Source organism: Colias philodice, chromosome 17 (genome assembly GCF_061535455.1).
Source record: "Colias philodice isolate Cphi_HAF_F1 chromosome 17, ilColPhil1 Martin Lab GWU primary, whole genome shotgun sequence".
Taxonomy (NCBI): Eukaryota; Metazoa; Arthropoda; class Insecta; order Lepidoptera; family Pieridae; genus Colias; species Colias philodice.
This window is the reverse complement of record NC_143102.1, coordinates 10,979,380-11,045,411: the sequence shown is the minus strand read 5'-3', so window position 1 is coordinate 11,045,411 and position 66,032 is coordinate 10,979,380. Positions and strand designations below refer to the sequence as shown.

Here is a 66,032-nt window from a genome sequence, read left to right as displayed (position 1 = left end):
CGATGGCATCGAACTTTGAAGATCTGACAACGCGTAGAGATAAGACGTAGCATCCATAATTACACATAAACATTATGCTTTCTCTAAGGAAACAATCAAATAATTTCTGGTCAAAAAATTCTGTTATCTACCTCTTGATTTTTAATCGAATTTAACTCATTTAACTAGAGGATCAATACGACAAACTCGTATAATCTAAAAACAATATTTAACAAAATAGAAATTGCTACGAGAATTGAACTTTAAAACTAGTGTAACGTAAGTGAAGCATAATATTCCAAGATCAAAGTGACATAAATGATCCATTGGTTGCCAGTGGCCAGTGTCGGCCAGCGACCCTGCGCACGTGCCAGCGCTGCGACTTGCGACACGCTGTGACTTGCGACCCGCTGCGACTTGCGACCCGCTGACTGCTGTCTGCTGACCGTCGTGAGAACTGATGTAATAGTTATTGCCTTGCCCTTGCCAACAGACCTTGTTACATAGATTCAAATGGGAATATGTATTAATAAAACTATCCTGCGCTTATTTATTCTATTGTAATGATAATTATCTTATGCTTTTTTACAATGTATACTTACCGGAAATTTTAGATCCTAATACTTTTAATCCACAATTCTTTTTATCTTAAAAACATTTTAGGGAACACTCTAACTAGATTTAATGTTATTAAGCATCAACGAAATCCAACAGCAGCAGTAGTCCATTATCTCCAAATAAAACATCTAAGCGAAAACAAATTTCAGCAATTAAATTTATAACGAGAAGCGCTATTAAGCAAAACTGCCATTAATTGACAATAATTAGTTCGAGTCGGCCCCCAACTTTATTTCGTTCAAAAGCACGAGTTCATTAATCGTCACAAAAAGCCAACGAACAAATGCTAATGGCGCATACTTACTTGAAATGTTAACTGATAAATCGTTTTGTGTGTAAAAAGATTCACAATAAGACTCGGCTGACGTTTAATGATGGGCGACGGGAATATATGCGTGCCTTCCTCTTGGATAAATTTAGCTTATTACGTGTTTCAAAGGGACCATTCAGTCCTATAGAATGGATTGCGATTGAGGTATATTAGTTTAACCATATTAACCCTTAAATTGATTTCGTCAGTTTTAAAGGACATAGTATTTACACACATGCTGGCGCTGTTATAGCAGACCTAAGCTTTGCTAATCGGTATATTGGGAAGGTACTAGATATGTCCTTCGCGTACATGTAGGTTTTTTTACCAAAGCGAAGTACATTCGCGAATGGTGACCATTTGAAAATTGCAAAAAACGGATCTCTTGACTCTCCCGATAAAATTGATAATAACTGTAAGTATTTTGGCTATTTTGCTTATAATGTTATATTATTAGTTAGAATACGATTGTAAGTATAGTATTTTGACATAATTTTTACATATTTTACAATATTTGGAATACAAATCTTAGTTTATATACGATGTCCCATAAAACGGACGTTGACAACTTGGAGTATATACTAGGGTATTCTTCACATGTCCTATGTAACGGACGTTGCCAATAAGGCCCTCCATTTTCAACGTCATCATTTTGATATATTTTTCTCTATTTTTAATATGTTTTAGAGGAGCATGACTTGGAAATCAATAAAAAATTCCCTCCCTACCTCTGGCGGAAGCTGAAGAGTCTGGCGTTGAGTTGAGATGACGATTTTGAAGGAAATGTAGACGTACGGGAGTGATTTCACTATGATAACAGTGTCAATCATTTACCCCCAGCACCATACCTTCGGAATTATACGACATATTGATTTGAGACACAATGAAGACCCAAAAAGTCAGAATTTTTACCATCAACAAAATATTATTGCTGCAGAATTACAACCAATACATGCAGTGCGAGATGAATCTTCCCTACTTCTCAGTAGTTCTTCAGCCACAGCATGATGTTACTTACCAGAAATACCACCCAATGTTTGAAAATTTAAATAATAATACGTTACAAATTAAAAAACTGGCAGAAAATGGATATAATATATGCCAAAGAATCCAAAAAAAAGCGATTTAAATTTCCTGTTTGTTTTGGTACCTCAAGCATGGTATACGACTTATTTGCATACGATGAAGCAAACACATTTCAATCTGTACAATATAAGGAATGGGAAGAGGACTTTCTTGGTGTATTAGATAAGTTCTCAGGCTATGTAATACTATTTCTATTCCAATTCTTAGCATATTCTTAGGATGTGATTTTTGGTAGTGTCGTTTTTTAAAATCCATTATTTTTAACGATATCGTTAAAGTTTTAACCAACATTTTAAGACAGATGTTTGAAAAGCTTATTCTAGATCGTTCATAATTATAATTTGATAATAATTTTGAATTACAGAGTTGAAAATGTGCATTGTATTCATGTACCACGGTTGCAGGAATAATGTGCAATGTCCGTTATATGTGACGGTTCAAACATGTACATATAATTGGCAATGTCCGTTTTATGTGACATAGTGAAAACAATAGAAAAAATTAAAATTTTTAATTTTTTTTTTCATTTTCCTCTTTTCTATCCTAATTCCAAAACATCCTCCAAATTTGGACATTATAAACACAAGTTATCTAGGGGTGACAATTTAAGGGTTAAGGAGTATCCAAGAGATTAATGCTATGTAGTATGTATATTCTCGTTATTCGTTTGAAAGATATATCTGGGGAGTTCATCACATACCACGTTGTTACGACATGTCTTAAAACATTATATTTATTCAAGTGCATAAAATTGACAGAGCCTGTATAGGTTATCTAGCGCCATCTTTTCCCTCTTGAAATAATATTATTTCGTAGACATGATGTCCTAAGCAGTATTATTTCGATGTAAGCAATCTGCAGTGTTACATCAGATGTTAGAGCGTTCCGTTGGTCTAAAATAAGACTGTCGTTTATCAAACTCCGTATTTGTTTATCATTCCACACTTGTGCAGTTGGCAATGCAATGCTCCCGATATTCACGTAGTTATTATTGTCATTTATGCCCCTGTTTGTTTATACACATAAGTTATAGAACAGATTTTGTCAATATTATAAAATATGCAAATCCAAAAACTTGTACACATGAAATTATATTTCTTAAAATATAATAGGAAACTGTAAGTAAGTACATATTATATTCACGGCACACCAGTAAATATAAATACCTACTCTCTCTGGCTATAAATTACAAAGTGTGCACATTGAATACTGATTCTCTTATCTCTGAGATCTGGAAATAGGAGTGATTGTAACTTGGCAGGGGAACAAATAATAATGTGGACGAACAATTTATTGGCATTCTACTAATATGTCAAATTACATTATACATTACAAGGTGTGGAAAGGTATTTATGCTAATTAATGTCTTGAACAAATTTTATTCAGCTTGTTTATGGAGCAAAAGAAAAAAACGAATAACACATCAAAGTATATATTATTTTTCTAGCCACCTTTCAGAGTGATTTATTATTTTAATAAGAAATGAATTCGAGATAAAAAATCATGACGCCCAAATTCTTTCGCTGAAACGTTAACGATAATTGCAAGCGATTTGATATATTTCGATGTGCGAGAGGATTTGGGGACGCTGAGCCAAGTGCCAGAAACTCGTCAAGCATTTGGGTTATGACGGGACTTCATCAGGCGATGAGCATCTTAGGGCTCAACCTTATAAAAGTTATCTGTGTAAAAGTTTTGTATCTGTTCTTTATAAGTTATATGAAGTAATGCTCTGCGGTAGTATCTTATTGTTTGTTTTCATTATATTACGTGCTACTTAAAATTAAGCTGCGTAAAGTTAGATTTAGTAGGTGTATTTGCTCTTCATTTTAGGAGCTATGCAGACATTAAAGTACCCTTATTTGCGTACGCTTTAAACAACTAAAAACTCTAGGACAGTGCCTATACTGCAAACATACTTCCCTACGTTGAATAACAACAAAAATATACTGTACATTGATTATATTTTGCGACCAAAAACTAGTATGTATAACAATACATCAATGTCATATTGTTTTCATGATACAAAACATTGGAGTATATTCCACATTGTTAGTCACAATGTGACCCGCTTGAGGTTACTTTAATTCTATTTTGGATATATTTGCATATCATTTAAATAATGTATTTACACAATCAATGTCAGCCCGTCCGCGTCTAGTTCACTGTTCTTGGGTACGTCTTTATTCGCTGCTTAATGATTGTTCATTCTGTCTTTCGGTATTACATTTTTCCGCTTTTAGCTTAACTTAACATAAATCTATCATGACATCTATATTTTGTTGTCTGTGTTTATTCAATTTTGTAGTTACATTCAGAATAAGTTAAATATGTTTGTCAGTTATTGTCATTTTCTCCCTATTTCGTATTTAACTATCGTTGGAGAACTATCTGCTTAGGATAAAAATTTCCCACTATTAAAATCATTATTAATAGCATATTAGATGCACAGATGACTGCTGGCCTGGCATGCCACGTGTGGCAGGGCTGGTGATGGCCGGTATATTGGTCGCTTGCATCATGCCCGCTTGGAGACACGCCAACATCTGCGAGTCCATTGTTCCAATGTTTGTCGATTCTCTTTGATCGCTTTTGGTGTGAGATTGATGGCGTTTTGATAATGAATTATGTTATGATTAATGTACGTTTTTGGCAAGAAATAAGAAGACAAATTTGATAAAATTCATGAATTTGATATTTTTGGTTTAATGTCATTCAAATGCTTTATAAATATAAATTTATAAAGAATAGAAAAATATTTATAAATCATTTGAATGCCATTAAACCAAAAATATCAAATTCATGAATTTTATCAAATTTGTCTCAAATTCAACAAAAAAGGGCGTGTTCCATCGTTACAATATTGTATTCACTGAAAAGTGTTTCATATTGGTTGAGAAATTGAGATGGTTGTTAATCATCTCAATAGATGGCGCGCGGTGTGTCCCTTAGACACAAAACTAAAAGAATAGAATCTGTGAATAGAATAAATTCGATCGCTCTGGCGCGCGGGTCACGAGTGGCTGTGATCGAATTTTTTCTATTCTTTATAAATTTATATTGATAAAATTCATGTTTGTTATTACGCTTAAAAGTAAGAAATGGAATTTGTTAGAATCTTTAATTTCATGCAAGAACAAGTTAATGAGAAAAGCAATTTCAAAAGTATTTTATGGTCTTATTTACAAAGACATTTTTACATCAGAGATAAGTTTATGAGCTGACATCAAGATGGAGGCATTTTGAAAATTTCATTTAGTTTGCTGGATATTTTGATTAAAATGCTTAGAAGCGAAGCGTTCCCGAGTTGTTATGGAAATAAAACTTATATTAAAATGAGAAATTAGGAAAGGAAAGAAATGCTAAAGGATTTAATTTTGATAAGTGGTTTCCATCCAGTTTGATAAAACAATTAGAGCAAACTCGTCCCAATTTACGAAGTATATTTTTTGCTTAATTGCTATCTCGGCGGTTGATTAAATTATCATAAAAGTTATGAGACTCGCCAAATTAAATTTCTTATTCATGAAAATATATTGCGGTGGTATTTGCATAAGTATTAACATTCGTTTTATTTTGGTTGCTGCGATATTGTGAGCCATTTATCATTTTATGGGGCTCAATCAAACTCCGAGGTTGCGCACTTTAATCCTATTATCTAAATTTTCGTTGTACAATGTACAGACTCTAAGATTTATTTCTACATTTAACTTATTATATCTGTACGAATTTAGCTTTAAATGTATTGTTTGGGTTGGCTAGGAAACTTATGGTTGCAGTTCAATGTATGCTTATCAAACATTGTCTTTTACACGATGTCAAACTTGTTAGCAAGAGCTAAAATTAGCGGAGATATTGTATAATAGTTAATTAGTTAATATCGAGTGTGGTTTCATCAGCCAGCCGTGGGCTGACGGCTGGCGAGGCAGACAGGCCGGCGCTGGCCGCGCGCCCGCCGCCTCCCGCGACTCCCGCCATGCCCAGTGCCCATTCCAACTACTCGCACGTTTTCCCTTTCTAATTATTCTCGTACCTTTCGTTGTCAAGGCGAGAACGTTTCCCAGAATTTCTTTTGAAGTCGCGACGTCGATCCGGAAATATCTCGAAAGAAGGGCCGCTCTCGATTAATATCCGAGCGGAGCGCTCCGCAGTATCCTGGCTTACGTCCTCTAATCTCTTTATCCTAATTCGGTAAATCGCTCTGACGAAAAGCATAAAATTAAGGTTGAAATTTGCATAATCGCCGCCACGCCCGAAACTCCCCGGTTCCTCTCCTTTCATTACTATTGCGAACTAAATTTCGTCCTTCATTAACGGCGAGAGTGAGTCGATGTGAAAACTTGTCGGAGAATAGAGTCGACTTCAATTTGCGAGGGCTTATTTATAAAGGAAAGTAATTTCGGCGCCATGTTTGACAAGGTCTCGATCTGACCCTCTAAGATTAGGGTCGGATATTGAAAATTACGTTTCGATATTCAAATCTTTATTCTTCGTCTAATTGAATCGGGCAGCGAGCGGTCAACGGTTCCGCGGGCCTCCTTCGTCGCATTCAAATAGACTTATGAATCCGTTTGCTTCGATACGACTTCTAAATAAACGGCGAATGTTTACGTAACGTTTTCTGAAATAAATAAAAGCGAACAAAAACATTTATTCTTTTCTACGGAGATGGCAATCGCGAGAGATTTCTTATATTTCCGAATCAATGTTATAGAGATTGCGTCCCAAATTCAGCATTTTCGCAATACACATTTAAACAAAGCGTATATGAGAAGACGCGAGCGTATGAAGTCCATAAAAACGGAGCCATAAATGTAACGATTGCGACACTCTCAGTTTTCCGGCGACTCGGCTCCTTACGGCCAGAATGGTGTAACGTATTCAGATCGGGAAGAAAATTGGAAACGCGTCGGCACCGAAACGTTTGTTCCATTGGAAACAAAGAGCGGTGACATAACGCTCAGGGTTGGCTCCGTGCCCGCTCCCAGCCCGCGCTGACACGCGCTCGCCTGGAATTGAATGCATTTAAACAATACATCGCGTGGACAAATAAATCGAACCGCAGCCATGTTAGGATGCCCGCTTGGCATTGCTGCGAGGAGTTATATAGCTAGTAACTACATATACCTATGTGTCCTTATTGTTCATAATGTTGCTTAGCTGTTTCGATTACACTTTATTATATCACAAAACTAACGTCGCTAAGAAAATGTGACAAATGACGGGAAAAGAAACAAAAAATTCGGATGTAATTATAATTAAAATTCAGTGTTGAGCAGTTGGCAGCTCGTCTCGTGTTTTTATTTATATTTCGTAGAAATAGGCGTGTCTCCTTGACAGTGAGAGCGTTGACAGGTTCATGGTCGGTGTCGTTGGCAGCTGGTCCCGTGGCCCACGGGGAGCTGGCCGTGGATCTGGCCCCGCGAGGGTCAAGGGACAAATCGCAAGAGGTTTATAATTTATATAATGAAGAGATATGTTACCGCCTATCATTTTGCATTGAACTTGTATTAGCGAATAAAACTCTTGTGTTTGGGTTGTGATTAACGAATAAAACGCTTGTGTGAGATTTATTTTTTTCACCAAGAAAATCATATTTTCGTTATCATGTATTTTTTTATTTATATGTATATTGACATGAACATATCTTTAAATAATCGATTCTAGTATAGGTATTCTAATATATAATATTATAAAGCTGAAGAGTTTGTTTGTTTGTTTGTTTGAACGCGCTACTGAACTACTGCCCGGGAACTACTGGTCCGATTTGAAAAATTCTTTCGGTGTTAGATAGCTCATTATCGAGGAAGGCTATAGGCTATATATCATCACGCTACGGCCTACGACCAACAGGAGTAGAGCCACGGGGGTGAAACCGCGCGGAGCAGCTAGTTAACAATAAAATTAATGATTCGTATAATGAATATAACTTCAAAGTCCTAGTTACCTAAAACGCAAAGTTGGCTTGGCTCCAAGGACAGTGTCGGTGCAGTTTCGAAGATTCCCAAATACATTGTCTTCCAAGGTCGATGGCACACGCAATGATTATTTCGGGATTTGGGCTACAGCGTTCCACATTACATGTTTTACTTTAAACGGTTAAAAATAAAACGTAAGTTGGATTATGACTTGCTTTTTTGAAATCAAACGATAATACAACCATTTTACAACTGAATATATTATTTAAGATTAGTAATTGTTTTTTTTTTGCTCTATTATTGCAAGAAAAATTAAAGAAAACTGCATCTACAATCTTTCTTACAATAAATTAAGATGCACAGTACCTAATTAAAATAAGGGATTTTATCAATAGTTACTTCATAAATGTTCATCGAATGTTGTGCTACGAGAGTGGAAACGGCAATACAATATCAAATATGTTGTATATGTATTTGTATACTTTGTATAACGTGGTATAACACTCAAAGATTGTTTACATCCAGTTTAATATAAGAGCTTTGCTATTTCACTTGAATTAATATTCTTCGCCCGCAATCATAAATGGATCGGGTGAGATCTTTGTGATGAGCGGTAGCGAGAGCGGGTGTACTGATTCTAATGTAAGATGTGTAAAAAATAATTAATGTAATTATATCCAAGCTGATAAGTAATACTAATGTTAATTAATTTAATAAAGATAACAATGACACACACAGACATGAATGAAAGCTTTATTACCTAGCACATTAATCTTTTCACATATTATCATATTCTACATATTATATACAATGATATAGAATATATACAATATTCTCTATATCTTTTTACTCACGCACACCTTCGCTCTGGTTGAACATTTAAATTTTTCATTTTATAAATCGCGACTTCGCCCGCTGTCGCTCATCACACATCACCACCCTTACCACATCTTTTCAAATAAAACTCCATCATCATTTATTGCGCAAAATTGCAAGAGCGAAGCGGTCGAGATAGACCGAGATATATTAATGTTAAACGCAATTTACGCGTCTCGATACATCATGTTTATGTGATTGTTTGTGAATCCGCAAAAAGTCCCGCGTCTGACGTCAAAAAGCTACGAAAATTGTGAAATGTACGGTTCTAACAGCTTGAAATACGGTTTAGAGGTTGCGTGGGCGTAAATGCTCCCTAGTGAGGCATAAAATCGATTTCTATATGTATGTTTATTGAATGATTTCTCTTCTCTTCATTTCTCAGGAATAATAAGAAGCATTTTAAGCAAATTCTGAACACAACGAAATTAAGGTCTTACGGGAATAAAACTTAGAATAAAAATTAATGCCAAATAGCCACAATTTTTTTAGTGTTCTTAAAATGTACAATTTTTGTAAGTAGGTACTATAAATTTAACACACTTAGATTTTGACTGCGCTAGATATGATAGCTTTTATAAGCGTTATAAAATTAGTTTACATGTTTATTTATACAATTCTCTTTGAAGTATATTCGTGCAAACATTCTTATTTTAATATTATTTTAGCTGTGGCTTATTCTTCAAACATTTAAACTCAAGTTAGAATACTTTCATAATGTCTCGTTGTGATGAAAAGATTAAATTCAATGAAAGTGGAAAGTTTGGCAACGTTACTAGATAAAAGTATTTAAGATAAGCTCTCTACGTCTAATCTACACTTTGTGAGGTGAATTTAAAAAAATAGATAAGTTATTTCACTAGATATCTAGATTTGAAAGTTTTGCGAATAACATGAATTAGGAATGTTAATGGTCAAATTCGCAAAAACAATAAAACAAATCTGATAATATTTCAACTTTATAGCTTGCCTCATTTTCCGGTTTTATTTACCTACATTTTTATTTTTTAAGTGAATCTAAATTAAGTATCTGTAGAAGATGGATTATAACATACCTACCTAATTATAATTGTTACTGGAAATTAAGAAACGAGTAAAGTAATCATAATAAGTCGTTTCTACAATGGACTCTCGAAAATAGGTACTTACAAAATGAGGGTATTAGAGATAATAAGATTACTTAATAAATACGGACCTTGAAACAATAAAGAAATATTCCAAAGTTGTTTTTGTTAAAATGGAAAAGAATGAATGAAGGTCGGGAGGAAAGCTCCTCTGTTAACAGATTATTTGTGTTAAGCTGCTTTTGAGCTTTACTCTATTGTATTCATTATTTTGGTAATTACCTACTAATTAGAAAAATATGTCGATTTTAATGCCTTTTAAAATTTCTCTTGTGTAAAGATTATTAGGTATCCGTATATTATGCCTATCATATTAATCGCAATAATTCGTTTTTACTTTTAATCAACATTTTTATGTTATTTTAAAAATATGCCTTGTAATAATAACAGTTCTTGATCGTAGCATAATAACGACAAGATACTCTAAATAAAAGAAATAATAAATAAATCTCTAATGTATCCATTACAAATTCAATCCCGTAACTCCTAAGTGCTTCAATTTTCTTTTCAAAATGAAACTGATATTTTACAATGATATTCATACACAAATTATCTTTACTTTGTTGTAATGATATATATACTAGTTTGAGTTTCAATATTAATAAAACTACCTTCAGCCCGCGGCTTCGCCCGCTTTGTCTAAAACCTAATAAATTATATACTAAAATCTTTCTCTTGAATCACTCTATCTCTTAAAAAAACCGCATCAAAATCCGTTGCTTAGTTTTAAAGATTTAAGCATACAAAGGGAAATAGGGACAGAGAAGCGACTGAGTGAGAAAGCGACTTTGTTTTATACTATGTAGTGATGATGAAAGAACCTATCAGCACTATCAGTAAGCCTCTCTTATTAGCGATTAATAGTAGGTATGAATTACCTACTATGTACATATTAATAATTATCTTATTTTTGGCAATCACAAAGATACAATGAAACTAATAGAACAAAAATACGTATATATAAGGATAGTTGTATTGTTACGTCGTTCGTCACAATCCCAAGTAATTACTTATTTTAGGAAAAGCCTTAATTAAATGAGACTTCACGTTCAGAGACATATCGGATAATGCGGATATCTCTACCTCATTCACCTAATATACATCCTGTTAATTGCCGTTATAATTATTTTCAAACCAACCACCCTTATATCCAAGCTATAAACGCTAGATTTGCTTGTTCTTTATTCGAAGGATAGGCAATTATTGTTACTTGATCTATTTTGAATTCTAATCCAATGCGATAAGGTTTAAGTTTCTTTGTGGGGGATATCACTGGTCGATACGTGACTTGCGCAGTGCAGTTGCAAGCAGTCGCCCGACTAGTTGAGCGACTAGTACTTGCGCTAGTCGAGTTGGTCGACTGGTCGCTGGATTTCGTCCTGGCAACAATCAGCTGATCGCAGCCCCTTTCATTCAAGTCGAGCTATTTTTACTTTCAATGAATACTTAAGCACTCTTATATCACCGGCTTTGTATTTTTATCCGTAAATTATCTGTTTCAAATTAATTATGTATTGAATGTTACTAATTGATACGTATTTTATAGAATGTGTTAGATTCTTTGAAAAGTAAAAAGCTAACGTTTTATATGCTAAAACGTTAGCTTGTGCCAAATTTATGTTTGGAAATTGTATGAATTGTATTAATTAATAATTAATATATTATTACCTATATAAAGTCGCAAATCGCCATTCGTCTCTACACAAAATTTCGCGTTTACTACTTATAAATACTTGGATAGGATAGATTTAATGATTTATAGATAGTCTATAATATTCCACTGAGTTCATAAGGACACTTAACTAATCATGCTCTGATAAATCATAGGTTCCTAGTCACTAATAACTACTCAAAATAATAATATACAATGTACCTATTGTCATGGAGCCGCCTACGCTTCCCTGTAAATCTGTAATTAAGGAGTTATTAAATATTGCTACATACCTACTCATAGTCATAATTCACTTCCTAGATATTCGTACCTATATAGGTATCTTTATTAAAGTGTAAGTGAATTAATAATATAAATATGTGCGTGGGTTTGATAGAAAATAAAAGACCCTTGTTCCGATCAATCCGTAAATCAGATGTTAAATGCGCCATGCATTACTGAATGTTAGTGTAGTATAATTTTAGGCAGGGTCCAAGTTACTGAAAAGATAATAGTATACAGTTAAAACAGTGCATTAATTACGTGTGACTGCACCCACAACTGCACCCGATTTAAATTGTTTTTTATTATGTTTAAAATCAATTGCATTATTTAGTAACTATTAACCTATACCTACATCGAATCAAAAAATAGGAAGACACTCAGAATCAGTATTATATGTACCGTAGCCTACATACATGGGAGTACATACATAGGTACCTAGGTACCTAATATGTTATTCTAGTTATACTGTAAAACCCTATTCGTGTGCACTTTACGTTATCGCAAACGCCAAACCTCATAAAAATATCCACCCCTGTTCGCCCATTTAGGGGGTTCATTTTTTGGAAAAAAACATGATATAGGTACTTAACTCGAATTTTTTGTTATAATCATGATAAAATTCATCAAAATTGTGCTGTGTGCGCCTAGATGAAACAAAGGCGGACAAATGGGTTACGCTGTTACTATTTAATAATCTGTGACATTGATATGATTTGTAGCAACTAACAATCAAGGTAGTATCAATACAACACATCATTCAATTGTGCTATTTCAAGCATCAAAATGAATCCCAAATAATAAGAATATAACACTACTAACCCGTTCTGATAACAATGATGTAAACTAAATAGGTAGATATTACGTGCCCTCACGCAATAATCTCCCCAAATCGAGCGTCAAGTGAGGGTTCGCTGAGACAATAAGGAAAGACATCACGTCGACAAAAAATCTAGTATAATTTAGTTGCTCTTGCTTTTGTTAAATCTGCGTGCGTGAGGGGCGAGGGGCGAGGGGTGCGGGGCGCTCGCGGTGCGGGGAGCGGGCGGGGAGCGGGCGGGGATTGAATCATGTTGAGTATCTGTGGAAAATTTCTATTGATTACATAATAATGTGAGTGTTAGAAGTTAGAACTTACATTTATTTATGTTTAAATTAATTTTATTTTTCAAGGACTGTACTAACTTGTAATGTGCTTCTAAGCAAAGTTTGTGTTTTGTGGTGATGAGAGATACATAAAAGCAAAATCGATACTGGTAAAGTTTAATAAATTATCCGCTTTTTAATATTGCCTTCTAGTATAGGTAATAGGACATCTTTCTAGTTGGTATGATAGGACTTAGGAGATAACACAGTTCAAATTATTAAAATCGCTGATGAACCCACATGACCCACATCCTTTGATGAAATAGTCAGTTTACTTAACACTGCGCTAATCAATTGTCAAAGTAATAATTAATAGGTACATACCTAAATCCCAGTTTTTTAGAAATGTTAGTTAAAAACGTAACAATTATTAATTATTATACATGATATAGTCATGCTCGTATGAAATATCGACAAGGTATTAAGTACTATTTACTACCGATGTTATATTATCGGACCCCACTGGGAGTGGGGGTGGGGGGTAACCCCATTAGCCACTGAACACCTGTGAACACTTGTGGAGCTGTTGGAACCGCTCCAACCCAGTGTTTCAGTCGTCGATTGCTTTATTGTATGATTTCTTTGTCTATTTCGTGGAATGAAAAATTCTGTTATGTGATATTATAGAAGGCTACATTGTCTTTGTTTTTAGTTCATAATGGGATATGATTTATATAGCTACTTAAAATAGATATAAAATCAATGTAAAACATTTATCATTTGAACTCACTTGCTCGTACTTATATTGGCAAAAGTCTAATTTAAAAAAATATTAGTCAGCTATTGCAATTGCAAAACTTACATCACTAAAGGTAAAGTATATAATATGTATTCAGAAAATATATTTTATTCATAAAAGGTAGGCATGTATTTCTATCTTGAAGGCAAACAGCTGATGCATTCTAACTTCTAAGTGACCCTGGAGTGAGCACCCTAAATATAAACTATTAGTTTATAGCCTTTACAGTATAGTGTAAAGAATGTTGAATTTATCAATAAAATCTGACAATGAAAAGTTTAAAATAGTAGCCAACATAATTTACAATATCGTACATTTTGTGTGATCCTTTGAAAAACAGTAATTTATTTCAACAAAATTTCCTTACATAATTAGGATTGAACCAGCGACCTCGATACAATTCCACACGCGATGTATCACAGGTTGTATAACATTAAATGTGTTATTTGATTTCTGAACCGAGCGCTGTCAGGTTTGTCCTTCAACTAACGTGGTGGGGGTCATTGCGGTGCACACACTTTTTGATTTATCAGATCCTACATAAATTTATTCACATATTATGTAAAAAGAAAGCAAGAAAGCTTTCGAAAGTGTATATAAAGCAAATAAAACAACGCGTGGAACTTTGTTTTATGATATATACTCATGATTTATGCGACGAAAGTAACATCGCAGCGTCGCAAAACTTTTCTCATTTTCCCAAAGATGCCTCGCTATTTTTATTCCAAATAACTGAAACCGACGTCATTATATTTACGTCCATAGATTTGAGTGAAAACAAAACGACAATATCCTCTTAAACTTTTTATTACACATAAGAACATTAGCGGAACGAAAGTTGGCTCGTCACTAGACATGTGCGTCAACACTACAAATTATTCTAAGGAAATTCCCGGTGGAATTGCTAATAGTAATGTTTAAATTATTGCGCAATTCTCTAATGTTTTACGTTCGAAAGCATGGTTCGGATGAAATACAGTTCACGAACAAGGCGATGACACAAATATATGTTTAGCATTCACTTCATAAGAAACGAAAGGAGCAGTTGTGTTTTAAGATGTTCAATGTATTTCTCTAGTTCTCTAGTTATAATACGGAATGCATTATACTTAGATTTTCTAATATCACCCGAATTAAGACCGTTTGATACATTTACAATATGACACATTTTAATCAAACTTGTTTTGCAAAAATTAATCCTTTAAACAAATACTTACAACATATATGTACTAATGATTTCTATTCATATTTCATTCATTCATTCATTCATTTACTAATGATTTCTAAAAGCTCTTAATTTATTATCAGTATCTCTATTTATTATTATCAATGAAACAGAAGCTAACTGAATCGAATAAATCACCCTTAATAATCACCTATAAAGCATACTGAAATTCAATGGGAAAGTCCCGTTAGTTAAGAATGAACTTCAAATGGACACCCCCGTATCGATCGAATTTAACCTTGGCAGTGAGCGAGGACAGCTATTTATATCGAGGGGGTCGCGGGGGTGCGGTGGTGCGGGGGACGGGGCACGGGGGACGGGGGGCACCCCACGTACGAAACAAAGGGTGGGTATGCAAAAACTGTTAAAAATTTCTGATAGGATGGGCGGTGGGGTGCGTTTTAACATATTTCACTGCGTTTGCTTTTATACCTGTGAGAGAATAACTACATGTAGGTATAGGATATTTAATTATGTAGCACATATAGCGTTTTTTGTTTATGAACAAGGTTTTAAGCATAAAATTGCGTTTAAGTGCAGTTTAAAGCTGAACTTGCCGTATTTAACTATTTACATTTAAATGTTAATACTTACCTACTTCTTTATAAGAAAAAAAAAAGTGTGTGCGTGTAACCTTTACGCGCGATTGAAGTAAAACGCACATGTCAATATAACCTTGTTATTGAATATTATAAAATGTCGCAATTGTCAGAAAATTTATTTTTAATTTACTTATTTTAAAAGTAATAAATAAACAATTATATTTAGAGATTTTCAAAAAAATTTAAAATAAATAATCCTAATTGATTATGATATTTGCCACTAGCTGGCGTATAAGTCAAGAAGCGTGTAGTATATGACATATACTTACAACCAATCAGAATTATTATTTTTAAATGGCGGAAACTACACAGCGTTACTTCCGTCAGAAAAAAAATCTGAGTTACTCCCTAGTCGCGCCTAAAGAAGTTTTACTTCAAAAATATGTATTCACAAATTACTATAAGCTTAGTATTAATTACACGTCTGTAGTCTGTACCCGTGACTTTACGTACCTACCTATATTATAGTTTTGATTTTCTGGCAACGGTTTTATTTATTAGAAGTTAGAACCGTGTAAAACAAATTCTATGAATTGAGAATCCGCCGTTTTAAGTTGGAAGTTGGAACTGGAACTGTCGTTTAAAAAATACATTATTTTTATTTTTTTGTATCAACGAAATGTCATGTAAGCGAATATTTTTATGTGCTTTTATACGCCCAAAAGACTGTTGACGACATGAGGGGAGCCAGCGTGGTTCTACACCAAATAGTATAAACTAATGGTGTGTGACGTCATTGTGTGTGACGGACTGACAGATGCCAGTACCACTTTAGAGCTATAGAAATGTTATGCATAGTTTTGTGAAATAAAGAATTGGTACCAATGATCGGTACCTACCGCTACTTTCGTGAATATTCGGTAGGAAATTAAGGAACCTGGTGAAATTGGGTATAGGTATATGTAATTAGATTGAAATTATTATAAAGAATACTTCTTAGATTACTTTTTTATGTACATTTATGAAATGCTGATGTTTCTTAATTTATAAATACAATCATTTTAATATTGAAACACGCAAAATACGTGTTATTATTGCGTATCATGTAGCTCATCTTTGTAAACGCAATCAACTTTCTTTTGAACATCGATTAGTGTAAAGTCACACAACAGAGACTGCATAATATTAATGTTGAGATTGAAGAGATAAACTGTAGGCATTGTTATGAGTAGCCATTACCATCATTACTCATTTTGTTGCTAGGCCGTGTAGGGGTTTACAGCTCACACATAAATACTAAATATTATGTACTTTTATGTGCTATTTTAATTTTTATTTATTGAAGTGAAAGTTCTTTAGCTCAGAATAAAATTTCAAGACTGCGATTTTGGTATCTTTAAATCTTGTCAAAGAAGTTTCACTTCTGACACGTATACTCGGCACACACACTCTTTTTTTATTTATTCAGGCAACATATACCTATCCACAATTTTACATCAACATAATTTCAGTAAAAAAATAAGAATTAGCTAATTAATAACATCTAATTATAGGTATATTTATTACCTACTAGCGGTCCGCCCCGGCTTCGCCCGTGGTACATATTTACGTTTTCTCTACATAAAAACCATCCTCGTTCTTCAAGGAATATAATAAAAAAAGAATTATCGAAATCGGTTCAGCCGTTCTCGAGTTAGGCGCTTACCAACACATTTTGCGATTCATTTTTATATATAAGAAGATTACATACCTAGGTATTCATTATTAAAATACATTGTTCTGCTTAATAAAATAAATGTGAATGTCTCATGCTTTGCATGTAAATCGTTGAACCTATATTTTTCAAATGAATAGCTTATAAAATAAGGGATGAAATTTGGATTGGGGTTAGAATCTATGTAAAGTGGACGCAAGCAAAGCCGCTGGCGAAAAGTTTGGAAAATTTGGAACATAATTATTATGTATTCTAGTTTAGTGGGCGGGATTTTGATTTCTTTAATTAGTCTTTAAAAACACATAATATCTTGTTCACATTAAATTTTATTGGGTTTCACATATTGTATCTAAAAGCTTTATAATTTTGATTTTGTTTTTGTATAATTTTGGCATAAATACAATTTATCACGATTCACGATCTTGCTAAGACATAAGAGGCTGACAAGACCCAATTTTGTTAAAATTGAAGTTATTTGAGCAGTTTTTTGAAAAAAGATAATACTTGCCCATCAAAAAAAAATATGTTAATATTCATCATATTATTTCGAAGACCGTGGACGGAATGGATACATAATTGGACGAAATCGGTTCGATAGAAAATAATTGCAAAGATTGGTCTTAAAATCATCATTAAACGATTCTATGTCTTTATTTTTTTGACGTACGGGTCTGCAATTTAAAACACGAAGTCAACATATTCATACCTGAAACTCTAACGAGTCATATTTCGCATATGACCCACACTTTTCCTTAAATCACATATTTTCTTATTATTATCTTCTAGCAGCTCTCGTTTACTCCCATACAATTGGACAGACGGACAGTGTACGCCAACGCGCCTTGCTAGACGGACCTGTGCTTCCCCTTTGTGCATCGAAAACATCGAAAAACTTGAGTTTAAAAATTTTTAATACTGTGTACATACTTATTTAGTGTTTACTGTTTAGTGGAGTTAGGTATAAAGGAGTGTAAATATTTAGTTAAGTGTGTAAAATAATTATAAATATTATATATAATGGGGAACAAAAATAAAAATAAAAGGATATCAAAAAAGCGCTCGTATCGTAAAAAATACGATAGAATGATGGAAGTTGTAAAGTAAGTACATTAATTCATTTACTATTACGACTATATTACCTAAGGCGCTATACATAAGGTCTAATGTCGTGTGGTAATAAAATACCTATGTGTACTTACAAGAAGATTGTTCAATGCACATCTTACTTAGCATTCGATATTTATTTTGTTTGATCTTGAAACTCGCAAGTCGCAACTTATAAAACAACAATTTTCTTTTTTATTTTAGTAAAAATAAACGTAAGAAGCAAACCGGAGAGCAAAATGAGCAAAATCAACAATCAGGAACGAATCTGCATACGTATACTTACGTAAGTACCTACTTCTTTATTTCAGCCCTTATCATAATTAAAGATACATATAAACACAGTAGGTACAACTACACAACTCTAACAATAAATATACAAAAATGTTAACAGTATATAAATCTACTCGCTTAACTAGTATAGTGTTGAGCCACGTTTACAAGTTGTTTTCGAGGGTCATCACAAACCGCCTTGCTCATCGACTCGACGAATTTCAACCTGCAGAACAGGCCGGGTTTCGGTGTGGTTATAGCACCATAGACCAAATCCACACTGTGCGGCAGATTATGCAAAAGACCGAAGAGTACAATCAGCCCCTTTGTCTCGCTTTTGTGGACTATGAGAAGGCTTTTGACTGCATCGAAACGTGGTCTGTTCGCGAATCCTTACAGCGGTGTCAGGTCGATTGGCGATACATACAAGTGTTGAGACTTGAGATCACTATAATTTTGCAACGATGACCGTTCAAATTCAGAATCGGCGTACTGAACATCTACGGCGGCCATCTACGGCGAGGTGTGAGACAAGGTGATGTTATCTCACCGAAATTGTTCACAACCTCGTTGGAGGATATGTTCAAGACGCTGGACTGGATGGAAAACGGACTGGGTATTAACATTAATGGTAAATACATCTCGCACTTGCGTTTTGCTGACGATATCGTGATAATGGCCGAATCACTGCATGCAAGAGATGCTGAACGACCTCGCTAATTCATCCCAGCGCATCGGTCTCCGCATGAACATTGATAAAACTAAGATCATGTATAACGATCACATTACACCGGAACCGATCACTGTTCATGGGGCGACTCTCGAAGTTGTTCAGGAATACAATTACCTGGGACAAACTAATGGGTGATTTTTTCAATAAACTACTTTTATCACATACCCAAATTTCATTAAATCTGTTCTCCAACAAATTGAATCACGAAAATAAACTAAAAACCAACTATCTTTTCTTAACGATGCCCCGTCTATTATTCTGCACTCTTTGGGATGCCTACGTGAGACTTCCGCCTTGTACCGGCAGGCGTGTTGATATCTGATCGCGATCGCTAGGCAAGCAAGTAGTTAAGCTTCGCGCCGCTCACTTGAGAATGGCGCTGGGAGCAAATAGACGGGGCTAGGGGCTGGGCAAAGTCCCGAATTCTCAAGGGCATTTTGGTCTTAACAGCGTCATAATATCTTAGTAGATACTTCATAACAAAATATGTGTGAAGTCCCATGTCCCCCTAGTGGGGTAAAGGGCAGATGCATTATACATCTGTTTCACTGATCGAATTTCTTTAGAGACAAGTAGGTGATCAGCCTTCTATGTCCTGCCAGACCGAGACATTTTTCTTTTCTTCGTCTCCACCGGGAATCGAGCCCAGGACCCCTCGGTTTTACTCTCACGCGTCAACCACTGTACCAAGGAGGCGGTCTCATAATATGACAAAATATACATTATATTATAATTTATAATAAAATATAGGTAGGTAATAACTAACAAGCAACGACACTAACTATTACATATAAAGAAGAACAAAGAACTAAGCATTGATGCAAAAATGAATCACAATTCTTTGCCACCTTACAAGCTTATTCTCACTGATGAAAACGCCCTAATAATAGTTGTCATCCCTCGTGTGTGTGTGGAGGTTACAAGGGGAGGGGGAGTTACAGGGGATGGGCTGCTCGCACCGGAGGCAATTCTTTTTTAATTTTCTGTATGTCGAGTAAGTGCCCTCCGTAGGAGATTAGCTATTAACTGTGCTGTTTGATGTTCGTCTTCAAAAGTGGGATTTTCTGCTGTTTTTGATGTTTTCTTTGTAGGTTTTTCATATGGACCTCAATCAAGCGATGGAGTGTCGAGTGATGCAGCTTTGAAATACAAGATGGAATGTTTGGCTGGAATATCGTTTGGTAGTCACTTTTTATAAATATTATATATGTAGTTACTTAGATATTAAGTTATAAAGCACAGCTATAACTAATTACTAAATAGTTTCTACGTGAGTTACAGTTTGGAAGGATGGATAGATGTTTGAGTATTTCCCGAAAAACAACTATTAATTGGATTTGTTATCTTTATTTCTTCAAAACAAGATAAACATTTTTTAGCCGGGTAGGTAGAACTAGAGTGAAACCGCGAGCTACAGCCTACAAGTAGTCAATTATAACTCTAATGTTTGACGACCCACAGGACCATTTTTCTTCGTTTTAGATTCTACTATGATAGCTGTGATATTGAATTGTAAGTACAACCTTTAGATATTTAAGTTTTATTTTATGACATTGAGAATAGTTTTGCATATCATTACTGGCGTTTCCTTCTTCGATCTTTTAACAAAAATATTATTTTAATAAGAAATGACGTAATGTTTACTGCATTCGCATCAATAAATTGCGAGATTTCTCTTACGAATAGTTCTCAAAGCAATAAAACACATCATTAAGCGTGCGATAAGCCGCTCTTGCGATATGTTTCTCGCCGTTGCAACATGTAAGTAATCCCTTGGTATTTAATTCACTTTTATAAAACGTTTCGTTTAAATTATTGTCACGAAACGCTTATTAAACATTTTTGATAAATGTCAACTACGAAAATATAAAGGGCCTTGCTACCTACCGGACTAAGAAGTAAGATGGCTGTGAAAATATAAGAATATGTAAATTTTTACATCTCTATAAAAATATACCTCGTTAATAAATATTCTCTCACGTCTGACGTCGATCTGTATTCTGCAAATGTTTTATTTACAGTTTGGCTGCTCTGTATAAATTTCCCATCAATGCAATCAATCGACGACGACCCACCGATACAGAAGAAGATTGAAAACATGAAACTGTTTAAAAACCTATCGGACGAGGAGTTACTGGTTGATCCTGCAACTTTTATCAACGAGTTCGGTCCGAAGCCGGCCCTTCGGTTGAAAGCACGGTATTTGGAACCAAAGGAGATGGATGTGAGACACAAAGCGATGGACTTGATGAAACAGGCGATATACGGAACCCAGGCGAGGCTGAGAGACTTGGACCCCGTGCTCGAGAAATATAAGGACAGTCCATCCATGAAGATGGCTTTCTTATACGGAAGAATGAAGCAGCTCATCATAGACATGAGGCGGATCCACACGCTCGCTCTGAAGAAACGTGGCTGGAAGAAAGTCATCGAACATATAGTGCTGTACCAATATATTGCTAAGAAACACATCGATATTATTTATATAGTGGAACATGTTATAGAGATTCACAAAGGAGTAATGGCGCAGCTTGCAGAATTTTTAAAGGAGGAATAGCCCATGGCGAATATTAAGCCTAAAATAAACGTGCAAATATAATAATAATATCCTCGTAGATATTACATTTTTTTTCAATTCAATTTTATTGCAATGCAAAACTCAAACTCAAGCTCAAAAATTTATTTATTCAAATAGACTTCCTCTAAAGCACTTTTGAATCGTCATAAATAAAATAATAAAGATTTGTGTAATTTTGAATATATGGAACCAAAAGAATTTACACAACATATTGCTATAGGGAAACCTTTCGGATATAGGCTAAAGTGGTAACAATATAAGTGAGCAAAAGTCGGTCACAGCAACAAGGTGCAAATAATGTTCCTGGAGCCACGTGAGCTGTTCCCTTGAATAGAAACGGTTAACAAGGCCGCAACGTGCTGATATAGTACATTGTTAGCAGGGCTGCCAATCGGACAAATTGGGAAGTAATACTTTTGCCACCCTTATTGCTGATATTAGCAAAATGTAATATCGATGGTTTTGCGACAAGCCATACAGTACGTTACTCTAATTTGAATTAAATGGTTGATTGTTTTCGAATAGCTTTGTTTTATAACGATTCATTATGTTGCTACATTGTTTGTAAGTTTAAACTTCAAAGAAGCCACATAGACAAAATAGTTAATTATAATATTGTATAAGTTATACACCATGTATTGTTATAAATATAAGAGAAAGTGAAATTGTAATTAAAATATATTCTAATTCAGAATTCCTGTCTTGGTTTATATTTTTATAGGCATCTAGATGACGGAAGCGTAATGCTATTATTTTTTTTCAAATCTAAAAATAAAAATACCTCTATTTGTATCTGCCTGTCAATAAACTTGTTTGCATTTCAATCTTGATTTCAATTGATATTTTGTCTGCTATTTTTGACGTTATTTCTCACAGCCACAGAGTATGTGACCTGTGAGAGCTAGACTATTGAGAAGCAAAATTACCAACATTTGGAGGACACTGAAGAATTATTGATCCCGACGCACATAGAAAGGTCAAGCGTGATCTTGATTTGAAATTGAAATGTCAACTTATTTGTGTTGAGTACGAAAACAGGTTGACGCATCATCGCATTATGAGCAGGATTGAAGTCCTTATGTGGAGGGGATAAGGGCTAGATTCTAGATGAGTACATTTTGTTTTCGTAGTTTCAAGGACACGGTGGAATTTAAAAGATAGTTATGTAAAGTGTGATGTGCACGGGTTGTAATAAATAGCCGTGCTCAGGGGCAAATGATCTTTGAAATCTGTTTTTCAAATAAATTTTATGTTTGTAAATATATTAAGTAGGTAACTAAATAGTATCTACCGCGGATTTTCTTCTTCTTTCTTTTTTGCGGTTATCAAAACTAGCCGCTATGAGACCATATTTCAGGCTTAAAAAAAATAATTAGTAATCTGTGCCTTTACAAAACATACCTGAATTAAAAAGCAAAATCTGTAAATATAGGTTTTGAATGAAATTGCATTTCAGAAAATACCTAATCGAAATCGTCATTGAAATATATTTATTTTTGAAAAGCATCTTCTATTTGTTGCATTCTTTTACTTTAAATAGTTTTTGATAAGCTTCTTCTGCTTTATTTATCAGGTAGGTAGTGACGAATGATTAATGCAATCGAGTAGATCAAAGTCAGGATAATATTTTTTTACCACTTGCTTGCAAAGAAAAAACGAGCAAAGAAAGTTGCTGGAACACTTCTGGAACATAATCAATTAATATTATTTAAAGTTACATAAGTGTTTATTTTACTGTGTTTTTTTCTGCCTTAAGATTTTTTACGCTAAAGCCTAAAACCAATCCAACGGAATCTTCCATGATCCATCTGCAATTTCGACTCACGGTATACAGAATACAGATACACGCAAAATCGTTCAAGCAGAGTGCACATACCATAAACACGCACGCCAGCGGACAGTCCCAGCTCCCATCTCCATAGCAACAACATGGCGATCATTGTTGGTGTAATTACGCCCCACTCAACGATCCTGCAATTGCCTTAATGTTGGTAATCGGTTCGTATACAAATAGCCCGTCAACTGTTATGACAGAGGTTTGACTGGACGATGTTAACGAGGGTTTAAGCACTAATTGAAATGTATACAGTAATTTGATTTGAAAATTGGTCACGGTTGATATTGAAATGTAAAGGATAGTTATGTTTGTTTTGACCCAATTGAGGATATTTAATCAAAGTTTAAAAGGGTCCGTTGTCAATGCGTTTGTTTTCATATTGAATAATGGCGTCATGCATCAATAACGTGGGGATAGAGTAGGTAATTAAAGTTAATATTTTAAAGGTATTTGACTATCTACTGTATCTATTTCTAGTTATACCGCTGTCATAAATAATCATTTCTTTAATTAATTACGCATTAAGCATTAAATCTTTTATCAGTTGAAATGTATTCGTATATTCTAATGGTTATAGCTTAACGAAATCTCAATTTAAAATGAACTTAAAATCGATAAAAGGTTAACAGTAGCAACATATATTACACTTTGAAAGATTAATCGATTAGAAGAAATCATAAGGTGTTAATAAATATCAGATAGAAGCGGCAATATCTCGTAAACGTTTATCAATAATTTATGGGGTGCATAAAATCCGGCGTACAGGAAACACGAGTAGTGTAGCCGCGCGATAAAGCGCAAGGGACGCCGCAAAGGGACGCGAGCCGGCGGCGGCCGGAAACAGCCGATGATTCACGAGCGCACAGTAATGACTGAGCGTGTCCCGGTTATTTATTAGGCAATTGTTGTCTCCCTACAATATCGGGATAGGTAATAAAGTGGCGATTGATAATATTTATATCTTTGTTTTTGCTGCGCGCTCGGATACATTCATTTATTGTAATGTATTCGGCGAAGTTGCGCAATAGGGTGGATTCATTTCGGTGATTTATTGCGATAAATATTAATTATTCCTGTTCGTAGGTACCTTTCGCTGTAATTTTTCAGATTAACACGAAACGGCGGTGTTGCTAATGAAATCAACGTTTCATTATGCTTCTCTTCCGTGTATTTATTAGATTTATTCGATTAAATAACAATCTTTCTCGAATTTTCTCGTAACAAACCGTGTTTCAAGGTTTCAAAACAGTAACGAGCATTAATATGCTCGTTACTGTTTTGAAACCTAGTACCAAGGTACCTAATGGTACCTGCACATTATGTTTCTTCTGCACTCTTTATAAAAGCGTTACTTTGATGTGAATGAGGCAAATTACTTAGAACCTACCAATACTTATTAATATTTGCTTCTGCAGATCATCATATTATTTTAAAAGTACAGTTGACACATGAATATACCAGCTGAAACCTATATAACCTACGTATTCTGCCAACAAGTATCAGTCGGCAATCTACATAATCAATAACAATTTGCCAGGGGAATAGAAAATTTTTAAAAGACACTAGAATACAAAAGGACAAACGTGTAGAATGGTTCTGTAGTGCAGTGTGGAGTGTGGAGTGCAGTGACAATCGAAGCAGACCAATTTATCAGTTTTGTTACCGACGCGGACGGGCGATGGGCGCGGCTGTGAAATGTTTCCGGGAATTACATTTGCATTTTAACTGTTGTACGTTCATTGAACACTGAATGGTTGAGATGGTTTGTACTTGTAGTCGTTTGCCCCGGCTTCACTCGGGTAGAACTAAATCCCAAAAGTAGTGTATATGGTCGATGGAAATATTTGTGATAATTGATTACAGATAAACAAAAATTGATGTACAAATCTATTTTGCCTAAGTAGGTACGTAAGTAGTAACATACGTACACTACGGCCAACGTAACTTGGCGGGCCTGAACTTCGCGCAGAAGGCTGCGCACGAACGTTTTTTAGGAACGAAATGGTGGCATGAGGCGGCGTGCGCGGGGCGGAGATCTAGGCTAGGGATTGACTCTATGTAAACACAATCATCCCTTTATTCGAACGAATATCGCAATCGATTTTTATCGATTTGAAATTTATTGATTTTTGTTTATATGAGATACTGAACGAAATAGCTTTACAAACTTATTGAATTTTGTCGTTAGTAAAAGAGATTTCGAGTTTAATAGCAAAAAAAAACTAATAACATTTTATTTTCATGGTTGTAAGACATGATTTAGTTAAATATCATTTATTTATAAACGACCACTACAATAAGGACTGATTGAGAATATTTGAAACCTATTATAAAATTAAATATAAATATATTTCACAATTCAATTTCAATCGATTTGAAAAAAAAATCGATTAATCAATATCCTCAGACACGCATAGTGGACATCCCTTTTTGTTTACGTCGTATAACTTCGTGCATATTCGGCAATTCTCGGTACGCAATTATGTATCTCAGTCACACGTTAACATTGGTGTCGTGTTCGTGTCGCTATCTCTGTCTTGAGTACAGGCGGTTACAAAAGTTTTCGTTGAGTTGATCGTTATTATTTGTTATTATTATATTGTTGAGTGTTAAGTTTAAATTTGTTCGTGTTTAAGTTTGTTTTAGTGATAATTTGGAATATTCTACTTGGAATTTTGTATTATTCGGGAACAAAGATGCCACCAAAGCATAATATGGTTTTAAATCGCCAGACGAGAAAAATAATATTCGATTTAACGCAGTAGGATTTTAAAAAAGAAAAAGAAGAAGGCGTAAAAAATGTTGACAAAGTTTTTTTAAGAGTTGCTGAGTGAATCCTGAATTCATTAGGTTATTTTTATTGCTTTATGTCTCATAGCGTTTTGATATTTATTTTATTTGTACTTGGTCTCTGTATAAGGAAGTTTTTATTCGAATTTCAGTTTAAAAGAAATAAATGCCTATAACACTTTTTTTTACGAGTGTACATGCGCAAAAGTTCGTAGAGGCTATGTTCAGGCCCGCCAAGTTACGTTGGTCGTATTGTATTTGTAAGTAGCACATAAGCCACATAATCTTATATATAAAAATGAATCGCAAAATGTGTTGGTAAGCGCATAACTCGAGAACGGCTAAACCGATTTCGATAATTCTTTTTTTATTATATTCCTTGAAGTACGAGGATGGTTTTTATGTAGAGAAAACGTAAATATGTACCACGGGCGAAGCCGGGGCGGACCGCTAGTCTTATATATAAAAATGAATCGCAAAATGTGTTGGTAAGCGCATAACTCGAGAACGGCTGAACCGATTTCGATAATTCTTTTTTTATTATATTCCTTGAAGTACGAGGATGGTTTTTATGTAGAGAAAACGTAAATATGTACCACGGGCGAAGCCGGGGCGGACCGCTAGTACTAAATAGTTACTACGTAACAGAGTATATGAATGAACTATATGAAAGAAATGCAATGCTTTTGTCAAGAGATTAAAACAGGGTATTCCAGGGGCTATTCTCTGACTCCTATACAATGGAGTACTTATATTATCTCGTCTGTGAAATTGTTTACAAATAGCAAAAAGTAACACAAAATAAGGTTAATAATATCTTAATATTCTTCATGTTCCACAAAATTACACAGTTCACAACAAAATCATCAAAGTAAATTACGAACTCAATACCATTAAGATTTAAGGAGGTTCACATTGATCTTCTTTCGTATGTGTGTCTCCATCAGGCTAATTATGCGGCGACACGCGGCGCTGCCTGTTATTTAGCTCATTTTCTTCTGTACACATGGTCTATTTATCTTCACTCATAAAATATGTGTCCTCAAATAATTGAGATGAAAAAGCTTTCATTACACAAACTCGTGGCCTTATTTCGTGAAGCAATAAAAATGGCCAAATTGAAGATGTTTTTATAAACTTACTTTTGGGAGCGACAAATAAAAATAGAACAAAGAAGGATAGCCTTTGTTTAAGTATTGTCGATTGAAGATTTTTCATTGTGATTTTATACGAAAATGGTTTTCTTGATATTTGGCGAGGTTATAATATAGGTCATTCTTTAGAATTTCGTGGAAATATCTGAGAATATTACAAGTAAGATAATGAATAACTACTTATTCTACCTACAATTTCTTACCTGGGTTTTACAATAAGTGTTGATATTAGTTTATTCATATTTTAAATAGACTAGGGAGAGAGATTAGAGCTTAAATAACATAATTTAGCGTTCTCCTAAGTGTAAAATAAGTTGTATTTTAATAAAATTTTCCCTAAATAGGGTATTAAGTATTTCATCAGTTTTCCTTGTCATCGATTCCGTGACAATATTATAAAGAAATGTATTCATCGGTGGATACGGTAAATGGTATCTACACCGAATATTTCAATTCTCAGTATTTGAGGAGCGGTATGGCGAGGGGGGGGGGTAGCAGTGGGGAGGGGGGAGGTGCGGAAATTACCTCGTGCCGGCGACAATATTGATATTGGAAACCTCCAAATGTGCTTTTAAATATTTTTCCTGTGTATTTTAACATTACTTTTTCATTTCGAAGTGCTTTTGGAATCATTGGGGGAAGTATTTGCTTAGCAGTGTTATGGCTTTTTAATAATAAATAATATACACACGAGTATGTAATGTATTAGTTGTCGTGTTTGTTGAATATCAGACTAATGTTATTTTAGACATATGTAAGTAATATGGTAATGCGATGCGTATACAATCCTATAAAAGTAAACATTCAGTCTATGTTTATGACAATAATACCTAACAATATATACTTTACTTTATTCTTACATTCTATTGATAAAGGAATTGATTAACATCAGCCCATTGAGAGATTAATTGTAATAAATTACGTACAAAAAGTAAATGAAAAACAAACACAAGCCCTTTATTACACTTGCAAACTTGTTGGCAAGTTAAACGGGTTCCATTGTTTCTCCTTTTGTGAATCCTTTCCAAGTTCACGGAAGTTTCGTAATTAAGTTCCTTTCAACTTAACTCTGTTTTATTTTATACTTAAAAATGATGCTCTTGGATCTTCGAAGATTTCCTCTTCAGAAATGTAAATTTGTTTTTTTTTTGTGCGATACAACATAACTTTTATGAGTATTAAATAAATAAATATTCCAGGACAATTTTCACACACGGCACGATCTGATCCCATATGATTTCATGCTTTTAAGCCATTGAGATAATATTACTACGTATAGAGGAGACACCACGAACAAAATCTGTGCGCCATTTTTTTGCTCTAAATAAGTTTTAAAAATTATTATCTAGTTAGGTACTTACCGATGAAAGTTATTCCTTTGCACTTTTCCGTATTATTTGTGCAATATCGTAACACACACGAAGGCATATTTGATGCGTTTCACTTTAAAACAAATAAAAAATGAGCGTGCAGTTAAATATGGCGTATGTTGAGCGGAACATAAGTGATGAAGGCGGTGTCGTCTCCATATGTATATCTCGCGTAACATAACTTTCGCTTATGTTATGGAAACCAGATGGCTGATATACATACATATATAAATTGTTGTATAAATAAATAAATACTTATATAGATAATCAACACCCAGATACAGAGCATACATCTATGTTCATCACACAAATATTTGCCCCGGGTGGGAATCGAACCCGTCGTGGCTTGGATGGCAGGGCCACTACCAACCAAGCCAACCGGTCAGTCAAGTATTATAAATTGAGTTTTAGTTTATACAACAACGTTTAGTAAAACCTACTCATTATCCAAAGCTATTTTAAAAAAGTAACTAACTAAGTTAAAATAGAATATTATAATTGTCTCGATGGTTATATCGGATTGAATATAAAGATAAACATATATCGGATTATACAAAGTCGCTCGAGTAAAGTAAGCATAGTCAACTGTTGCTATTCAGTATTCACTATAGCTTATAATAATATAACTTTATTTATCCAATTTTGTAATATCTATTTCTGTGCTTTTTCTTCATCTAAATTAAATTCAAATACTGAAATGAAAAAAATAAAAATATCAAACATTTACTAACACAGATAATTTAAATAGATAAGAAATAAAAAAGCTTTAATCAGTTTTGTAATATTATGCTTTAATTTTAACCAGTCATAATTTATTAAAGTAATTGAAAATTGATTACAACTGAAAAGTATACTTACACATTTTATATTGCCACTAGAAATAGTTTATGATCAGTCTTTATCTGGCAAAAATATAAAAAATAAATCACTTAGGTGCTTGACCGTTATTAAATCAACCAGAGAAATCATGAACATCTGCCCCACACGGGGATACATCTTCCACGAAGAACAACGTCTTCACAAATCAATAAAGAATACTGAATACCACTAAAACTAGATTTACATTAACAGGCAGTTACTGAAACTTACAGCTAAATTGCTTAGTCTGTACAGCCAAACATCAGCAATGCTATCCAGATTTTGTTTCATTGCCTTCATACTGCTCTTCCACCCTCAATAGTACATCCAGTACTTGTCTCTTGATCTGGTTCTGTAATCTTTTGGGCAGTCGCTTGGTGCTCTGGCAGACGCTGGCGAAGAACAAGTCGAGGGAATCCTGGTCGTTCCCGGGGTCCCACGGCTCCGACTCCTGTTCTTGGTCTGATTGGATCTCCGCTTCGTCTATTTTTATGTCGTCTTTTACTACCCGCCGGTTTCTGAAGAGGAATATTAAATTAATATACACAGTAAAATTGTTTTAATGGTTAGAATGAAAATGGTCCATTCCCACGTCTTCGTTCAGCTATAAATGCGATAAAAATATTCAATGTATTTAAGGCAGTAATGGCGGTAATTAACAAGCAACAACAAATATGAAAAAAAAACAAATAGTTATATGTAAGTATCATTTATGCTGAACTATAGCTGTGCCCTTCAGATTTCACTGCGATCAAAAACATGGGTACAAGCTAGTAAATATGTATTTCTGTAACTTTTAACGAATATGCTATTTATTACGGTACCAAAGATACAAAAGAACAACATTATGAGTCACAAACTTTTCTGCCCTCGACCGAAATTTCGCTTAAATATAAATTAAATCATATTGGTTTATTATGAACCAAAACGTAGGTAACAATTACCTCATAGTCATATAGGGCAGGACGAAAGCCATTCTGTTCTGGAGGCGCCACTTCTTGCAGGGCGCTCCGGCCTTCGTGGTGGCGCCCTTCGTCGTCTTCTTGAGGGACTGCCGCAGGGAGTCGCGGAGGATCTTCCATTCCCGTTTGAGTACCTCACCTGGAAGTTAATAGTACTTATTCTGAAGAAGTAATAGTCTGCGACTAGGTATAATCTCAAACATATCGATGTCAATGTAATCAATAAAATCATAATAATGCTGTACTCCGCGGTTTAACCCGCAGTACTCCACTCCTGTTGGTCTTAGTAAGATGACATATAGGCCTTCCTCGATGAATGGGCTATCTAACACCGAAAGAATTTTTCAAATCGGACCAGTAGTTCCCGAGATTAGCGCGTTCAAACAAACAAACAAACTCTTCAGCTTTATAATTTTACTACTATAGATTTTACATATTATATTTTAAAATAATATATATTATGCCAGAGAAGTGTTGGTTGTATTTGGTATCTTATCGTTTCTAAACCAATTATTTTTTTAATACTGAATAAAAAAAATGTTCAAAAAATCACGTATCTGCAATGCTCATTGAATCACTCGAAAAAAGGCAACCCAGGCGATGCCGTTGATAGATGGAGTTTTGACGACACAAAGCTATAAGCGTCAATAAAAATATCTATCATAATAATTCATAGTATGGAATATCAAGCTACTAAATGTTAGCTTCTTAAGTCCTAAACATCTAGAATCTATATTTGAATATTACAAAATTACACCTTAAAACAACACTTTATTTAAATAAATTGCAATAAAATGACCTGCGGTTGGTTCCCGCTATAGAAATCTAAATAACAGTCGTAAGCACGCGTGACCTTGTCGCCGCTGTGACTCTCACGCCACCTGCGTTCGTCGCTGTCGGCTGTGGGCTGTTCAGTTGCTCTCGAAGTCTCGAGACGTGCTTGCGTCGACATGGTGTATTGCAGCATTTTCAATTGCTCAAGTTCTTCCACAACTTCTAATTATAATGATAATGGAATAACATTTCATCGGTAAGTATTTTCTTATTTACTTTTTAATAATGCCGTTTTTCTTAAAATTATAGAATCTTTACAAGTGATACCCATGAGCCATGAGTCATGACACAGTCGACCGTTGTTATTATCACTTAACTATACATTGCCTCTTATTTTGGTCAACATCTGGTGAAGTACGGATTACAAAAAGCAATGTACTGCATAGTAAACGATAACTTCGCACTCGGTTTCTTTGATACAATATGGTGGTGTGGTCGAGCCGCAGCTCAGAAATGCGGTCACGAGCTAGTTTTGTGATTTGTAAAATAACTTTGTTAAATTACAACTAGGTATTGCTATAATATATATATATGTACTTGCCGGGCTGCTTGTCATGCGTCTGACCGTACCATTCCAGAATCACATTTCATATAAAATAATACAGCACATAAATTAAAAATACAATAATATTAGTCCAGTCATTTCGTCCGAAAAAAAGGCAAATAAAATAAATTGAATTTGCGCATCAAATTTTTGATACGGAAAAAATGGTCAAGACTTATTTGTAGAGCATAAAAAAAGGAACAATAAAGGTCTTATAAGTGATTTCCGTATTTCATCGGATAGCCGAGTTATTTTCGATAAACAAATTTTACCCCTTATTTTAAGATGGCGGCGAAAGCTCATATGAAATCTTGGTCGAAAAACTCAAGTTAAAAGGTATCCCCTACAATATATCAAAAAATTAGATGCGCAAATTCACTTTGTTTTTTGAATGTATATAATGACTGGACTAGGTATATTACCAGGAACTTTTTTAGGTGAACAAAACTGTTACCTATTATATTATTAAGTATTATGTTCTTTGTAGATTTCCACAATGTCCTGACTTGAAGGAAAAATGGATAGAAGCGACAGGAAAAAGACATTGGTTCCCTACAGAATATAGCAGGATATGTTCAAAACATTTCAAAGAAAGTGATTTCAATTGCACAACAAAAAGACGTACATTAATGAAAAAAGCTGTACCTACACTCGAAATATGGAAATTGTGCAACGACGTAAGTCATAATCATAAGTCATAACTCATAACTCTATTTCATTACACATATTTTTTAAATTATTACTTACTAGGGTTCCGCCCGCGGCTTCGCCCGCGCAGTCCCCGCGAAGAAAAACCCGCATAGTTCCCGTTCCCTTGGGTTTCCGGGATTGCGTCATTTTCCCGGGATAAAAGTAGCCTATGTCCCTTCTCGGGTATCAAAATATCTCCATACCAAATTTCATGAAAATTGGTTCAGTAGTTTAGGCGTGATTTGAGTAACAGACAGACAGACAGAGTTACTTTTACATTTATAATATTAGTATGGATTATTAGTAGGTACCTACATTAAAATAAACATTATATTATGTATTATAATATAGGTACTAAGTAGGTATAATGTTAAAAAATAATAATCTGCGGTAGGTAATCCAGCATAATACTGTAATATGAATAAAAATAAGAAGTAAATAATGTTCAAGCATTATAACATTATAAGTATATAATTACAGCCTTACATGTAATTTTAACTTCTACTATTCAATAGAATTAAAATAAAGCCAAGCCAAAATCAACAAAAAGCACACTCTAAATTTGACATAAATATTCACATTTTATGAATCTATATAATATACCTTAATCTATCTTATTATCAACAGCTGAACTTGCCTATCTCATAAATTAAACATTTTTGTCTATATCTTAGTTCATTCGCACTGAATCTATATAATTATGTACATAATTTGCATTGAGTATAAACTAAAAACACAAAATTATTCAGTAAACTGTAAAATGAGATAACAAAGCTCATGTTCGTAATTCTATTTAATAAACAACCTGAACATCCACGTCCCGTATGTCTCAGATATTCCACAGAAAATAAACCTTTATCCTTATAGGATAGAACACATTTCAGCTTGATCAATGTCAAACGTTGAATATAATTTCAAGAGCAGCTAGGCGAAATTGAAACTTAAGGCTACAAGATAAGGCTCACTGTTAGCGCTGAGTCGCTCCGATATCTCCAGCCAGCAGCGGTCCCGCACATCGATATCGCGATGGTTTTCGTGTCTCGTGTCGTACAGAACCGGGTACTTCTTCACTTCGTCAATTAGTTTTTCCCTATACACTCTAGTGTTCATTTTATCGTTATTCATATTCGTAAAAATAGTTTAGGACGTTTTCGATAACGCGCGTGCCCCCAAGCGAGGCGCTAGCTATACTGAGCGAGTGAAACGACACTCGACAGACATAGCGCGACGTTGCCGCTCCGCGGCGTATCGCTCATCGCGAGCGGTGTGCGCCGTGGCTTAACCTTTGAGCTAATATTATTATTATTACTACGTAGAAAGATGACGCCGGCCGCGCCGCGCCGCCCCGCGCCGCATCACTAATGATTCGTTGAACAGCTGTAGCCGGCCGGCTGCAGTCGCTCTTTATAGCGCGAAGTGCACGTTGTCTTGTTTGTTTTAAAGCAAAAAAGTGATAAACATCAAATATGCCCTCGTGTGTGTTACGATATTGCACTAAAAATACAAGTAATACGACAAAGTGCAAAGGAGTAACTTTTCATCGGTAAGTAACTAGATAATCATTTTTAAAATTTAGTTCGAGCAAGATTTTTCGCGGGCGCCATTTTGCGTTATTTGCCATAGGCTAAAAATTTAAGAAATGACATTGAGTATGAAAGAAGTGTCGATAGTATCTAATATTTATAGCTGACGTATATTTTTATAAATAATAATTTTATTTAGAAAATAATAGATTGTGGTTATTAATTGAAAAAAGGTTAAATCATGAAATATGAAAGTCAATTACCTTATTACTTATTAGTTACGTAACACTTTTTTTGACGTGACAACGTCTTATAATTCGATAAAGCCGGCTGCACGCACGAAAAATTGGTTGTCTGTAAAGCGGTTTACTGACGATAGTTGAACGTGACAACGTCCGATTGTGCTTCTTTGTCGCTCGTTCCGCGCTCTCGCTTGCACTTCAAGCCTATGGAACGCCTCAGAGCGAGGTAACGCCAATGAAGCACAATCGGCGTTCGACATCCGTCTGAGCGATGCGTCTGCGTGGACAGCTGCTATACTATAGTACATTTACATGTTTTGATCGAGTATCAAGTGCAGTGAAAAGTGAATGTGGTGTCAATTGTTTATAGCAACGATAATTACAGCGATAAAGGTAATGGTTCTTTCAATATTAATTATATATTCAGTGATATATTGTCGAATATTCGTGCTTTCATCATTAAAATGAATAGCATCGGTCCGCTAGTGCAGCGATTGTAGGTTAAGCTATAATTGACGAAATTAAAATAATAAGTTAACAGAACTATTTCACGGTGAGTAAAAAATCGATGGCTTTACTATTCAATCGAAATAATACGCTTATGATTAAAAAAAAATTAAAACATAAATACATATTAAATGTTCCACATATCACAACGAGTCAACGACGTGTCTGAAATGACAGGTTGGACCAGCCATCCGTCAAAGGGAACATTTTCTCCTATATCAAACACACTGAGGCGGGCTTTTTAAAAACTAGATTTACGAAAATCTGGGGGCACGGCAGTGCCCCCGCCAAGTCGAGCAAAAAAAAAGCGGCACGGCCGTACCATCCTTTTCTCGAAGCAATTCGAGCCTTTTTCGACCCCCTATAATTCGGTTGTGGATAAAGCAAGAAACCTGAATCTTCAGTAACTAATCCGGCATTGTATAAACACGGAATATTTAAAATTTCAGTCAATTTGAACCAGTAGTTTAAGAATGACAACTTGTTAAAGTTTCTAAATTTTGTCACTCACTGACTCACCGATCATCAAAAGTCCAAGGCACTTCTAGCAGACTTAGAAGCTTCATATTTGGAATACATATAGAGTTTAGTGTCTAAATTATGGGAAAACTTAAATATTTTGTAATTTCGGTCCAGTTTTCCAAATACACCAACTGCATCAATAACTTTGTAATCCCATATAAATATATGGGATTACAAAGTTATTTATGCAGTTGGTGGTTGGTGGTGGTTATAAATTTAATAGGTGTAGATAGGTACCTACCATATGAGGCAAGGGAGGGGGTATAGGGTGGGTAAGGGTGTGTTTAGCCCATGAAACTGAACAACATTATTACTTGTAAAATGGTCGACGTAATGAAAAACACATGATTGGACATGTCTTGAAGTACGAAAATCTAATAAAACAATATATTATAATTTAAATCTGTTATATATAAATTGTTGGCGCGACTAGCCTCCTTACAGACAGACTGGCCTCTATTTTACTTTATGACTGAGTAGATGGTATCAAAAAGAAAGGCTCTACAAAAAGAAGTGAGATCCCATCAAAAACATCCTGTAAAAAACCCAAGTCTCACAGCTCAGTCTTTCTACCGTCAAAAGTTGTGAGATCCATGTAATACCAAGTCGGTTAATCTATTTAGTGTCTACTTGAAGGACCTTCTGTCATAAGTTATTACATAAGTTATTATCATGCCAATATTAAAAATATTTAACGTTTTAAACAAATAGATCGACTTGGACATCGCATGAAAACAAAATGAATATTACAATATTATATTAGATTGTCTCTCGCGCCTCACGCGATTGAAACTCTCGTTCCTGTTGGTCGCTGGCCCGTCGTGCTGTGTAGTGTGATACATACTAATAATCAAATCAAGCGATGTCCAAGTCGATCTATTTGTTTAAAACGTTAAATATTTTTAATATTGGCATGATAATAACTTATGTAATAACTTAAGACAGAAGGTCCTTCAAGTAGACACTAAATAGATTAACCGACTTGGTATTACATGGATCTCACAACTTTTGACGGTAGAAAGACTGAGCTGTGAGACTTGGGTTTTTTACAGGATGTTTTTGATGGGATTTTAATGTTCCCAAATTGCACGCCTCATAAGCGAAGCGTTGAGGTGGGTACTACTGTCACTTCGCGCAAAACATCTGATTTTTCAAACTTAAAATGTCTTTATGTATCATACATTGCACTTGTAAGATAATACATACACACACATATTAAGAAAAAACACTATTTTTAACGTTCATGATATTTTTGATGTCATTTTTGTTATTTAAACTAGTTAAAAAACAGTTTAAAAAAGTTCTGTCTTGGACGTCCGTGTGTCTGTATGTGCGGATCCTTTTTCTTGTTAACACGATAGCGACCGAAATACTTTACTAATCGAGTCTTTTTTTTTCTCTTACGCTTGAGTATGCTCAGGAATAGAACCCTTTCATTTTTCAGGGTCTGATTCGTTGTGGTTTAATTGTTATTAAATAAACAAAAATAATAATTAATAAATATTTATTAAAAAAAAATTATGAGGCGTGCACTTTTGGATTTTCCAAATTATTTTAAATTTTAAATGTAAGATTTTTAAACAATAATTTAATCATTGTTTATTCTTATAATGAATGATTTAAAATTATTACTTTTTTATAACAAATTACAATTAAAGGAGAATGGGCATTTTACTATGTAAGTTGGGCCTGAACACTTGAGTTGGACTAACACACATGAGATACCTATTGTTTTTATAATAGATCATAACGGAAAAAATATATATAAAAAAAAATCAATCAATCAATTTACTTTCACTTACAAAGACGTACTAATCTTAAGCCTTCTAATAACCGAAATAGGTACACTAATACATATTATGTTTTGTAACAGGTACCTATACCGTGTTTATTATAATTCAACGTAGTTAGACGTTCTTTGTGGTTAAACTCAAGTCACTCCAGTGACATTTAGGTTTATATAAATTATGTCACTAGAATTAAAAACACCGTTTGTGCGCAAAATAATAGCCAAATAAATAAAAGTTTTTGCCTTGACTGTATAAGAACCCGGTTGATTTATTTTTGACGTGACAACGTCTTATAATAAATTCGATAGAGCCGGCTGACAAAACATGACTCATGCGGCGTTCCCTCGCTCTGAGGCGTTCCATGGCTTGAAGTGCGAGCGAGAGCGCAGAACGAGCGACAAAGAAGCACAATCGGACGTTGTCACGTTCAACTATCGTCAGTAAAACGACTTTACAGTACAGTAAAACCAATTTTTTTATTTTATTTTTTTCGTTAGGTATGTGTGTGTCTATATGTGTGTATCTATCACAAAAACAATATTTCGTGTGAATTGGTCTTAACCCAAGTTTCAGGCCCAATTTGACGCGTCCTCCTTTGCAAAAATAATGAAGTAACTAATTGAAAAAATTTAATTATATTATGAAAATAATAAAATCAAAATTTAAATTTAAACAATAAATTTTATTCAAGTATTTTGTTGTAACTATTTTTATTTTTTAAATTAAAAATGATTTTCTGATTGAAGAATTTTATGAAAAAAAATTTAAATTGTTTCGAACGACGATTTATTTTGCAGAACCGCTTACAATCCCACCATAAAAAAAGCCTGACGAAACAGAGGATGTCATGAATAAGCCACTACCTTCGATGAGTGAACCCACGGAGGTTCAAGATGCTGTAGCATCTACTTTAGCAACGCCATTCGCGCAGCCTGCTTCAAAATCGAAAGCCCAAAAACAACGTGAGTACAGGCAGCGTATCAAAGCATCTAGAACTCCTGCTCAGGCGGCTGCTGCGAGAAAATTGAAAAACGAAAGACAACGCAAAAACAGATTACGCCAAGCTACTAAAGTTAGTAGCTGTAGCCAAGTGGCTATTGCCAGTAATTCTCTTGAAACGACAGAACGAACAACTGCTGCTCGTAAAACAAGGGCACAAATACAACGTGAGTACAGACAGCGGATTGCTGCATCCAAAACTCCTGAACAGGCAGCAGCTGCAAGAGAAGCACGTAATGAAAGAGATCGAACCAACAGATTACGCCAAGCTGCTAACTTGGTTATTGCCAGTGGTTCTCTAGAAGCGACAACTACATCCTCATCTCTTTCAGGGCAAAGGTGGGATTTCCAATTACCTCCTTCTCTATATACATACAAATCTATTAAACAGATGAAATTAAAATTTTCTTTTGAAAAATGCTATCATTCCATCAGTATTTTCTTAAAACGTTGTCACGTTCAACTATCGTCAGTAAACCGACTTTACAGACAAGTAGTTAGGTTAGTTAAGTAATTGATAGACAGTATAAGCTACTGACTTTATAGGTAGATAATATAATTATTAGTCATGTATCAATTCAAAGATAATTGGTAATATATTTTTATTCAAGATTTCCACGTCCGGACCGTGAAGAAAGGGGAAAATGGGTGAAATTTGTACAAATCAACCGCAGTGAAAATAACTGGTTACCATCCCATTATTCTCACATATGTTCATTGCATTTTCGCGAAGAGGATAAATATATCACAAAAGAGGGAAGGCGTTATCTAAAGAAGTCTGCTATTCCTTGTATTGATGTGAGTAATAGTAATGTAATTCTACGGATTTACAAAACAAATAAACTATTATTTAAGCCATCACTAACATTATATTAATTACTTACTTATATTTATTTGAAAAAAAAAAATATTTATTTTAAAATAAATAACAATTAAAATAAGTATTCACAGTGTTGCTTCTTTATAGACCGGACTCTCAGTGGAGTTTCGTTTGCAAAAATAGCGGACCTAAATCTGACTTCTGATATATATTGTATAGATCCCAGACATCCTATAGATAGATGTTGCCAACCAGTTTTGTGGTCCCCCTCCCCCCACCCCGGTAATTAAATATGGCATACAAAGAAAAAAATAAAAATTTCCAAAACATGCCGTGTGGGGTATCAAATGAAAGAGCTTATTGAGTAGATCACGAATATATAGCATACTGTAACATTTCTTACACTTTCTCTAAGATTTTTTTGAAAATTTACGAAAATGGTCCATTTTTGAGTTAACTTTAAACCACTATAGATTGAAAACTCATGAATATATTTTTTAAATTATTATTTTAAATAATTAACAATAGTCCATTGTTTACGATTCAATAGTTCGTACAGTGAAATAGTTGCATGGGGGAGTAGGGGGAGCATTCAAAGATGGCGAGTATATTTTCAAGTTTATGCCAGAAATAAAGGCCTTATACAAAAATATCGGTGTCAGGGCTTAGAATAATTATCTCTGCACTGTCGTTGTGTTTGACAGAATGAAAAATATGGCAGAACATTCTTGAATCAGCCTCTGTGTGATTAGATTTCAAATCGGTAACTGAAAGTTGCGCCTTGCAATTTAAAACACACATATAGCTCACTTATATTATATTACGAACTATTGAATCGTAAACAATGGACTATTGTTAATTATTTAAAATAATAATTTAAAAAATATATTCATGAGTTTTCAATCTATAGTGGTTTAAAGTTAACTGGAGCATTTTCGTAAATTTTCTAAAAAATCTTAGAGAAAGTGTAAGAAATGTTACAGTATGCTATATATTCGTGATCTACTCAATAAAAAATAAAAATTATTATGAAAAATTTATGTTTGACCATAATATTATATTAATATTTTCGCTTTAAACAGTAATTTTTATTTATTTGTATGTTAAATCTTACCTGAGCAGACATAATATGGGAACATATCTCAAAAATACTTTATAAAATTAGCAGTAAGGATCTCGAACAAGTAACACGTGAAAATAAATAAAAATTACTGTGTAAATGGAAAATACATATATGGCCAAACATAAATTTTTCATAATATTTTTTTAAACAATGAAACAATGGAGTGCATAAAAAAAATGGGTAAACATTCCAATGTATAGTTTAAAAAAAAAGACGGGTTGCACTCCGGGAGTGCCGGCAGAAGTGAAAACGCGCGTAGTAGAGAGGGGATAGCTGTCTACTCTCCATCCGTCTTACGCTTTTTCGATCAGGTCACTGTCCACTGTCCTGACGCGAGCTTAAGATTTTATACCCATTACAGAAAAAGTGCTCAACGCCGCTAAAGAAGTTTTCACTTCAACAATATTCACTATAACTCTAATCCGAGGTTTTACGGTTTTGAATGCTACAGGCACTCCACTATACATTTGACTTTAACAATTTGTCGTAAGTAGTCTTTATTTATTATATTTTATTTATCGGTTTAAATGTGTGGGTTTGACGGCATTGGTTTTCATACAAAATAATATGACATATTTTATGCACTTCTATTTGTTTTTACTGTTCTGTACAAGCAATTGTTTTTTAAGGGGACTAGAAGAGCTAAACGCGAGTTTTATAATGCTTTTACGAATCTGACAAAAATAAGCAGTTTTTCGATGCATTTTGCGGCAAAATTTACTTTACTTACTTTATTACTCCTTAATCTTTAAATGGTAGCAATTTTTTCGTCGAAAATTTTGGTTTATAATATTGTAAAGAATAATTTCCGTTGTCTCTTCACACAAAATTGACAATATCGTGCTGATTAAAGAAACATTTTTCTCTTATTTAATAAAATAATTTTATTTATTTAAAAAAAGTGTTGTGTGGTTTTATGAAACCACGGTAAAAGTGACACTGCTTTGTGTAGCGCATGTCGCGTGACGGTCGGCTGCCGAGTAGGTATACCTACTCGGCAGCCGCGATACACGCGACATGCGCTACACAGACCAAAAAGTTTGAGACGATGTAATAAAAGTTTAACTTTAAATATTTTAAGTAAGCAGACATGTCCAGCTCAAAAAGGTAGGAACTAAAACTATCAAAATGTTACATATAGGCTGAGAAAAAAATTAAAATCAAATCTTATTTTTTCCCAAATATTTTAGCTGTAACGCGTGATACTTATTGCATTGAAATAAGGGTTATTTTATTGGTCACTACCTTGAATTATTGCACAAAAATTTGTAATGAAATATTTTAGTAATTTAGTCTGCGCTCAGCCGCCGTTGTGAGTAGACACTGTGACGCTTGTAAGCAGCTCCTCGTTTACGAAAAGATCGCTGTACGTATACAAAATAGTTGAAATAGTCAAACTTGATCCTTCACGCATTCAATAAGGCACAACAAGGTAAGATTTTATTTATAGTATTTTATACTTATGGGATTATAAATTTCATATTTAGTTTCTGACTTGACGGAGTGACCTGCAGGTGTACTTCGAAGACTGCTACTGGAACTATTATACGAGTAGAGCGAGGTGTGCCGAGTTTAGGCTCGTTTTGTTAGTTATGGTGAGACTTTACCTCCGGACTTGATGGAGTGACCTGCAGGTGTACTTCGAAGACTGCTACTGGAACTGGCTAAACTGTACATTATAGGGCGTGGAGTTGAGAGTCGTAATTTTTTTGTGGTTAGCTATTGTCCTATGGAAGTATGGAACCTAAATCTGAAATTTCACACCGCGAAAACTTTTAGTTTTTGAGTCACGAATTTTTGAAAATCGGAAAATTTTACTCCATTTTATCTTTGAAACGCGAACTTACTGTTATGACAGTGTCAAATTGACATACAGCGATTGTCAAACGCGTTTCATTTCAGGTAAAACATTTCTATCTAACAAAAAAAATATTATAATTTAAATTTTATTTATGAAATTTGTATATTTTTTAACAACAACATTAAAAATAATTATTACGAAGTGTCTAGTCGTCCGCTAAACGGATGAATAAAATAAATTAGTCGTCCGATTACCGGATGAATAAAATAATTTAATCGTCCGATTACCGGATGAATAAAATAATTTAATCGTCCGATTATTCGGATTACTAGATAACCTTTTAACACTAAAGCTAGTTGGGTTGGACTAAAGCAAAGGGGGCGCAGGACTTTTGATGGAGTTGGTGTCATTTTAACACCTATTTATTATTGTTTTATCGTAAAGATAACGCTAATATAAGCATGTTTTATAGGAACAACTTTTCTCTAAAATAAAAAATGGCCGAGATATTCGCCCTCAATTCGTTAGGTTAGGTTTAGGTTAGGTTAGCCTTTAGGTTAGGTTAGGTTAGGTTTCTTAAAAAAAAACTACACAGAAATAGGAGCCCCGCGAAGCGGGGCTCCGTCGACGCGCAAAAAAAAATCAAGTTAGGTTAGGTTAGCCGTTAGGTTAGGTTAGGTTAGGTTTCTTAAAAAAAAAACTACACAGAAATAGGAGCCCCGCGAAGCGGGGCTCCGTCGACGCGCAAAAAAAAAATCTAGTTTAGGTTAGGTTAGCCGTTAGGTTAGGTTAGGTTAGGTTTCTTTAAAAAAAACTACACAGAAATAGGAGCCCCGCGAAGCGGGGCTCCGTCGACGCGCAACCAAATACCTACGTGTGCCCTCCTCCCCCCACAAAAAACCTATAATACGTGCGGCAGTTCTCTAAAGAAACCCCGATAACCTAACTATATAGATAAATAGATGTTATCGGACGATTAAATTATTTTATTCATCCGGTAATCGGACGACTAATTTATTTTATTCATCCGTTTAGCGGACGACTGCGCTGTCCTAATTATTATTAAAATATTAAGTATAGTTTTTGTAAAATAGATTAAATAAAATGAAATTATTAATATTCGCAATTTAACAACAAAAAATTAATTGTACGCTTTGTACCGTGGAACAAAACAATAACGACGTCATTTTCAGTTACCGTTCGTTTGCCGCCTTTCAGTCGAGATCGTTTCGTGCGTACTCCTGTTAAGCCCTAAAACTGTACAAAACTATTAAACTTTTACTTTTAGTATACACATAGGTAGCGAGGAGCGAAGCGACGAGCGTGTTAGGTTAACATTTGAACTGCCGCACGAGCCGAGCGAGCGAAGCGAGCGTGCCGCGGCAGCGGCCGGCGAGTGCCAGAAGCGACTTTAGGGCGATTCCCACTCAAACAAAAAAAAAAACTACAGGTCAAGAAACTAAAAAGAAAAGCAGTTTACTATGAAAAGTCCCTTTATCGATTAGACACCTCAAAATAATGAAGTTCAGGGAGCATGTTTCAAAAATTTAACCATAATGTCTATTAAATTAAATCTGTCATATTTCAAATCAAAGAGCTAATGCAATATTACTAGTATTGAAAACTATTATTGTAAAGTAATAATTAATATTAATTGCTTCAGATCAATGTGGAACTGGAAAAAAATACCTAAAGCAAAGGGGGCGCAGGACTTAAAAATTTTTGATGGAGTTGGTATCATTATAACACCTATTTATTATTGTTTTATCGTAAAGATTACGCTAATATAAGCATGTTTTGTTGGGGCAACTTTTCTCTAAACTTGATAATTACCAAGATACATGACGGATTGTAAAATGTAATTTTTTTCAATGATGGAATATTATGTATTCAATATTAAGCTGCGAAAGTCCGAATCTAGCTAAAAAACGTTACGCTAAAATAAGCATTGCATTATCATAAGACTTGCCACAGAACCGAAGCTGTCAACCCCGAATTCCACGTGGTCTTGTCTGCCCTACCCCTAGAGTGTATGTAAAAAGCCGGAGGCGCGGAGCGCCGGAGCTAAGGCAGTGTCTGACACAATATAAAAAAGACATGAGGAGATAGGGAAAGGGTTAGGTTAGGTTTTATCATCAATCTTTGAGGGCGAATATCTCGGCCATTTTTTATTTTAGAGAAAAAGTTTTTTTTATAAAACATGCTTATTTTAGCGTTTTGAATAAAAATTATGTATTTTATGATTCCTATACAATTTTCACTTTAGATCAAAAATTTTCTAAGTCCTTACTTTGCGCCCCCTTTGCTTTAGGCGGACCAAAACTTCATTTGTAAATATCTCGAAAACTATTAATTTTCGCGCCCCCCCCTTTACAGGGGAAGTTCCTAGTACCCACCCCCCCCTCTCTCCACCCCCCACTACCCCCAAATTCCACGCCCTATAATGTACAGTTTTACCCTGGAACTCATAGACGAGTAGAGCTAGATGTACCGAATTTGGGCTCATTTTGTTAGTTATGTTGAGACCTTACCTCCGGACTTGATGGAGTGACCTGCAGGTGTACTTCGAAGACTGCTACTGGACCTAATAGACGATTATAGACTGTAACTAATAAACGAGTAAAGCTATCAGATAAGAGTGATATAGTCGATTTTTACAATTTTTGTTTTAGATGCCAAGGCCGTTCGGGAAAAGCTCGCGTAAGAAAGTTCTCGCTTGTAAACGTAACTTTCAAAAGAGTAATCGGTTAGTACTTATATGATTATTAAATGCATGTATTTTTAACTTACTTTACTCATACATAAAAATACATTTTGTTTCTGTGTACACTACTTATCTTCCCAATTTTGTAATTGTATTAACTGTCTGCTTTTATTTTTTGGTTGTTTGGAAGAAATTGCTGTTAAGGGCGCGTATAAAGTCAAATCACCAATCAACTTTTAGTTGATACGTGTAATATTCAAGACCAAATATAAAAAATAAAATATATGTAAAACTTGATGATATTTTCGATTATATTGTCAGATCAAAAACATAAAATATTGAAATTGACTCGATAGAAAAAATTCACGAAGTTACCTCTAAATTTCACACTTTTATGTTTTTTACTGGACATGGTAATACTTATTATGATTTTTTTTTCATAAACAATTATATTAAAACATTTGCAAGATATTTGTCAGAGCATTTTGTGTAATTACTTTTAGTTTTGGTTTAATCACGATAAAACACTTTTGGCGCTTACTATATTTTTAATTACGCAAGAAATCATCTTCCATCGCACGTTCCGGGAGCTAAAAACATAATTCTATTTCATACATCAGACGCTATCGCTCCGTTGAGACGAGTAGACCACGCTAAAATTGCTGCGCCGTGTTTTATAATTACGCCGAATATTGATTTGTTGAAAATGGTAAACAACAAAATGAAAAGACTTAAGAAACGAGAACTAAAGAAGATTCAAATTGAAAAGATAACTAAATGTCGAAGGTAAGTTATAATAGTATTGTTATAATATTAATAAATAATTATTATAATATAAAAAGATAAGTCTTGATTTACCTATTTGAGAAAGTTTAGTTTCTGTAAAATAATTTCCGCGGGCTGAGTATTGACGCGATAGCAGCAGCAACTATAGATAGGTAAATAAAATTCATAGTGGTACCTAATTCTTACAGTCGCGGTGCAATCAATCAAGTCAAGAAAGATTTATATTATTATTATTACTATAGGCAGATCCTATGTTCGCTCCAGTAAATAATAATATCAATAATATGTAAACCGGTTGTGAATAGTACATATATATTATATTTACAATCTGTATTAGATAATCATACATAACATCTATACATAGGTATAAAAAATTCGTACGAAAGTCAAAACTGTACTTACATTGAATAGGTATTTTTTTATAATATACATATGTATATGTATATATATAATATATTCATAATCTGTATTACATAGTAATATGTAGTACATATCTATACATAAATATAGTTTTTAGAATTTTTGTATGTATGTCTGGGCTCTAATTTTGGTGCAGATATAGCTTGAGACCTGAGAAAGGTCATAGGATGAGTTTTATCCCGTAAATAAAAAAAACTGTCTGTGTTTGTCTGTTTGTTTGTACACGCTAATCTCCGGAACTACTGGACGGATTTGAATGAAAGTTATTTTGTTGTGTAGGTACTATTATATTATCCGGGAAATATAAAATAATAATTTATTTTGAAAACTGAAACACCTGATGCAGAACCGCAACAGACCACCTAAACTATAGATTCATTTGAGAAAGTTTATCCAGGCGAGTTTGGATATTATTATTTGTGTAAATTCTGTAAATTCGTTTCCGCGAGTTGAGTATTCATGCGACGATATTTATAGATACCTACATTCATAGTGGGTACCTACAATTTACAAAGACACTTTTTATACATTTTTTATACTTAGTTATGTAGGTACCTAATTCCTACGGTCGCCTTGCAAATGCAATCAATCAAATCGGGAATGTTTTATAATATTATTATATACTAGCGGCCCGTCCCGGCTTCGCACGGGCATTAAACATTACATTTAGATTTGTTAATTTTAACACATTCATAATAATCGCTAGCTCGCTAGCCGAATACAGTTTATTTTTTAATTTTTTTTTAACTCGTGATATCTTTTGAATGGATTGTCAGAATCGAATAATTCAAAAAGTAATATAAAGATATTGAAGCAGTCTTAAATAATACATCGTTTATTTTGATAAGGGTTAATACCAAGGTACAAAAAAAAGAGCTTTTTGTAGCGGTGGTATTTTAATTTCTTTTTTTCAATAAAAAAACGCTTATTGTGACATGACTGTAATAGTTAGAGATATGCTGCCGCTGATTTTTTGTAGATAATGGTGTGTTCTAAAAAAATGTAGTATATCATTTTGTTCTATCATCAATAGTTTACGCAGCGCACGCGATGTAAGGTAGTTTTTTGATATTTTTTTCACACCTTGGATTACGTTATCGTAATTTTAGTAAGGATGCCTATTTTTTTTGAAAATGAAATATAGCCTATGTCACTCAGAAATGATGTAGCTTTCCAACAGTGAAAGAATTTTTCAAATCTGCCAAGTAGTTTCGGAGCCTATTCAATTCATACAAACAAAAAAACAAACAAAAAATCAAACCTTTCCTCTTTATAATATTTGTATAGATGTATATATGTATATATATATATATATATATATATATATATATATATATATATATATATATATATATTATAAATATTATAGTTTATAATTTTAAATTTGGAAAATGTGGACCCTCACTCTCAACCTGTGTCTACTGACTATTGCCACGTAGAAAAAAATACTCCAGAAAGGTACCTGCTAAAGTTACCAGCTCTCGATAAAATAATACGTAAATTTCGAAGAACTTTGTAATATTTTATAAAGGATAATTTTTATTTTTAGAATAATTGCTGAGTCGAAAAATGTCGTACAATCTAATAGTCCATTGAATAAAAAGTTCTAGAGTGCGTGAGTTAGTAACGTATGATGTTTCTTCGGAAACATGTCCAGAGTCCCTAGGTGGGCCATTGTCAAATTTTGCGCAGGTAAACGTAACTGCAGATTTCAAAAATGTGAAAAAGAAAATATTTTAAAATTGAACTTTTCTTTATGCGTGTGCCTGTTAAAACAACTGAAGTAGGGTTAATTTAAGTTGGCCGCGTTGTTTAGCTAATAATTTAAGATTTATTTCAGATTTAGTGCGTCAGGGTGGTGAAAAAATACAACTCTGTTATCATTATACTTTACCTTTTATCATAAAATTAAATAAGCCAGTCGCACATATTTTGGCTTTTATATTAATTACAGTCTTATATCTTATAATCACCATTAGAAGTAAAAGCTTTTTTTTAGTTTTACAGTAATTCATTTAAAGTTTTAGTCAACTCTGTTACTTTATGAATAATAACAAACCTTAAATTCTACACAACTCCATGAAATATCTATAAATTAACAGCTAATTACAACATATAACCGCTTCATTAACTGGCAAATTAACCTATTGTAATAAAGCAGTATTATATTGAATAGCTTTTCCTAAATTTCGTAAATATGGTCTTTAATCTTCGGGACACGAAAGTAACAGAGTTGTAACACAGTAACTTAGTTGTTCTTTCTGTACTATAAGTGAATAAATTGCATACTCTTGATATGTTTTCACGTTCGAAAAGATTGATTTTGGTTTTTAAAATATTTTTCTTACATGTGGGCTGATTTTTTTCATATGAAACTTTGATCCACAGCAAGACATTCTTTTATAATTTGTATTTCCTGCCTAGTGAATTTAACGGCCTTCTTGTCAAATATTTTATCAATAGCATACTTTTCCTTCCGATTCTTAACTTTTTCATGGCGTTTTTTAATAGCATTTACTGGATTTACTGGATTGCCGTCCGTATTTTTAGACTTTTTTCGTTTTTCTCTGTTGCATTGTTTTTAATACGTCTCATATCTCGTGTTAACTGTTAGTAATTGTTACTTAAGTTTTATATAATCTGAAAATAACTGCGATATGTTTCTCTTAACTTGCTTGCTGCTCAGCTAGCGTGAGAAGCATTTTAAGGGCGTTAATAACGGCAGAATATCCTGTAACAATATTTTCAAGGTAACATTTAATTATATATGATTTATTTACATATAACAACTCAAAATTACTTTAGGAAACCGATTATTAAGAAAAAAAAATATTACAAATATAAAATTTCAAACAAAAGTTAAAGAATACATGCTTACTCAACTCTGTTACCATGAGCTAAGTAACAGAATGATGATAACAGAGTTGTAAATTTTACATTCTAAAAGACATAAATCATAGAATAGTGCATTTAGTTATTTTTTTATTTCAAATTGAGCATAATTACCCCTTAAACAACAAATTGAATGTAAAATAATAGAAAAAAACGGTTTTACTTACGTTAATAGGGAGGTAACAATGTTGATGCGGAATAAAAACACGCGGCACGTTCAACGCCATGTGGTCGACTGAAATTCAATGTACCCCTCCCCCCGACCTAACGAACGACCAGAATGGCTGCAGAAACCTTGCTCAAGCTAATAGAAAGTCGAAAACACCGCCACCTCTATTTTGAGTAATTATTTATTTAGTAACATAGTAGAGCACACGATTCTAAACACTACGTGGGACAAAGTTAAAAAAATTTTTATAAAATAAATTTTAGCACTGATCGGTTTTAAAATCTACTCTTAGAAATATTTACAATATTCTGTTTATAGTAATATTTTAATTGATGTGGGTTGGTATATTGGAAATTGTAGTTATTTTCAGAGGCGGCTCGCCCTAAGGAGCGCTGGTGCAGTGAACTCCCATAAATAATTATAATAAAATCATACTCCTTAATTTCATTATTAATATTAATTATTACTATTTAAAATCAATCGTAATTGTAAAAAACTACTGTCAATACCAATGAATATATCCATCATTCCATCATTCCATACACTTGAATAATACTGTATTTATACAGTAACGTGCGAAGCGGAGCGCTCACGATTGCGCTCCAATGAAAAAATATTTAGTACATTTCCTAATACGAAATCCAATAGGAGTGAAAGAGATGGTTTGCCAGTGCCCTGCGCGCGTGAAACAGAAGATTTTCTATGGAAAGATAGCAAAATTCGGAGCGCCCGCGCCGCTCCCGCAAACGTTGCCGGTTCGTTTTTAACCGCCGCGCGCGACATTGCCACTCTCTATATTATAAACAAACACTCGACTCTCGAGTCAACTTCAATGCACGCGCGCGAATGCAAATTCGGGAATTTTCTAATTAAAATCATAAGATACGTGTTGAAATAGTCTGTAGTTATCAGTATTACTTGTGAGTGTGAAAATGAACAATTATAATGTGGCGTTCATTAAAAAGTGTGTTAAAACGTTACAAATTCGGCTTGAATTGAAAGCAGGGACTGCCACGGCCTGAACTTGACCTTACGCAAAAATGTACGACAAAAACGAAAACATATACGCGTGTGTTTAAATCCGAACAATATTATGTGAAAACACCGTGGTTGTGTGGTTGTGAGCAACAACAGACATTTACGAATGTCTTGTCGCTTTAAGTTATAGATATTTTTGCACACCAAAAAGAAAGAAGTATGTATTTCCTTTATAAGTAATTTTTTTGATAAATGTACTGCTTTACACCATGTATTTTCAGCTTTTTATTTCAAGTGAACACCCATAAAATTTTGTCACGAGCCGCCTCTGGTTATTTTATATTTTCTGTAACGAAGTGCTACTTGGGACAGGTCAAATTTGTATGGAAAACCCTTCTGTTACCAGAAAAAACCACAATGTTACTTTAAAAAGTAAAATAAAAAATGAAAAATAGGCCTTTATTTTATTAACATATTATTAGTAATGCGATTAAGTTTGTATTTGCTGTAAGTTTTGAGTGACAGTTAACTTTTTAATGGTATAGAAGTAAAAAAGTTTTGAGGGACAAGTTTACCTGCGCAAAATTTGACAATGACCCAGGTAATAAACATACTAAAACCCCTGGCCACTAGGAGGAGCCCCGGAGTGGGGGAGGGGGAAAATGGGTCCATTTTTTCATTTTTCGCTTAAATCTCAAAAACGGTACATGTTAGAGAAAAACTTTCAAGGAAAAGTTGAAAGGCCATAAAATTATCTACAAGTTGTACCTGAATCATTTTTTCCTATATCCTACCGTTTCTGAGTTATACGCAGTAAAACATGATTTTGACTCAAACAATTTCCACATCAATCGATCAAAAAATATTTCTTTCTTCCAAAAAACTCAAAAGTGCAACTTGTGACCGGTACTGATAGATTGCTCTTAATTAGGTCTATAATTGGTAAAATAAACACATTCCTCCATGGAAGCCTTTAGGAGGAATCGATTGTCAAAATATTATATTAGGGCAGTTTGAGTTACTGAACTTGATCTTTTTATTTTTTTCTTCCAAAAAACTCATAAGTGCAACTTGTGACCGGTACAGATAGATAGATAGACAAGAAAAAGGATCCGCACATACAGACACACGGACGTCCAAGACAGAACTTTTTTAAACTGTTTTTTAACTAGTTTAAATAACAAAAATGACATCAAAAATATCATGAACGTTAAAAATAGTGTTTTTTCTTAATATGTATGTATTATCTTACAAGTGCAATGTATGATACATAAAGACATTTTAAGTTTGAAAAATCAGATGTTTTGCGCGAAGTGACAGTAGTACCCACCTCAACGCTTCGCTTATGAGGCGTGCAAAAGACATATTACATAATTTGTGATGATTTCAACTTCACTGTTTTATACAATTATTTTAGACAACATACCTACTAACTACCGAAAATACGCGTTGAACGAGCGAAGAATATTGTGTATAATTTAGCGTGCGATGAACTTTACGTACGTTGGATGAGCCGGGTGTATGAGGGTATTGTGAGGGCGCGCGGCATGGCGCGTAATGGGCGGGGCTTTATCGTAGAATTATCTGGCTTTATACGCCCTCTTAAGCAATAAAGCCGCCAATTGCTTAGTATAATATCCTGATTTTGTCAAACTTTGTGTGTGCAATAAAGAGTATATGAATAAATGCATAATTGTGAACATTTATTGTCATAGGATTTTTTTTCACAGGCAAAAAAAGGATAAAGGTAGTCGTGATGATACACCCGAATACACTTTATCAAGTACGGAGGTAAGGTCTCAATATAACTAATAAAATGAGCCCAAACTCGGCACACCTAGTTCTACTCGTATAATAGTTCCAGAAGCAGTCTTCGAAGTACACTTTGGCAAGTACTTGTTTACCAATCAATCACTGTCCAATGAAATTAGGTAAATGGTATCTACTTTTGTGACCATTCAACGTTACAAACAAATCAAAGTAAATTTAAAACAAAATCAAAGTAAATATATCGACAACGGCGAAGCCAAAATGAAGGGTAATTAATAATTTTGACAGTCTATGTATGTATGAATTTACGTTTGTTTCAAATGAATGAAGTATCAATAGCTTTGTAAAATTTGTCCGGGTGACATAGTAAAATTAACTCCAAAATAATTTAAATAAAAAATAAGTTTTAAAACTAACCCTATTTTCACATAAATAATAATGGAATATTGGAAATTGGAATATTGGGTGGCAAGTGATGATTTACAAAGTCAAAATGATGTTCAGCCTGAAAATAAAGACACCGATCGCGATGGTATAAATTATATTTAATAGAAGTAAGTTATTCCGCGAATACAAACTTAATTGTCAAAATTATTTTTAGTTACAATGTTTTATGCTACAGGTATGTTCATTAACTTCCATCAACATCCAAATTGGACGGAGAATCATTAACGTTTCCTTTTTTTTGGAAAAGTTATATGATATATATCAAATCACGGACCATTGGACTGTGGACTAACTTGAACCTAATACATATTAAATTAACCTTATATTGGTACCTAATATAATTACATTACAATTACAACAATTTTATCTATAAATGTTACGTAGTGACCATAGATGTTTTATTAAATTTAAGAACCATACAAATACAATTATTAAAAGTATATATTGAAGTGTCACGTTGAGCAATAAATAGCATTGTGGACAATGGACATATCACGCGTTAGATATGGATTAACAATCGTGTGACATGCGCAAGCTGAGCGTCGCGCGCCGGCCGCCGTGCCTGCACGAGTGAACGCTCTGGCCGACCGCGACAGTCGGGACTCGGGCGCGAGTTGCTTGCGCGAGTGCACGCACACGAGCATGAGCAAGCCGGAGAAATGGACCGACGACACGACGTGCCAGTTTGTCTCTCTCTACAAAAAACACGAATGCCTCTGGAACGTCACGCTGCCGGAATACAAGAACAAATACAACAGAGACAGGGCGCTACAAGCGATCCAAGATGAAATGGCGATACAGGGGTTCGGTGCGAACGAGATAAAGAATAAGATACGCAGTTTGCGCTCCACGTATTACTTGGAGAAGAAGAAAATAGACAAGAACAAGAGGGAGGGCTTCTCGCTATACAAACCGTCACTCAAGTGGTTCCACATCATGCAATACATTATGCATACTCTTGCCAAACAGAAGTATACTAATGAAGTAAGTAAACCATTATTAGGTCATGTGCATTGTTATAATCATACCTCTTTGTATATTCTTTGTTACTTACTTTTATCCCACTTCAAAAAAGTGAGGAGCGCTATGGCGTTGATGTATAGATTAGAGATGCAACGAATAGTTGTTTGGCCGGATACCGGATACCGGATGTTCGGCCTGACCACCAGCCGAATGTTCGGTATCCGGCCGCCGAATATTCGGCTGGCGGCATTTTGAGTTTCGTAGGTGAGTGTCGCGCACCGGCACGGCGCGGGCGGCGTGCCGGTTGACTTGTTTTGTAGTGAACGTACGCGCGGTCACAGTTCTTGGTAGAGACACTTTTATCGTGTCAGTCAGCACGAAACAATTTCGTTATAAAAAAAATTTCGTTAAAAATAATAAAAAGCTTCAATTACAACTGTGTCTTTATTTAGATTCTATTTATAAAATCTACCAAGTTTACTATCCGGTATCCGGCCTGATAGTACCTTACCATCCGGTATCCGGCCGGATAGTAAGTAAAAAAGGGCCGGATAAGCCGGATACCGGATAGGAACCGAATATTCGGTGCATCTCTAGTATAGATACATACCTAAGTAGTACCTATGCATTAGTTTGTATGTATGTACCAACATACATGAACACGGTTTAGCAGAAGACTCAATTTGCTTTGTACCCGACTGCGAAAGGACGGTTGAATTATGAATATGTTTTCGAGTATGTATGTATGTATGTAGGTAAATTTTTTTGGAACACTACTAGAGATTTCTAAAAAGTTAGAAACCGCTGGACGGATTTTGTAATCGAATTGTGGTTGTGACGTCATAGCCTACATAAATCAGCAGTATTTTCATAATAAATAGTACCTAATTCTTGTTTATTAATTTAATTTTGATTGGTCAATGAACATATTTGTAATATTTTATCCTCATTTAGCTTGATTTAACATGATTATTATTATCTACTGTACGAATAAAAAAATTAATGGTAAAAAATAATTTTATTTTTACTAGGTACGTATAATATGCTTTATTTTAATTTTTTAAAGTGAAACTTTTATTACATCGTCTCAAACTTTTTGGTCTGTGTAGCGCATGTCGCGTGTATCGCGGCTGCCTAGTAGGTATACCTACTCGGCAGCCGACCGTCACGCGACATGCGCTACACAAAGCAGTGTTCGGAACCGTTCGAACAGTTTTACTTTTACCGTGGTTTCATAAAACCACACAACATTTTTATTATTAATGAGTCGAATATTGTTCATTTAGCATATATGCAGAACTATTATGTATTCCGTGGAATACCTATGTATTTATCTATCTATAAAGTGACTATGTAGGTCATTGGGTGTTTTTACTATGAAATTTAATTAGTGTGTTTTTTTATCTACAAAATCGCAAATAAAGAATTATGAATTATAATAAATTATGAAATAAAAAATAATTAAATTAGATGCCGTGAAATTTTAACTTTCACATCATTTTTTTAATAGGTACAATTCCTATAATCTACAGATTTTAGTATGTGTATTTTTTATAGAAGAATAATAAAATTATATGAGTAAGTTGGTACTTACCACAGATCAGAGAAACTAAAGGGAGATATGGTTAGGGGGCGGGGCCGGTGTCGCAGCAATATGCGCCCAAAAAAAGAACACATGCTCAGTACTACTGTTTGTTGCATTCAGTTGACGTTCGACCGTCGCGTCGGCCGGGTATTATTTGACAATGCCGTGTTGTTCCGTTAAAGTTTGTAAAAACCGAAGTGCAACCAGCAACTTTAAGGCAAATGGAATCACATACCATCGGTAAGTACTGAAAATTATACGATTTTCTTACTAAAATTTCAAATACAATATTACGTAGAGTGATTTCTTGGTTTCTTATCTTTTATAGGTACCTATTATGTCTTTTATGGTTATGGCCGGCCGGTACCGCCGCAAACGGTACGTCCCGCAATTTTTAAATCTGTAATATCTTCGAAAATATTCACTTAAATCATACGGTGTAAAGGGCCATATAGATCTATATTAAATGAACAGTGTATTCAAGGTATTTAATTGGTTAAGGATTAATGCTGTATTGGTTAAAATTGCTTCGAAAATTAGGCATTATTTGTCGTAAAAAGTAAATGACAAAAAAATGTTATTGTGGGTTATCCATCAGAGATAGACATATACCATCGCGGACTTTTCTGTAGACCTTTTCAATGTGTATAATACTTAGTAGGTACATTATTTTGATAAAACTCGTAAGCGGAAAAAATGTAATTTTTTACGACATCACATTAGAAACCTCAAAAATAACAGTACTTCTCCACTATTTGATGGATGTTATTATACATATAAACCTGCCTCTTGAATCACTCTATCTATTAAAAAAAACCGCATCAAAATCCGTTGCGTAGTTTCAAAGATTTAAACGTACAAAGGGACATAGGGACAGAGAAAGCGACTTTGTTTTATACTATGTTAGTGATGATTCATATTTCATACAGGTGTCCCAAGGCAAAGTGTAACCTCGAAAGGAGGTGACAGTAGACCTAAAACGTAACATACTGAAAATTTTTATTTTTTATTTTTACTAAACAAAGATAATTAAGATATTAAGATAATAAGATTTTATAATATTTATTTCTTTTAAAATAGTGGTCCGATTTTGATTAAATAAAAAAGTGCACCCAGACTACTAGGCTGTAATGATACCATAACTAATTGCCCGCAAAAAAGTCTGTATCGAGACAAAATTGTTGCTTTATATAAGAAAAATACATTTTGTTATCTGACTTTTTAAAAGCATCTAATTTATTATTTATTTATAACGCGTTTATTATTTATTTATAACCTACTTTCAGATTTCCTCAAGACCCAAAGATAAAAGAAAAATGGATTGATAGTACAAACAGAGGACCAAATTGGTGGCCGCTAGAGCGGAGTACGATATGTTCGGCTCATTTTGAAGAGAAATGTTTTAAGCCCGGCAAGACCAGTCGAAGACTGTTTGAATGGGCCGTTCCGACATTAAGATTGCAGCTTGTATTTGCAGTAAGTATCCAAACGATTTTAATACTGGAAATCGCTTTTAAGCATAGGGCTAGCAGCGGGCTAGCAACTTGAATTATTTTTTTCACAAGTTTATTTAATTTTTATTTTTATTAAATTTTTTTAACGTGTTTAATGCAATGTACTTCAACTAAACAACACGTGGTTTAAAGGAAACAGGTACTTTACGTAACACCCTGTATAATTATCCACTAATGATTACTAATTTTAAAATAAATAGATTTAAATAAAAAGCCTTTTATTATTTGTTCCAAACAATATGACACATCAAAAAATGTTAAACTATGTTTTGAACAAACCTCTTGTTATTTTTATATGTATTTTTATATCATGATGTATTACTATTAGCTTAATATCTGATAACTGATTGTATTATTATTATTATTTGATAGGTACTCGAGTAATAATTTTATAGTAATTATTATACATGGATTAAAAAAAGAAGTCACTTATTTCATACTTATTTTACTTTACAATAAGTCAATAGGCAATGCTTTATGGACTTCATCACCATGAATATTGCTAGTGCTACCATCAAGGTGTCCATTTCTACCTATTTACTGTATTGCCTGTAAATTGTTTTAATTTTAACGATTCTCATTTTATCGACAAGCAAGGGATTGCTTGTATAGGGATATCATAAACGCATATCTTGCGGCTGTAGTGGTGCTGTATACGTACGTCACTTACAATCTAGTGTGCGAACGAGACACGAGTAGTCGCTCTCAAATTTTTGTGTGATGACACGCACACAACGCGAAGTATTGTTTTTATTTTGTTTACTGTTGTGTGCGTAAATTTGTAATGAGACACCAGGGAGTGTACTTGATTTTGATATTTTTCGGATTTTCTCGAAATTTGCATAATGCTAAAATATAGTTTTAATATTACTAAATTATATTTAATGAACGACAAGTAGTGGTTTCGTACTCAGCGCAAGCGATTGGCATCTCTCTAGATCTCTATGGTACTTGCATATTTAAAAAATATAAATTAAAAGTTTTATTTAGTAACGGACAACAGCCAATATTACAGCATTACGATTATTATGAAAAATATTAGCCACAAATCTAGTAGGTACTTAGTTTTAAAGTAAAATCGTAAATAATAATAAATCATGCAAAATTTCCCTCAAATACGTTTTTCCCCACATCATAAAAAGTATTGAACAGTACCAGAAAAGTAGTGAACAGGTACCTGTTTAGGATAATTTACACGATATTTTATATTCTCAGTTATACTAAATTGTAGAATATATAGTCCTTTAGACATTCAGCTATTTATTTTTATCTAAATTAACGTTTTATTTCAATTATTACTTAAATTAAAAATACTTCTTACATATTTTCGCGCTCGCGGTTGGAAGCGGGGGCGGGGGGTTCATCAGTCCGGGCTCAAAAGCGCTCGCGGAAGGACGGCTTTATCATTATTTTGCAAAAAATTAATACGAAATGGACAAAGATTGTATAGTGTTCGTGTATATGAGATGGGTCATCGTTTCGAGATTGAAAGTACATAATTAATAGATACTTTTTCGAACAGAAATAAAAGTAAGTAACTACAAGTTTCATACTTTATTATATTATTTTATTGCAAACTAGCTGACCCGACAGACGTTTTCCTGTCTGCGCAGATTGTCAAACCCGTGAAATTAATACCTAGCTGTGGTTTTCGTAGTTTCCTAATATTTAGGTAAGTAAGCAAATTTCTTGAGATTTTCGTTAATAACATCCTTTTCCTGACAATAACGAACACATCAAAATAAGAATTATCGAAAACAGCTCAACCGTTCACGCTGCCGTGTCGGGAAAAAGGAAATTTTTCAATAATTAGGACTTCTTTAATTAAAATATTATGTACAATGTACACATGGAACTATTTATCAAATAGTTATACAATGTTTTTAATTTGTAATTCATCACATCACACTGTATGGTAGATGTACTTTGATGGTCATGACTTCATGAGGAACAAAAGCTCCAGGATCTAATTTCTAAATGCGTCTAGTTACCGATCTATTTATTATCTCCTAATATAACAGCAGGTTTTTTGTTTTTTTATTTTATTTAAACGTTGAAATTAATCGCAAAACGCAAACGTATTAAAAGAGCTAATCAATCGGCAGAACAGATCGCAGCAAGAATTGCAACTCAAAGACTCAGGACAGCAGAGGGTCGTGCACATGCATCTCAAGAACAGCCTGATGTACAAGAGCGGTACGAGAAATATGGCGCCGGCGAACAAGCCGGACTTTTAATTAGAACCGATTACGCGTTTCACCGTTCATATTCATAACTTTAATAAGACTGGACATCGTCTGTCGGCTCAGCTAACTGACGTTGAAGTTGAACTGAAGCCACATGAGTAGAAAGACGGAACAGAGACTAAGCTTCAAACAACCGCGCGAATCGATTGCACTACTACAAGTACGCGGGGCATGTGTGTGTGACCGCAGGCCGCTTGTCGCGTACGCAGCGATTCTGGAAAAAACCGGTTTGCGCTTGCACAGGCTGAGGACAGTCTCAGGGTTGATACGACGCACGTTGTTTGTTTTATTAGTTGCAACTTGCATGTTTGAATATTTTAATATAAAACGTAATATTTTATTGTTAAAATGGTTGTTTATTGTACTGTGTGTATGAATAATAGTAGAAAAACTAAAAATATATCATACTTCAACTACCTATCCCAGGGAGTACAATAGGTGAGTAAATATTTTGATTATTACTTTTTCAAGTAAGTACCTACTTGCGTTTATTTTATTAGGTCCTTTTTTAATAAGAAGAGAATTGTACACGGTGTGTTTTTACCTTTCATTATTATTACAAGTTTAACATTTGTAAGTATGTATGTAATTGTGTGTAATTATAAAACTATTTAACAAATGTTTTGTTTAATTTGTCTTAACCTATTGTGACAACCCTACCAAGATAGGTAACAATTTTGTACGTTCTTAAGAAGCTTAGTCTCTGTTCCGTCTTTCTACTCATGTGCTGAAGCCCCGAAAATTTTATATCTTTTCGTAATGTTCACAATTGTACTGTGTGCATTGATCTGACTGTTTCATTATTTATTAGATGCCCCGTGTTATGCGGTTTGGATATAAACCCAAAAAGTCTTCAAAAGTTGCAATTAAAAAAAGAAATGAGACTATGTAAGTATATATTTTCTTTTTGTTATTAAGAGCAAACAAAAGAGCCGTTTTCCATACAAATGTAGTCCCCTGTTTCCTCCCTGAATTGTGCCACTAGAGTAATATATTTTTTACTTTAACTTTGCATGCGAACAAATTATGACATGATTTGTAAATAGTTCTGAAAATTACGAACACTTTTTTGATGATTCCCAAAAAACACGAATATCGTATTAGGTCACTTTCATTCTCAGCGTGCGATATGTGTTGTTTTGATTGTTATTTTGAATATTACCAGGGGGGTTTCACTCCGAACTTTAGGTATGTTTCGCGCGCGTAAAAAGTTGGTACCTACCTATAATAAAGTAATGTATCAAATATTGTTGTTCCAAATAATTTAACTCTTTGAACCAACGATGGGTAAAAGAAAAGGAAATAAAAAGCGTTTATATTTATCTGCTAAACGAAAAAAACATTTTTTTTTTCTAAAAAACGTAAACTCCATATCGCACCTCGTTCAATGTCCAGGTTGGTAGTTTTCGACCGACATCAAACCTATTTAATAAATAGCACATCTAAATAATATGTAGTAATGAATAATATCATTTTTTTTTCTTATTTTTTACTTTTCGGTCGGTGAATTCGGTTTTTTTTTACGTAGTTATTTTTATTATTTAAATAAACAACTAGGTACCTAATTAAAACGTCCCATTGATGCTTTTCGTAAATATTATACGGGGTGCTCTAGATTGATTGTAGGTACGTTAATTTTAAGGTTCCGTAGCCAAATGGCAAAAAACTAAATTGAAGCGGCTATACACTCACGTCTATCAAAAAAATTACTTTTCGTGATGAGAATTATGGCCAGTTAGATTTAGAACCAGATATACCAGCAGGTATATGAGCAAAAAAGAGCAGCTCGGGCCGAAAATACCTAGGAAAATTACGCAAATTCGACGTTCCGTAGCCCCATGTTTTCTCCTCCAATCCTGGACCGATTTAATTATTTTTTTCATAATTTCATAATTTAAGATATGACAAAAAGGAAATCATAGGAACGTGGCTAAAGTTACCATAGATTAATAGTAAAAAATATATTGCTCTAGTCCTAGTGGCACAATCCATGGAGGAAACAGGGGACTACGTTTGTATGGAATAAAACCGGCCAAGTGCGAGTCGGGCTCGCGCACAAAGGGTTCCGTAGCAGCAAATATAATAAATTACAGTTAAATCAACCTATCTCAAAAACTATAAGAGATACTTTGATCAAACCAAAAATCGTTGAAAGAGTTAATTAGCATGCATCACCTCTATTTTTTTTAGAATTTTATACCCCGTAGTTATAAAAATAGAGGGGGGGGGACATACTTTTTACGACTTTGAGAGCTGATATCTCAAAAACCGTTCACTTTAAGAAAAATGTTTTTTAGAAAACTTTATATCATTTTAAAAGACCTTTCCATTGATACCCCACACGGGTATGTACATCGAAAAAAAAAATTTCATCCCTCAGTTACATGTATGGGGGGCCCCACCCCCAATTCTTTTTTTTACTATTTAGTGTCATATTTTTGTAGCGGTTCATACAACACATATTCCCATCAAATTTCATCACTGTAGTACTTATAGTTTCCGAGTAAATCGGCTGTGACAGACGGACAGACGGACAGACGGACAGACGGACATGACGAAACTATAAGGGTTCCGTTTTTGCCATTTTGGCTACGGAACCCTAAAAACGGCTCTTTTGTATGCTCTTAATTAATTTATGATTATTGATTAGTAGGTAGTTAAATTCTTTTTGTGCTTCGTTCTATTATATTAAATATGACTCGTGTGTTATTTTTTCTGTTAACAGTGAAAGCAGCTTGGGTATCTGGTTACATCAAGATGGAATTCCAATTGTAAGTAGTTTAATCAAAGTTCATTCATTATTATCTATTGGAAAGAATTTCCTTCTCGCGCGGCACGCTGATACTTCGCCCCGCGCACTTCCAGTGAGCAGTGATCGAGGTTGTATTGTTAAAGCCACAGAACATAATATAAAGAGAGGTTAGAAAGGCATTGTAGGCGGGGCAGACGCGCCAAGGACATGAGCACTGCTCACATCTACGCGATCGCGCTGTTTAGTCACTCGCTATCTGCAACGGAGAGAAGTACTGTGAACGCTGTGACAAAATTATGAGAAAATGCCTTCATGTGCGGTCGTTACTTGCCGTGCAAGAAGCCAAGTGCTTAACTTAAACAAAGGAAACATTTCTTTTCATCGGTTAGTAAAAAAAACAACGATATTTTAAACAAGTCTCTCAAAATGTCCTTCAAATAATTCATTACTCAAAAATATACATTGCGGGCTGCATTCGCTCGTCATTTTCAACACGTCAATTAGAACGCGTAATGTAGTGCGTAGCAACGCGGTATTAGCTCTAGTGCTGGTAAAAGATGATATCGATAGATTTTTTATGATTTCAGATAAAAACATTATCCTTATAGAATGTAATTGTGGCCAGATAAATTTAATATTTTATGCATTGAAATATAGTTTGAAAAAATATTGACGTATTTTACACGTCGGAAGTCGAAACCATCGAGATAAGTACGTAGTACATATATCTCGAAGGTCGTAACACTGTTAAATTATACGTTTCAGTTAAGTTTGGGGCAAAATATTCTTGTTACAAGTTTGTTTCTGTTTATATTATTTTTAGAATATTTATTTTTTACACGTCGTTTTCTAGGCTTTTGACGCTCTGCCTTCCTCGTAAGGGAAAAAGGTGTAACTATAATAATATGTACATATATGCATATTGTACAATTGTTAAATAGCTTGATAGATGTCGCTGTACGCAAATTGGCGTTGATTACACGGTTGCTCAAATTGTTAGTGAAGCGACACTTTACACCAGGGCCAGGGTTCCTAGGTTCAAATACCACATTTGTGAAATTTTAGGATTCCACATTTTCATGTTTTATTGTACTTTTCTCTGTGGTGCACAATAAAGGATTTTTGTTTGTTTGTTTTATTCTAATAGAATTTAATGAATTTTAGTTTCCCGAACGATTCATTTATACGAGCAAAGTGGATCGCTGCAACAGGCAGAGTTGACTGGATTCCTACTAAATATAGCACTATATGCTCTGCACATTTCAATGAAAATGATTATGATATAAAAGCGTCTGGGAAGAAATATTTATTAGACGGTGCGATACCACATGAAAAAATCGTCAAAATACAGTTTCTCGTGAGTATCACGTTTGTTCTATTATTAATACATAATAACTAAATACTCAAGACTTTTATTTTTTCCGCAATGGACTGGTAGCAATTAAAAATCTGTTGAGAGAGCCGAGGCTTTCAATCATAGAGATCTAGAGAGATGCCAATCGCTTGCGCTGAGTACGAAACCATGTCTCATAAAAAATTTACGCACACAACTGCAGTAAACAAAATCAAAATAATACTTCGCGTTGTGTGCGTGTCATCACACAAAAATATGAGAGCGACTATTCGTTCGCGCACTAGATTGTAAGTGACGTACGTATACAGCACGGCTACAGTTTGTTCTTTTTTTGAACATATTGCTGCGACACCGGTCCCGCCCCCTAACCATATCTCCCTTTAGTTTCTGTGATCTGTGGTTTCAATGTATCGCAAATTTGCATTTGGGCGAAGGGCTGACAATCTTATACATATTTCTGAAGTATGTTTTAGTAAAAAATGTATTCGGATATCTAAATATTTCTCAATAACGACTTTAATCAAATCGGTTACATGATTAGATGTTGGGAAATGAAATGAAATGAAATGAAATAATTTATTTGCAGGAATTGTGGTTAATACAAGGTTTTACAATAATATATTACAATAAAGTCCGCACAACTCGCCAGCAAACTGGCATGCAAATATTTATGTGTATTTAACTCACTAAAATACAATATATTTTTTAGATTAATTTTAACATTTTACATTACAGTTATTATTATCATCTATCTTTAGTGTTTACAAGCAAAGAACTCATTTATATTATAAAAGCAATGAGATTGCAGCCACTTTTTTAATTTAAGTTTAAACAATTGCATGGGCAATTCCTTAAATGCCATTGGGATTCCGTTATATATCTTCGCACTCATAACATGGCTGTTTTTGCTACATAAAGCAGTGCGACAAATTGGAAGTTGCAATCTGTGAGGATCCCTGGTTGGGTACTGACTATTTTGACAACTTTTAATGTACATATAGGGATGCTGTTTTACAAATATTCCAACCTCCAAGATGTATAAAGAAGTAAGTGTTTAAAGTCCGAGTCGCTTAAATAAGTCTCGACAACTTTCTAAGGGCCCTACTCCACATATTGCTCTGACACACCTTTTCTGAGCTATAAAGACTTTGTTTACGTTTGTAGAGTTGCCCCATAAAATAAGACCATACCGAAGCAACGATGAAACATAACCATGATATGCAATGATTGCCGCTCTCTCATCAATAATCTGTTTAATTCTTCTGAGGGCAAATACAAACTTATTTACACGGGTACAAACAGAATCCGTGTGAGCTTTCCAATTTAAGTGGTTGTCTAATGTGATACCTAAAAATACCGTTTCAGTAACTTCGTCAATACGTTGTCCATTATAAATTATGTCAAGGTTATGTCTAATGTTATGATAATTACAGAATTGCATTAGTTTTGTCTTTGTAATGTTAGGAGTTAAATTATTATATTTTAGCCATTCTGTTACATTTTTGATAGTCAAATAGATGTCTTCTTTGTAGGTAGTCAATTTGTTACGAGGTATGGTGATGGATACATCATCCGCGAACAGAGTACATTTATGTTCTGTAACGTTAGGAAGATCGTTTATGTACAATAAGAACAGGAGAGGCCCGAGGATACTGCCTTGTGGCACTCCGTATTTATTATGTACGTATTGTGATCTTACCGACTTTTTTAACGAATTGTTGTCTATATACGATATCTCTACACATTGCATACGGTTAGTCAAGTATGAGGTCAGCCACTTGTGCGCTGGACCTCTTATTCCGTACAGAAAACATTTTCTGAGTAGAGATTCATGGTCTACACAGTCAAATGCACAGCTCATATCAAAGAAGACTACAGATACCTCATTACGCCTATCAATGTTGTCAATTATATTTTTAGTCAATGTGTGAGTTGCGAGTGTGGTCGATTTACCTTGTTGAAATCCATTCTGCTCTTGTTTAATGATATTAAATTTACTTATAAATCGATTTAACCTGCTATACATAATTTTTTCATAAATCTTTGCTATTATTGGTGTAAGGGTAATTGGTCTATAATTGACTAATTCCTGTCGTTTGCCTTTTTTATGTATAGGTCTAATGATTGAATATCTGAGTCTATCAGGGAATATACCTTGTGTAAGAGATAGATTAAGCAGATGGACTAATACAGGACATATTACTTTTATACACATTTTAATAGTACATGTTGGTATATTGTCATATCCTACTGCTGCAGTATTATTCAAGGATTGTACAGCTTTATAAACATCGGATTCTATGCACGGAGATAAGAAAATAGAGGATTCGTTAGACACAATACTATACTTAGCAGAACCAGAACCATTAGCGGAGTTATGTCTATTGAAAAACGTATTGAATGCTTCTGCAATTTTAGCAGGTTCATTTATTACAATATCGTTTTGTGATATATATTCGATATTTTCAAACATGTTATTATTATTAATTTTATTTGATATTATATTCCATGTCGCTTTTGATTTATTTTTTGATTTATTTATATAATTGCGGTTAATACATTTTTGAGAAGATACAATACACTTTCTTAAAACTCTTTCGTATTTTTTATAATTATTTCTGTTATTTTCAGATTTATTTTTGTAGTATGTATGACGAAGCTTACGTTTATTCCGACTTGAGATTTTTATACCTTTTGAAATCCATTTGGGTGATGCTACACTGTTCTTTAATTTTATTTTGTTTATAGGAAAGCATAGATCAAAAAATAATTTAATTATGTCATGAAATTCATTGAAAGCTTCATTACTTGAGGTTTGTTGTAGAACTTCGGTCCAGGATAAGCTGTTTAGAGCATTTACAAATTTCTTCGTATTTTCTTTACTGTAACAACGTTTTTTTATAAAGATGTGATTTTTTTTCTTCACTGTGGCAATGGGAAATTGTAACGTTTGGCCAGTTTCATGGTCTGACAGATCAAGAAAATGAACTTTGCCAATTGACTCTCTAATGTTACTTATGATAACATCCAAGCAGGAGTTTCGCCGCGTGGGTTGGTTAATGTGCAAATAAAGGTTGTAGGCCATTAAGATTTCTTTAAAACTATTGGAAATGGGAGTATTTTTTAAAATATCAATGTTCATGTCGCCAGCAATTATGATTTTTTTATTTGATTTAAAAGTCATTTTA

At 34.1% G+C, this 66,032-nt stretch overlaps 4 protein-coding genes across 5 annotated transcripts in view; 3 read left to right on the top strand and 1 right to left on the bottom strand.

Moving 5' to 3' along the window:
- Nucleotides 1–18,053: 18,053 nt before the first annotated feature.
- LOC149481354 (uncharacterized) lies at nucleotides 18,054–22,539 on the top strand. 2 transcript variants are annotated; one of them, XM_089705665.1, is made up of 3 exons: nucleotides 18,054–18,310; nucleotides 18,519–18,600; nucleotides 21,342–22,539. In XM_089705665.1, exon 3 carries the CDS (start codon nucleotides 21,371–21,373, stop codon nucleotides 21,875–21,877), a length of 507 nt encoding a protein of 168 aa, XP_089561791.1. In that variant the 5' UTR covers nucleotides 18,054–18,310; nucleotides 18,519–18,600; nucleotides 21,342–21,370; the 3' UTR covers nucleotides 21,878–22,539. The 2 variants fall into 2 exon arrangements, with proteins under 2 accessions (XP_089561791.1, XP_089561790.1); XM_089705664.1 differs by lacking the exons at nucleotides 18,054–18,310; nucleotides 18,519–18,600 and adding an exon at nucleotides 20,993–21,081.
- A 7,289-nt stretch (nucleotides 22,540–29,828) lies between these two features.
- LOC149481353 (uncharacterized) lies at nucleotides 29,829–34,244 on the bottom strand. Its single transcript, XM_089705659.1, has 3 exons — nucleotides 33,903–34,244; nucleotides 30,852–31,008; nucleotides 29,829–30,425 (listed from the first exon to the last, which is right to left on the bottom strand). Exons 1-3 carry the CDS (start codon nucleotides 34,060–34,062, stop codon nucleotides 30,179–30,181), a joined length of 564 nt encoding a protein of 187 aa, XP_089561785.1. The 5' UTR covers nucleotides 34,063–34,244; the 3' UTR covers nucleotides 29,829–30,178.
- LOC149481352 (THAP domain-containing protein 2-like) lies at nucleotides 31,673–39,273 on the top strand. The gene is made up of 3 exons (XM_089705677.1): nucleotides 31,673–31,899; nucleotides 32,735–32,924; nucleotides 39,132–39,273. The coding sequence occupies exons 1-3, from the start codon at nucleotides 31,820–31,822 to the stop codon at nucleotides 39,150–39,152; spliced, it is 291 nt and encodes a 96-aa protein (XP_089561803.1). The 5' UTR covers nucleotides 31,673–31,819; the 3' UTR covers nucleotides 39,153–39,273.
- Nucleotides 39,274–58,563: 19,290 nt separating this feature from the next.
- The window catches only part of LOC149481351 (uncharacterized), an 11,362-nt gene continuing 3,893 nt past the window's right edge, over nucleotides 58,564–66,032 (top strand). The window contains exons 1-4 of the mRNA XM_089705648.1: nucleotides 58,564–58,688; nucleotides 59,550–59,626; nucleotides 61,464–61,509; nucleotides 62,655–62,847. Of these exons, the coding sequence (XP_089561774.1) occupies nucleotides 59,617–59,626; nucleotides 61,464–61,509; nucleotides 62,655–62,847 (249 nt within the window). The 5' untranslated portion in view covers nucleotides 58,564–58,688; nucleotides 59,550–59,616. The remainder of the gene's footprint in view (nucleotides 58,689–59,549; nucleotides 59,627–61,463; nucleotides 61,510–62,654; nucleotides 62,848–66,032) is intronic.

Coding starts and splice junctions, on each gene's coding strand:
- LOC149481352 (XM_089705677.1), top strand. CDS start 31,820: ATGGTGTATTGCAGCATTTTCAATTGCTCAAGTTCTTCCACAACTTCT. Junction 31,900..32,734: donor AATGGAATAACATTTCATCG/GTAAGTATTTTC, acceptor TGTTCTTTGTAG/ATTTCCACAATGTCCTGACT. Junction 32,925..39,131: donor TATGGAAATTGTGCAACGAC/GTAAGTCATAAT, acceptor TTTTTATTCAAG/ATTTCCACGTCCGGACCGTG.
- LOC149481353 (XM_089705659.1), bottom strand. CDS start 34,062: ATGAATAACGATAAAATGAACACTAGAGTGTATAGGGAAAAACTAATT. Junction 31,009..33,902: donor GGAGCGACTCAGCGCTAACA/GTGAGCCTTATC, acceptor ATTAACTTCCAG/GTGAGGTACTCAAACGGGAA. Junction 30,426..30,851: donor CTGCCCTATATGACTATGAG/GTAATTGTTACC, acceptor ATTCCTCTTCAG/AAACCGGCGGGTAGTAAAAG.
- LOC149481354 (XM_089705664.1), top strand. CDS start 21,060: ATGTTTCTCGCCGTTGCAACAT. Junction 21,082..21,341: donor GTTTCTCGCCGTTGCAACAT/GTAAGTAATCCC, acceptor TTTTATTTACAG/TTTGGCTGCTCTGTATAAAT.